A 72,089-nucleotide genomic window follows, 5' to 3' on the forward strand; every position below is an offset into this window, starting at 1 on the left:
TGCACATCCTCATCAACATTTATTTCTTGTCTTTTTGTTCATAGCTATTCTAACAGGTGTAAGGTGATATCTCACTGTAGTTTTGATTTGCATTTCTCTGATGATTAGTGATGTTGAGCACATTTTCGTGTACCTGTTGCCCATCTGTATGTCTTCTTTGGGAAAATGTCTATTCAGATCTTCTGCCCATTTTTTAATCAGAGTATTTTTTTTCTATTGAGTTGTATGATGAGTTCTTTATATAGTTTGGATATTAATGCCTTATTGGATATATGGTTTGCAATTATTTTCTCCTATTCCATAGGTTGCCTTTTCTTTTTGTTGATGGTTTCTTTTGCTGTATAGAAACTTTTTAGTTTGATGTAGTTTCACTTGTTTATTTTTGCTTTTGGTGTCAAATCCAAAAAGTCATCACCAAGATTGAAATCTAAGAACTTATCCTCTATATTTTCTTCCAGGAGTTTATGGTTTCAGGTCTTATGTTCAATTCTTTAATCCATTTTGAGTTGATTTTTGTGTACAGTGTAAGATAATGGTCCAGTTTTATTCTTTTCCATGTGGTGTCTGGTTTTCCCAACATCGTTTATTGAAGAGGCTATCCTTTCCCCGTTCTACATTCTTGGCTCTTTTCTGTAAATAAATTGACCAGATATGTGTGGTTTATTTTTGGGCTCTTTCTTCTGTTCCGTAGGTCTGTGTGTCTGTTTTTATGCCAATATCATACTGTTTTGATTACTATAGCTTTGTAATATAGTTTGAAATCAGGAAGCAGATACCACCAGCATTGTTGTTCTTTCTCAAGATTGCTTGAGCTATTTGTTTTTTTTTTTTTGTGGTTTCTGTACAAATTTTAGGATTGTTCCATTTCTGTGAAAAATGCCATTGGAATTTTGATACGCATGCATTGACTCTGTAATTTTTCAGGTAGGGGGTAGTGTGGACATTTAACAAGATTAATTCTTCCAATCTGTGAGTGCAGAATATCTTTCCACTAATTTGTGTTGTCTTCAATTTTTTTCATCAGTGTCCTATAGTTTTCAGTGTAAGGTCTTTCACCTCCTTGCTTAAATTTATTCCTAGATATTTTTTTGTTTTTTTCTTTTCCCAGGGAAAGATTTACCCTGAGCTAACATCTTTTGCCAGTCTTCCCCCTTTTTTTTCCTCCCCAAAGCCCCAGTGCATGATTGTATATCCTATTTGTAAGTCCTTCTAGTTCTTCTATGTGAGCCACCATCACAGCCTGGCAACTGATAGATGGGTGGTGTGGTTCCACAACTGGGAAATGACTGGGCCACCAAAGCAGTGAGAGTGCTGAACTTTAACCACTAGGCAATCAGGGCTGGCTCATATTCTTTTTTATGCAACTGTAAATGGGATTGTTTTCTTAATTTCTCTTTTTGATACTTCATTATTAGTGTATAGAAATGCAGCTGATTTTTGTATTGATTTTGTATCCTACAACTTTGCTGAGTTTACTTATTCTAACAGTTTTTTGTGGGGGAAAAAACCTTTTGTTCTTTACAGTGTTCTCTATATAATATGCTGTAATCTTCAAACAGTGACATTTTTAATTCTTCCTTTCTGATTTGAATGCCTATTTGTTTTTCTTGCCTAGTTGCTCTGATTAGGACATCCGGTACTATGTTGAATAAAAGTGGCGAGAGTAGGCATCTTTATCTTGTTCTTGATCGTAGAGGAAAAAGTTTCAGCTTTTCACCATTGAGCGTGATGTTAGCTGTGGGCTTGTCATATATGGCCTTTAGTTTGTTGAGATACATTCCTTCTATACCCACTTTGTTGTTTCTGTTTATCATAAATGGATGTTGAATTTTGTCAAATCCTTTTTCTGCATCTATTGAGATGATCAAATGATTTATATCCTTCATTTTGTTAATGTGGTTATCACATTGATTGATTTTCAAATGTTGAACTCTCCTTGTATCCCTGGAATAAATACCACTTGATCAGGTTATGTGATCCTTTTAGTGTGTTTTTGAATTCTGCTCACTACTGTTTTGCTGGAAATTTTTTTGCATCTATGTTTATCAGGAATATTGGCCTGTAATTTTCTTTTCTCGTAGTATACTCGTCTGGTTCTGGTTTCAGGGTAATGCTGGCCTCATAAAATGAGTTTGGAAGTGTTCCCTCCTCTTCTCTTTTTTGGAAGAGTTTGAGAAGGACTGGTATTAATTCTTCTGTATATGTTTTGTAGAATTCACCAGAGACACCACCATCGGTCCTGGTATTTTGTTTTTTGGGAGGTTTTGGAATACTCATTCAGTGTCCTTGCTAGTAGATCATCTGCTCAGATTTTCTATTTCTTCTTGATTAAGTCTTAGTACATTATATTTTTCTAGGAATTTATCCATGTCTAGGTTCTCCCATTTGTTGATGACTAATTTTTCATAGTAGTCTGCTTTGATCTTTTGTATTTCCCTGGTATCAGTTGTAACATCTCTTTCATCTGATTCTATTTATTTCAGTCCTCTCTCTTGTTTCTTGTTGAGTCTAGCTAAAGGTTTGTCTATTTTGTTTATATTTTTAAAAAACCAGCTCTTAGTTTCATTGATCTTTTGTGTTGTCTTTTGTTTCATTCATTTCCATTCTAATCTTTATTTCCTTCCTTCTAGTGACTTTGGACTTAGTTTGTTCTTTTCTTAGTTCCTTGAGGTGTAAGTTAGATGGTTTATTTGAGATTTTTTTTCTTAATGTAGGCATTTGTTGCTATGAATTTCCCTCTTGGAATGGCTTTTAGTGTATCCCATAAGTTTTGGTGTGTTCTATTTCCATTTTCATTTGTCTCAAGTATTTTTTAATTTCTCTTTTGATTTCTTCTTTGATCCATTGGTTGTTTAGGAGTGTGTTGTTTAATTTCCACATACATGTGAATTTTCCAGTTTTATTCTTGTGATTGATTTCTAGTTTCATCTCATTGTGGTTGGAGAAGATGCTTGACATGATTTCAGTTTTCTTCAATTTATAAAGACTGTTTTGTTGTCTATGTGATCTATCCTGGCGAATTTTCTATGTATGCTTGAGAATAATGTGTTCTGCTTTTGGATGATGTTCTGTGAATGTACGGTTAGTTCATCTGGTCTAATGGGTAGTTTAAGTCCAAGGTTTCCTTTTTTTTTTTGTCTGGATGATCTATCCATTGATAAAAGTGGGTTATTGAAGTCCCCTACTATTATTGTCTTGCTGTTTCTCTCTGTAGGTCTGTTAATGTTTGCTTTATATATTTAGGTTCTCCTATCTTGGGTGCATAAATAATTACAAATGTCATATCTTCTTGGTGGAGTTACCCCTTCATCATTATATAATGACCTTCATTGTCTCTTATTACGCTCTTTGTCTTAAAGTCTATTTTGTCTGATATAAATATAGCTGTCCTGGCTTTCTTTTGGTTTCCATTTGTATGGAATATTTTTTTCCAATCCCTTCACTTCCAGTCTGTGTGTGTCCTTGAAGCTGAAGTGAATCTTTCATAGGCAGCTTATAGTTGGGTCTTACTTTTTTGTGCATTCACCACTCTATCTCTTTCACTTGGAGAATTTAGTCCATTTACATTTAAAGTATTTTTAATTCAGGTATAATTGAAATACAATATAGTAATTATTGATAGGTATGCATTTATCACTGTTTTCTTAATTGTTTTGTAATTTCTTTGTTTCTTTCTTCTGTTGCTCTCTTCCTTTGTGATTTGATGATTTTTCTGTAGTGGTAGGCTTAGATTCATTTCTCTTTATCTTTTCTGTATTTACTATAGGTTTTTGCCTCGTCATTATCGTGGGGCTTACATAAAGCATGTTTATAACAGTCTATTTTAAGTTGATGACATCTTAAGTTTAAACACATTCTAAAGCTGTACATTTTTATTCTTCCCCCTGCAATGTTTTATGTTTTTGATATCATGATTTACATCTTTTTTTTTTAAAGACTTTGTTTTTCCTTTTTTTTCCCCAAAACCCCCCAGTACCTAGTTGTGTATTTTTAGTTGTGGGTTGTTCCAGTTGTGGCATGTGGGATACCGCCCTAGCATGGCCTGATGAGCGGTGCCATGTCCGCACCCAGGATACGAACTGGCGAAACCCTGGACTCCCAAAGTGGAGCGTGCAAACTTAACCACTCGGCCACGGGGCCGGCCCAATGATTTACATCTTTTTATCTTGTGGATTTATCAACAAATTATTGTAGTTACAGTTACTTTTTTTTTTTTTTACTACTTTTGTCTTTAACCTTCATATTAGATTTATAAGTGATATACCCAACACCATTACAATATTAGATTATTCTGAATTTAACTGTATATTTACCTTTACCAGTGAGATTTACCCTTTCATATGTTTTCTGTTACTAATTAGCACTCTTTGTTTTAAGCCTAAAAAAGCTTGTTTGACTTTTCTTATAAGGTCAAGCTAGTAGTGGTGAACTCTTTCAGCTTTTGCATGTCTGGAAAACTATCTCTTTTTCAATTCTGAAGGATAACTTTATCAAGTAAAATGTTATTGGTTGGCAGATTTTTTCTTTTAGCACTTTGAATATATTGTGATACTGCCTTCTGGCCTGCAAAATTTCTGCTGAAAAACAGGCTGATAGCCTTATGGAAATTCCCTTGTACTTGTCTTCTTTTGCTGCTATTAAGATTCTCTCCTGGTCTTTAACTTTTGGTAGTTTCATTTTGATGTGGCTTGGTGTGGATATCTTTGGAGTATCTTGTTTGAACCCTCTGGGTTTCCTGGATCTGGATGTCTGTTTCCTTCCCTTTGTTGGGAAGTTTTCAGCCATTATTTATTCAAATAAACTTTCTGCCCCTTTTACACTCTCTTCTTTTTCTGGGATCACTATAATGTGAATATTGGTCCATTTGATATTGTCCCATAAGTCTCTTAAGCTATATTTACTCTTTTCCATTCTTTTTTCTTTTTGCTCCTCTGATTGGATTAATTTCATTGGCCTGTCTTCACATTTGCTGATCTTTTCTCCTGCTTCATCTAGTGTGGTAGTTCTGAACCCCTTTATTGTATTTTCCAGTTCTTATTCTTCATCTCTGTGATTTTGTTGGGTACTTCTTTATATTTTCTACCTCTTTGTTGAAATTCTCCCTTTGTTCATGCGTTGTTTCCTCACCTTGGTGAGCATGTTGAACTTTTTATCAGGTAAATTACTTTTTTTGTGATTTATTAAGGTCGTTTTCTGAGATCTTGTTCTTTTGTTTGAAACATATTTCCATATGTCTTCGTTTTTCTTGACTCTTTGTTAATGTCTATTCATTAGATAAACTAGTCACCTTCCCAATCTTGAAGAAGTGGCCTCATTTTGGAGCTGAACCTTCTTATTCAGTGCTGCTGTAGCTCTTCATTGTGCCTCAAACCATTTTGATTTTCTAAGCAGCTTCTTCATTGTGGCTCCCAGTAGTTGAGGTTTGCTGAGCCCATTTCAGTTTGGGTTTTTTCTCTATGATCCATTGTGAAGGAGTCACTCAGCTAGTTTGTGCATTTCTTTCAGAGATGATCGTTTCATGTGTAGCTGTAGAGTTACTGTGTCTGTGGGAGGACATGAGTTCAGGAGACTCCTATGTTGCTGTCCCGGAGCAGAACCTCCAGAACTCTTCCTGGCTTGCAGATGCCTAACTTCTTTGTGTGACTTCATCTGGTCCTTATTCTATGCATTCACAAAGAGAGAATCAAAGATATGTCTGGTGTCTCTTCCTCTTCTTGTAAGGACACTACCCTTAATTACCTCATTTAACCTTAATTACTTTCTTTAAGGCTTAATCTCCAAATATAGTTACTTTGGGGGTTAGGGCTTCAAAAAGTGAGTTTTGGAGTACACAATTCAGTCTATAAAAATGTGAAAAGATATTTATCCTCACTGATAAGATTAGAATGTTAATTAAACCTAAAATTTTTACTTTGTGGAAGTTTGTGGGTTTTTTTTGGTTTTGTCTTTAAATTATTTTATTGAGGTCAAAATGGTTTACCAGTATAATTTCAGATGTACATTATCATTTAACAGCTTCTGTATGGACTGCATCATGCTCAACACAAATAGTCTAACTTTTATTTGTCACCATATATATGTACCCTTTTACTCTTTTCGCCCACTCCCCAACCCCCTCCCTCTCTAATAACCACTAATCTGTTCTCTTTGTCCGTGTGTTTATCTCCCACATATGAGTGAAATCATGCAGTGCTTGTCTTCCTCTGTCTGGCTTATTTTGCTTTACATAATACTCTTGAGGGGCCGGCCTGGTGGCACAGCAATTAAATGTGCACGTTCTGCTTCGGCGGCCTGGGGTTCACTGGTTCGAATCCCGGGTGTGGACAAGGCACTGCTTGGCACGCCATGCTGTGGTAGGCATCCCACATATAAAGTAGAGGAAGATGGGCACGGATGTTAGCTCAGGGCCAGTCTTCCTCAGCAAGAAGAGGAGGATTGGCAGCAGATGTTAGTTCAGGGCTAATCTTCCTCAAAAAAAAAAAAACAAAAAACAAAAACCCAATAATTCTCTTGAAGTCCATCCATGTTGTTGCAAATGGGACAATTTTGTCTTCTTTTATGGCTGAGTAGTATTCCATTGTATATATATACCACATTTTTATCCATTCATCAGTTGATGGGCATTTGGGTTGCTTCTACTTCTTGGGTATTGTGAATAATGCTGCAGTGAACATAGGAGTGCATAAGTCTCTTTGAATTGTTGATTTCAAGTTCTTTGGATAAATACCCAGTAGTTGGATAGTGGGATTGTATGGTATTTCTATTTTTAATTTTTTGAGCAATCTCCATACTGTTTTCCATAGTTGCTGCACCAGTTTTCATTACCACTAGCAGTGTATGAGGGCTCCCTTCTCTCTACATCCTCACCAACATTGGGGTTTTTTTGTCTTGGTAATTATAACCATTCTGACCGGTGTAAGGTGATAGCTCATTGTAGATTTGATTTGCATTTCCCTAATGATTAATGATGTTGGCCATCTGATTATCTTCTTTTTATAAATGTCTGTTCATATCTCCTGCCCATTTTTTGATTGGGTTGTTTGTTTTGTTGTTGTTGAGTTGTATGAGTTCTTTATATATTTTGGAAATTAACTCCTTTTCAGATATATGCTTTGCAAATATTTTCTCCCAATTGGTGGGTTGTTGTTTCATTTTGTTCATGGTTTCCTTTGCTTTGCAGAAGCTGCTTAGTCTGATGTAGTTCCATTTCTTTATTTTTTCTTTTGTTTCCCATGCATGAGTCGACATGGTATTTGAAAAGATGCTGCTAAGACCGAGGTCTAAGTGTGTACTGCCTCTATTTTCTTCTAGAAGTTGTATGTTTTCAGGTCTTACATTCAAGTCTTTAATCCATTTTGAGTTAATTTTTGTGTATGGTGTAAGATAATGGCCAACTTTCATTTTTTTGCATTTTGTTGATTATTTCTAATAGTTTCCTGGTGTTTTCTTGTGGGTTTTCTATATATAAAATCATGTCATCTGCAAACAGCAAGAGTTTCAATTCTTCCTTTCCAATTTCGATACCTTTTATTTCATTTTCTTGCCTAATTGCTCTGGCCCAAACCTCCAGTACTGTATTGAATAGGACTGGTGAGAGTGGGCACCCTTCTCTTGTTCCTGTTCTCAGAGGGATGGCTGTCAGTTTTTCCCCATTGAGTATGATGTTGCCTGTGGGTTTGATATACATGGCCTTTCTTATGTTGAGGTACTTTCTATGCCCATTTTATTGAGATTTTATATCATCATTGGATGTTGGATCTCATCAAATGCTTTCTCTGCATCTATTCAGATGATCATGTGGTTTTTATTCCTCATTTTGTTAATGGGTTGTATCACATTGGTTGATTTGCAGATGTTCAACCATCACCACATCCCTGGGATAAATCCCACTTGATCATGGTGTATGATCCTTTTAATATATTGCTCTATTCAGTTTGCCAATATTTTGTTGACAATTTTTGCACCTATGTTCATCAGTGATATTGGCCTATAAGTTTCCTTCTTTGTGTTGTCCTTGTCGGGCTTTGGGATCAAGGTGATGTTGGCCTCATAGAATGTGTTAGAAAGCATTTCTCCTTCCTCAATTTTCTGGAATACTTTGAGAAGGAGAGGAATTAAGTCTTCTTTGAATGTTTGGTAGAATTCTCCAGAGAAGCTGTCTTGTCCTGGGCTTTTATGTTTTGACAGCCTTTTGATTACTGTTTTCAGTCTCTTTACTTGTGATTGGTTTATTCAGATTCTTTGTTTCTTCTTAGTTTAGTTTTGGGAGGGTGTAAGAGTCTAAGAATGTATCCATTTCTTCTAGATTGTCCAATTTGTGTGTATGCAAGTTTTTCATAGTATTCTCTTATAATCTTTTGTATCTCTTGATATCCATTGTAATTTCTCCTCTTTCATTTCTAATTTTATTTATTTGAGACTGCTCTTTTTTTTTTCTTGGTGAGTCTGGCTAAGGGTTTGTCACTTTTGTTTATATTCTCAAAGAACCAGCTCTTAGGTTCATTGATCCTTTCTACTGTTTTTTTTTGGTTTCAATTTCATTTATTTCTGCTCTAATTTTTATTATTTCCCTCCTTCTGCTGCCTTTGGGCTTTGTTCTTGTTTTTCTGTTTCTGTTAGGTATAGTTTAAGATTGCTTATTTGAGATTTTTCTCGTTTATTAATGTGGGCCTGTATTGCAGTGGATTTTCCTCTTAGGGCTGCTTTGCGGCATCCCGTATGAGTTGCCATGGTGTATTTTCATTCTCATTTGTCTCCAGATATTTTTTGATTTCTCCTTTAATTTATTCAATGATCTGTTGGTTGTTTAATAGCATGTTGTCTAGTATACACATGCTTGTCACTTTCCTAGCTTTTTTCTTGTAGTTGATGTCTGGTTTCATAGCATCATTGTCAGAAAATTTACTTGATATGATTTCGTTCTTCTTAAATTTATTGAGGCTTACCTTGTTTCCCAGTGTATGGTCTGTCCTTGAGAATGTTCCATGTGCACTTGAGAAGAATGTGTATTATGCTATTTTTGTATAGAGTGTTCTATATATATCTATTAAGTCCATCTGGTCTAGTTTTTCCTTTAAATCCACTATTTCCTTGTTGATTTTCTGTCTGGATGATCTATCCATTGAAGTAAGTGGGGTGTTAAGGTCCCCTAGTATCATTGTGTTGTTGTTAATATCTCCTTTTATGCCTGTTAGTAGTTGCTTTATGTAATTTAGTGCTCCTGTGTTGGGTGCATATATATTTGTAAGTGTTATATCTTCTTGGTGGAGTGTCTCTTTTATCATTATACACTGCTCTTCTTTGTCACTCATTACCTGTTTTGTCTTGAAGGCTACTTCGTCTGATATAAGTATGGTAACTCCTGCTTTCTTTTGTTTGCTAGTAGCTTGGAGTATCGTCTTCCATTATCTCCATTAGCCTAAGCAGGTTACACCCCTTTCCTATTCCCCTTTTAAGTTATTGTTGTCACATATTATTCTGTTTTGTGTTGTGAGTTTGTGATTAAAATGAAGTGTGCATGGTTATTTTTGATACTTTCTTTCCCTCTATCCTTTATGTTATAATTGTTTGCTAATCTGGTCTGATGGATACAATTTTCTGATTTTGTCTCTCTATTTATCTCCGGTGCTCGAGGCTTAGTATACTTTTGCCTTTTTGTTTCAGGTATGAGGGCATACTTGATCTTTTCTTGTAGGAGAGGTCTATTGCCAATGATCTCCCTCAGCTTTTGTTTATCTGGGCAACCTTTTATTTCTCCATCATATCTGAAGGATAGTTTTGCTGGATAGATTATTCTTGGCTGAAAGATTTTGTCTTTCAGTATTTTGAATGTATTGTTCCAATCTCTCCTAGCCTGTAATGTTTCTGCTGAGAAATCCACTGAAAGCCTGATAGGGGTTCCTTTGTAGATTATTTTCTTCTGCCTTGCTGCCCTTAACATTTTTTCTTTGTCATTGGCTTGCCAGTTTTAGTGTTATATGCCTTAGAGAAGGTCTTTTTACATAGATGTAGTTGGGATTTCTATTGGCTTCATATGCTTTTTAAGTCACGCTCCTTCTCCAGGCTTGGGAAGTTCTCAGCTATTCTTTGAACAAGATATCTGCTCCTTTCTCCCATTCTTCTCCCTCTAGAATACCTATAACCCTTATGTTGCATTTCCTATTTGAGTCAGATATTTTTCAAAGAGTTTCTTCATTTTTTTTGTCTTAGTTCTCTCTCCTCCTCTACTGAAGCATTTCTGTATTTCTTTCCTCTAAATTACTAATTTTGTCCTCCGTAATGTCAGCTCTGTTTTTTAAGTTTTTGAGATTGTTTTTTATCTCATTTCACTGTGTTCTTCATTTCCAGAATTTTGAAGTTTTTTTTGAAGAAGATTAGCCCTGAGCTAACTGCTGCCAATTCTCTTTTCGCTGAGGAAGACTGGCCCTGAGCTAACATCCATACCCATCTTCTTCTACTGTATACGTGGGGTGCCTACCATAGCATGGCATGCCAAGTAGTGCCATGTCTGCACCTGGGATCTGAACCAGTGAACGCCGGGCCACCGAGAAGCAGAACATGTGCACTTAACTGCTGCACCACCGGGCCAGCCCCTGTTAAGTTTTTTTTAGAGTTCCAACCAATTTGGTGAAGAATTCCTTCTGCTCATTAATTTTTTTCATGAGTTCATTGAACTGTCTTTCTGAATTTTCTTGTAACTCATTGAGTTTCTTTCTGAAAACTATTTCAAATTCTGTGTCATTTAGATTGTAAATTTCTGTGAGTTTAAGATTCATTTCTGGAGACTTGTCAGTTGCCTTCTGCTCTGGAGTGTTAGTGTAGTTCTTGATGGTGTTTGATGAAGTGATCCTTTGCTGGCACATAGTGCTGGTATCAGGTCTCAGATTCCACCTGCCATCTCTGAGGGGGGACAGGAGCTGTGTTTTCTGAACTTGCCTTGTCTCCTAGAAGTTGTGCCGATAGGGCTCATCTGCTTTTGCCTGCTGGCCACAGCCACTTGGCAGGTCACACACACATGCACTGGTGCTCTGGTATAGAACCACTTCCTTCGCTGGGGACCTGCCATGCTGGTGCGACAAGCAGGAGGGGAGAGGAGGGGCATTTTCTTTGGCACATGCAGTCCGAGTCTATGCTCACGGGTGCTTTGCTTGGGCTGCTCCACTTGGTGGGGGTGAATATGCCATGGCTGAACTACGCCACTTGGTGTAAAGTGTTCCAGTGGTCTTCACTGCTAATCTGAAAGCAAAAGTGTTCATGTGCAGGCCTACCTCCTCCCTTGCCTTTTCTTACAGCCGTGCTCCCGCTGCTGCCTGAGGATCCACGACCTAGATTGCTGCCGCTGGGGAAGGAGAGGGGATCCACTCACATCTTTCCACTGCTTCCCCATACCCCCACCTTCAGATCTATGGCTGCGTGGATCTCTCCGATGTCCTGTAGTGCTTTGTAGGGAATCCTCTGTTGGTTATTGAATGTCTGTTATAACTTAGGGGGAGGAGACTAAGGGAACACCTCACTCTGCCATGATGCTGATGTCACTTCACTTACCAGAAGTTTAATATCAACTAGATTCTTCAAGGTGTGGTAAAACATTTTCATACATTACTAATGTTCATGTTAATTGGCATAAACTTTATGAAAGGCAATTCAGCAGTATATGTTAACATTAAAATGAATGAACTCTTTTAATAATTTTCTGAGATATAGTTTAGATACAGTAAAGTTCATTTATTATAAGATAACTTTTATTATAAGTTGTGTAACCATCACCATAATTGGATTTGAAAGCCTTTTCATCATCCCAAGAAGATCTCTGTGCTATTTGCAGTCAGTGCTTGCTCTCACTTCAAGCTCAGGCAACCGCTGAACTGCTTTGTATCTGCACAATTTTGGCTTTTCTAGAAATCTGATATAAATGAAATCATATAAGATATAGTCTTTTTTAGTTTGACTTTTGTTACTCAGCATAGTGTTTTTGAGGTGGTTCCATGTTGTATCACTCACCAGTAGTTTCTTTTTATTCCTGAATCATATTCTATTATGGCTCTACTATATTTTGTTTATCTACTCCCCCGTTAGTAAATATTTTGACTGTTTCCAGTGTTCGGTTACTATGATTAATGCATCTATCATTAATCATATGCATGTCCTTGTGTGGATATATGTTTTCATTTCTTTTGGATAAGTACATGGGAGTTGAAATTATGTGTTGTTTATTTAACATTTTAAGAAACTGCCACCTGTTTTCCAAAGTAACTATAACATTTTACATTTTAACCAGCAATGTAGGAGCATTGCAGTTTCTCCACATCCTTACCAAAACTTGATATTGTTAGGTTTTTTTAATTACAGCTAATCTTGGGGGTGTATAGTGGTATTGTATTGTGGTTTTAGTTTATCTTTGACTAACGACGTAGAACATATTTCCATGTGCTTATCAGCTGTCACCATATCTTCCTTGGTAAGATATTCTACTCTTTTGCCCATTTTTATAAATGGATTGTTTGCTTCCTTATTATTAAGTTGTAAGAGTTCTTTGTATATATTCAGTAGGAGTCTTTTATCAGATACATTATTTGTAAATATTTTCTCCCAGTGTTTGGGTTTTATTTTCATTTCCTTAAAAATATCTTTTGAATAGCAAAGATTTTTAGTTATGATGAAATACAATTTATGATTTTTTTTATTTTAATAAATGTGCTTTTTATGTTAAGCTAAGAAAATTTTACCCAGTCTCAGGTCACACAGATTTTTTCCTGTGTTCTCTTCTAGGATTTCTATTGTTTTCACTCTTATACTTAGGTATATGTTCAATTTTGAATTAATCTTTATGTATCGTGTGAGGTAAGGATGTTCTTTTGTTCTTTTTGCATGTGGATATCTAATTGTACCAGCACAATTTTTGAAAAGGCTATCCTTGGGGCCAGCCTGGTGGTACAGTGGTTCAGTTTGCACATTCTGCTTTGGTGGCCTGGGATTTGCCAGTTCAGATCCTGAGTGCAGACTTAGGCACCACTTATCAAGCTGTGCTGTGGCATGCGTCCCACATATAAAGTAGAAGAAGATGGGCATGGATGTTAGCTCAGGGCCAGGCTTCCTCAGCAAAAAGAGGAAGATTGGCGGCAGATGTTAGTTTAGGGCTAATCTTCCTCAAAAAAAAAATAAATAAATAATTTAAAACTAAATAAAAATAGAGAAAAGGCTATCCTTTCCTCATTGAATTACATCGGCAGCTTTGTAAAAAAATCACTTGACTGTAAATCTAAGGGTTTCTTTTTGGACTTTCTATTTCATTGAGCTATGTCTGTCCTTATGCCAATAGCACACTGTGTTATTAGTGTTGTTTTGTAGTAAATTTTGAAATGACGTAATGTGAGTTCTCTATCTTTGTTCTCTTTCAAAAGTGAAATGTCCTTTATATTTCCATATAAATTTAGGAGTTCTTTAGTCATTTTCTACAAGAAAGCCTGCTGGGATTTTACTAGGAATTATGTTGAATCTATACATTAACTTGGGGAGAAAGTCCATCTTAACAGTATTGAGTCTTCTAATCCAGGAGCATTGAATGTCTTTCCATTTATTTAGAACTTTAATTTCTCTCAGCAATATTTAATGGTTTTTATTGTACAGGTTTTATACTTCTTTTGTTACATTTATTTCTAAGTATTTTGTTTTTCATTCTATTGTGATAGTTTTTTATTAATGTTTTCATTTTCATAGTCTGCATGTAGTGTCTGGAAATATTGTTGATTTTTGTGTGTCAATCTTGTATCTGTGACCTTGCTAAACCTGCTTAGGAGTTTTAGTAAGATTTTTAAATCTCTTTGTGTTTTCTGTACCAGATGTTGGCAGATTTTTTTTTAAAGGATCAGATAGTAAATATTTCAGACCTGCAGCCATATGATATCTTTTGCAGCTAATCAACTCTGCCATTGTAGCATGAAAGCAGCCATAGGCAGTACTACATAAATGAATGGTCAGGGCTGTGCATCAGTACTATTTTATCCACAAAATCAGATGCTCTTCTTTGTAATGTGTAGGAAATCTACATGCTGCACTTTGCCAATCCCTGTTCTATGTACATGATCATGTGATTTACAGATAAACTCCATTTTACTTTTTGTTTTTTCATCTGTAATCCTTTAATTTTTTGTTGCCTTTTCACATTGGCTGGAAACTGCTCTAAAATATTGAATGGATATGGTGAGATCAGACATCCTTGTCTTATTCTCTGTCTTAGGGATGAAGTATTCAATATTTCATTATTAGGAATAATATTAACTGTAAGCCTTTTGTAAATGCTCTTCCTCAGGTTGAGGAAGTTTTCTTATAATCCTGCTTTATTGAGAATTCTCTTTATCTTGAATGCTTTTGTCAAATGCTTTTTCATAATCAATTAGCATCATGATTTTTTTCCTTTATTCTATTAATAATTCTATCAATTAATTTTTAATTATTAAGCCAATCTTGCATTCCTGGGATAAATCCCACTTGGTCATGTTTTATAATCTTTTTTGTTTGTTGCTGGATTTCATTTCCTATTTTTTAAAAAAGATTTATGTCTGTATGTTATGGGTATTTTGGTCTGTAGTTTTTATGATTTTTTTTTTTTAGCTTTAATATCTGGGCAATACTGGCGTCATAGAATGAATTGAGAAGTATTCCCTCCTTTATTTTCTGAAGGAGTTTGTGAACGATATTATTTCTTCTTCAAAACTGTTATATGTCTCACCAAAGAATCCATGTGCGCCTAGGCTTTGTTTTTCGGAACTTTTCTTTCCTTATTACTCACTCAGTTTATTTACTTCTTAGAGGTCTATTCAGATTTTCTTTATAGGTTTGCCTTCATAGTTGGAATCACACAGTATGTAGCCTTTTGTGATTGGCTTATTATTTTAAGTTGTACCCAGAATTTGTTTTAACCAGTTATGGTAAGACATAGACATGGAAATTACTGTCATGAAGGAAGACATTTTTATACTCACAGGAGGCACAGCGCTCCACACAGGCCCACATAGGGAAGCACCAGGGTGTGTCAGGAGGTAGAAGAAAAAGAGAAAATGTAGGCAAGAGACTTTACTAATTGTATCTGGAGGATGGAATGGGTAGGGTAGGGTAAGCAGGTTTAAGATTGGTTAGTTTGAAGAATTTCAGAGCTTCCCCAAGTTGCTTATTTATGGCACTGGAGGGATTAGAGCAGGGAATATTGGCCTTGGGTGTGAGAGCCTGATAAAGGCGGTGGTTAAAACATGTGCTCTGGCTAGTTCACACATGAAAGGCATTTTACAGATGAGTCTTTACTGTCTGTAGGATTGGCTACCCTGGGAGTCACAGTCTCTCCAGAGTCAGTAAGGCCCCAAGTATGAAAGAATCAGAAATGTAGAAAATAAAAAGGCACTTATTTCACTAAGCAATATGCATTTAAGATTCCTTTATGTGTTTTTGTGGCCTAATAGCTCATTTCTTTTTATCACTGAATAATAATCCATTGTATAGATACTCAAAAGTTTACCTTTTCACCTTTTAAGGACCTCATGGTTGCTTCTAGTATGGGGCAATTAAGAATAAACATGCTGTAAATATTCAAGTATGGATTTTTGTGGACATAAGTTTTTTACTTATTTGGGTAAATAACTATGAGAAAGATTGCTAGACCATATGGTAAGACTATGTTCAGCTTTTTAAGAAATTGATAAATGTCTTCCAAAGTGGTTGTTCCATTTTGCAGTCTCACCAGTAATGAATAAAGAGTTCCTGTTGCTCCACAGTCATACCAGCATTTGGTGGTGTCAGCGTTTTGGATTTTAGCCATTCAAAAAGGTGTATAGTGGTATCTCATTATTTTAATTTGCACTTCCCTAATGCCATATGATGTCGAGCATCTTTGTATAAGCTTATTTGCAATCTGTGTATCTTCTTTTGTGAGGTGTCTGTTCAATCTTTTGTACATTTTCATTGGATTGTTTGCTGTCCGGTGTTGAGTTTTAAGAGTTCTTTGCATATTTTGGATTCAAGTCTTTTATCACATATGTGTTTTGTAAATATTTTCTCCCAGTCTGTGGCTAGTCTTTTTATTCTCTTAAGAGTGTCTTTTGCACAGCACGAATTTTTAATTTTAATGACATGTAATTGACCAAGTTTTAGCTTTCATGGATCATGCTTTTGGTGTTGTTTCTAAGAAATCATTGCAAACCTAAAGCCCCCTAGATTTTCTCCTATGTTATCTTGTAATAGTTTTTTGTTGTTCATTGTACATTGAGTTCTGTGATCAATTTTGAATTTTTTGAAAGATGTAAAGCCTTTGTCTAGTTTCATTTCTTTAACATGGATGTCCAGTTGTCCCAGCAGCATTTGTTGCACCTTTTTTCACTGAAATGTCTTTGCTCCCTTGTCAAAGATCCATTGGCTCTATTTGTGTGGATCTATTTCTGAGCACTTTGTTCTATGCCAGTGATCTATTTGTCTGTTGATCTATTCTTTTGCCAGTATACTGCCTTGGTTACTGTAGCTTTATAGCAAATCTTGAAGTCAGATAATGTTAGTCCTCCAACTTCTTCATCTTCAGTATTGTGCTGACTATTCTGGGTCATTTGCCTTCCCATATAAACTTTAGAATCAGTTTGTCAATATCCACAAAGTAACTTGCTGGGATTTTAATATACCACTGACTCTATAGGTTAAGTTTGGGAGAACTGTTATCTTGACAATACTGAGTGTTCCTATATGTGAACGTGGAATATTTCTCTATTTAGTTCTTCTTTGCTTTCTTTCGTGAGAGTTTTCTAGTTCTCATATATCTCTTTTAGAGATTTTTTAGATTTATTCCTCTTTACTTTCTTCATGTACTAATGTAAATGGTTATGGGTTTTTGATTTTAAATTCTGAATTGTTCATTGCTGGTATGTAGGAAGGTACTTGACTTTTGTATACAGTGGTGCAGTTTATGATTTTTTGACTTTACAGTGATGTAAAAATGATACACATTCAGTAGAAACCGTACTTCAAATTTTGACCTTTTCCTGGGTGAGTGGTATGTGGTACAATACTCTCTCATGACTCTGGGCAGTAACAGTAAGCCGTATGTCCCCATTAGCTATGTGATAACAGGGGTAAAGAACTGATGCACTTAACAACCATCGTGTACCCATACAATCATTCTATTTTTCACTTTCAGTACAGTATTCGATAAATTACATGAGATATTCAACACTTTATTATAAAATAGATTTTGTGTTAGATGAGTTTGCCCTCTTGTAGGCTAATGTGTTTTGAGCACATTTAAGGTAGGCTAGGCTAAGGTATGTTCAGTAGGTGTATTAAATGCATTTTCAACTCAGGATATTTTAAACTTACAATGGGTTTATTGGGACATAACCCCATCGTAAGTTGAGGAAGATCTGTATTAACATTGTATCTTGCAACCTTGGCTATAATCGCTATTAAATATGATGTTAGCTGTCAGTTTCTGGTAGATGTTCTTATCAAGTTGAAGAAGTTCCCTTCTATTCCTAGTTTGCCAAGAGGCTTTTAATCATGAATGGGTATTGAATCTTTTCAAATGCTTTTTCTGTATCTATTGATATGACCATGTTATTTTTCTTTTTAGTCTCTTGCTGTGATGTATTACATTACTTGATTTTGGAGTGTTGAACCAGCCTTGCATGCATGGGATAAATCCTACTTGGTTGTGGTGTATAATTTCTTTTGTACATCGTTGGATTTGATTTTCTTATGTTTTGTTGAGGATGTTTACTTCCATGTTCATGAGAGATGTTAGTTTGTGATTTTCCTTTCTTATAATATGTTTATGTGATTTTGGTATTAGGGTAATGCTGCCCTCACAGAATGACTTAGGAAGGGTTCATCTGATTCTTTTTCTGGAAGAGGTTGTAGAGAATTAGTATCATTTCTTCCTTAAATGTTTGGTAGAATTCACCTGTGAAACCATCTGTGTCTGATGCTTTCTGTTTTGGAATGTTATTGATTCCATTTCTCTAACAGATATGGGCATATTCAGATTATCTATCTTTTTCTGTGTATTTTGGTAGACTTTGTGTTTTTAGGAATTTGTTTCATCTACGTTATCTAATTTGCTGGCATACAGTTGTTCATAGCATTTTCCTTATAGTACTTTTAATTTCTGTGAGGTTGGGAGTCATGACCTCTTTTTCACTCTGGATTTTAGTGATTTGAACCTTCTCCCTTTTTATTTTCATGGTCATTTTAGCCAAATGTTTCTCATTTTGTTATCTTTTAAAGAAACAAAGTTTGGTTTCATTTATAGTCTCTATTTTTTTTCTATTCTCTCTTTCATTTATTTCTCATCTATTCCTTATTGTTTCCTTCCTTTTGTTTTAGGTTTCTAGTTTCTTAAGGTGCAAAGTTAGGTTATTGATTTGAGATCTTTCTTTTTTTAATATAGGCATTTACAGCTATAAATATCTCTCTATCCACTGCTTTATATGCATCTCATAAGGTTCATTTTCAATCATCTGAAAGTATTTTCTAATTTTCATTATGATTTTTTCCTTGACCCTTTGGTTAGTTAGGAGTGTGTTGTTTAATTTCCATGTATTTGTGAATTTCTGAAATTTGTTATTTCTAATTTAATATCATGTGATTCGAGGTTATACTTTGTATGATTTTAATCCTTTTAAACTTATTGATTTGTTTCATGGCTTAAGATGTATTCTATCCTGGAGAATGTTTTATCTGTCCTTGAGAAGAATGTGTATTTTGTTGTTATGAGATAGTGTTTCTAGTAATATCTATTATATAGGTAGTCCATAATGTTGTTCAAGTCTTCTGTTTTGTTGTTGACCATATTCCTAGTTGTTCTAGCCATTATTGAAAATGGGTTTGAAGGCTCTAACTATTGCTAAGTTTTTAGTTTCTGCTTTATAAATTTTGGAGCTTTTTTTTAGGTGCATTCCATGCTCACTGAAGCATTTTTATGATAGTAGCTTTAAAATCCTTGTAATATAGTTCCAACATCTTCATCATCTTGTCATTGGTGTTTTTTGATGATCTTTTCTCATTCAAGTTGAATATTCCTGGTTCTTGCTAGGATGAGTAAGTTTTGACTGTGCCTTGGCTATTTGGGATATAATCGTAAGATTATAATCATAAGACATGCTGATTCCTATGTAAATATTGTTACTTGTTGATGAGCTGGAATATAGTCATTTCTCTATTCATTCACATAGTATTTGGAGGCCCACTCTAGCTGGAAGGGGAAAGAGCCTTTGTCACTGCTGCTTTGGAGTGTTAGTCAGGGTCTGTTCACACATTGCCTCTGCAAGTGCCTGTCAGCCAGCCGGGGAGGAACACCACCCAGTTAGTGCCAGGTCACAATGGTAGTCAAGGCTCCTCTCATAGTCACACCCTCATAATGCATCTGCCAGTCAGGAGGAGATGTGCTTCATGATTCCTGGGCTAGGATGGCAGTCAGTGCTTCCCTCACGTATACAATCTTTGTAGGTGCCCATTACTGATGGCCAGGATGGCAGTCAGGGCTCTGCTCATGCACACAGCATCATGTGCCCACTGCTTGGGAGAAGGGATGTTGCCACTTTACTGCTGGGCTGGGATGAAAGGGCTGTGCACATACAAAGCCTCTGCAACTGCTTCTTGGCAAGAAGGGACAGTAGTACTACTGGCTGTCATGCATAATAGTGTGGGAGATGGGCATTTTTTGTTTGTAGTGTTTTTCCAGCATAGAGTTAGCATTACCAAAAGGGTTTTGTCCTGCAGGGCCACAACCTCTCCTCAGCCCTTTGGATAAGGAAAACAGGCCTGTTATGTGTTTTTTGTTATTGTGTGGTGTGGTATTTTGGTAGTTTTTTGCCCTGGTGGCATTTCCAATTTGCCAGCTTCTCTGGTGCCCTGGTTGGAGTATATAGGAAACCAAAACAAAACAAACAACCCACCCCTCCTCCAAGGAACTCACCACTGCCCTGGGTTGTTCAAGTCCCAAGGTCCATAGACAGTTTGCCTTCATTTCTTCAACTTGGTGAGTCTTAAGTTTGCTTCATGTATTTTTTCCCATGGATTTTAAGTCTAATAAGTGGAGAGGAATAGAGCAAAATGTGTTTACTCCATTATATCCAGCACTATGGTTTCTTTCTTATCTTTGCTCTTTTGCATGTACAAATTTTTTTTTCCTGTTGCTTTTAAAATTCTCTCATCACTGATTTAAATCAGTTTGGCTGTGATTACCTTGGAATAGTTCCTCCCCTCCCCCCATATTTCTTGTGCTTGGGATGAATTGAATTTCTGAATCTGTGGATTTATAGTTTTGACCACATTTGGAAATTTGTTGGCTATTTCTTTAAATATTTTTTCTGTACCCTGCCCTTTCTTTTCCCTCTCTTCCAGGGATTCCAGTTACACATAATTCGGCTGATTGAACTTGTCCACCAGCGCTCTGATACTCTCTTATTTTTGTTTTTCTTTATTTCAATTTGTAATGTTTTTATTGCTGTCTTCAAACTTACTAACGTTTTCTTTTGCAGTGTCTATTAATCCCATTGACTGCATTTTTAAATCTCACACGTTTTTCTCTCTAGACGTTTGTCTGAATTTTTCTAATATCTTCCACATCCCTACTTAACATATCAATCTCTCTTCCTTGTTGGACATGTGGAATGTAGTTATGACTGTTGGGCTGTTAGTATCCTTTACCAAATACAAAATCTATTATATCAAATATAAAATCTATTTTTTTTTTTAAAGATTGGCATCTAGGCTAACAACTGTTGCCAATCTTTTTTTTTGTTCTCCCTGCTTTATTTCCTAAATCCCTCTTCCCCCCAGCCCAGGACATAGTTGTATATCTTAGTTGCAGGTCCTTCTAGTTGTGGGATGTGGGACACCGCCTCAATGTGCCCTGACGAGTGGTGCCATGTCCGCGCCCAGGATCCGAACCCTGGGCCACCGCAGCGGAGCGTGCAAACTTAACCACTTGGCCATGAAGCCGGCCCCCCTAAAATCTATTTTTGTCAAATCTGGATGTTTCTATTGATTTTTCTCCTTATTACAGTCATGTAGTCCTGCTGCTTTCCTTTTTTTTGGTGAGAAAGATTTGCCCTGATCTAACATCTGTTGCCAATCTTCCTCTTTTTTTGCCTGAGGAAGATTAGCCCTGAGCTAACATCTGTGCCAGTCTTCCTCTATTTTGTATGTGGGATGCCTCCACAGCATAGCCTGATGAGTGGAGTAGGTCTCTGCCAGGGATCTGAACCCACAAACCTGGAGCACTAAAGCGGAGCACTCAGAATTTTAAACACCTGGCCATGGGGCAAATCCCACCTGCTTCTTTACATGACTGGTAAACTTTATTTACTGCCAAAGACTGTGAAAGTTACCTTCTATGTGCTTGGTATTTTTGCATTTCTATAAATACACTCAGGCTTTGTTCTGGAATATATTTGTGTTACCTGGAAACAATTTGTTCCTTTCAAGATTTGCTTTAAGCTTTTCTAAGTGGGACCAGGGAATCTTTAGCCTAATGCTAACTTGCTTGTCTACTGAGGCAATAACTTTTTGAGTAATCTAACTAGTGCCCTGTAAATTATGAGGTTTACCTCTGGTTGATGGGACACAAACTATTCCTGGTTCTGGGTGAGCTCCAAAGAATACCTGTGCTCTTAAGCATTTCTTTTGCTGGCCTTGGGTAAGTCTCCTCATGACCTCACCTATGCACCATCAGAACTTGGCTTGATGCTCTACCCTGCAAACTCTAGCCATCAGGGCCTTCCTGGACACTCAGTTCTATCTTGTCAATTTAGGGAGATCATGAGGTTCCCTCTGTATTCCCCCTCCCTGTGCCAAGATGTGGAGATGCCCTCTAGGCAGTAAGTTGGGCCAAGTGTAGGGATCACACTTGTTTGTACTTTGTTAGGCATTACTGTTGTGCTGTCTGATGTCCAATTTCCAAAAACCAGTGTTTCTTCTATTTTATCTGGTGTTTTTGTTATTTTAGGCAGGAAGGTAAATCTAGTCTCTATTACTTCATTTTGGCTGGAAACAGTATTTTTTTAAAAAAATCTAGACTTACAGAAGAACTCCAAGACTACAGTTTCCATACACCCGTCTCCCAGTTTGCCTAATATTAACATTTTACATTACCATATCATAATGATCGAAACCAGGACATTAACACTGGTCTATCACTTAAACTACAGGCTTTATTTGGATTTCACCAAGTTTTCTCCACTAATGTTCCAAAGATCGAATCCAGAATCTTGCAATATATTTAGTTATCAATTTTCAGTAGTCTCCTCCAATCTTTGAGAGTTTCTCAATCTTCCCTTGCCTTGGGTAAGTTATTTTACAGAAGGTTCTTCATTTTGGGTTTGTCTGTAGTTTCTTCATTATTAGATCAGAGTTATGCAGTTTTGGTGAGAATACTACCCAAGTGATATGCCCTTAGTGCATCACCTTCAGTGGTATATGATGCCTCTGTCTTACAACTGGTGATCACTTCGTTAACTAAGGTGGTATATACAGTGTTTTCTCTCTGTAATTAAATATTTGGGAGAGATATTTTGAGACAATTCTAATAGACTGTTTTTCTCAAACTTTCACACCTTGAAATTTTAGCATCCATCAATGGATTTTGTATATAATTATTACTATTATGGTGATTTCCTATTTCCCTCATTGCTTTGACATTTGTTAATTAGAATTCTTCACCATTAAATGGAACCAGGATTCCTTCATTGGGGGTAGTTAATGTCATGGTTCAGGACAGTAATAAACAGGGTAGGTCTGGAACATATTCTTGTATTTGGGAAAAAACCCAAAAGTTTCCAAGTAAGCTAAGGAAAATGTGGAAAGGATAAAGGAGCAAATGAAAATGGAAAGGAATGAAGTTTTATCAAGTTGAGCACCAAAAAGAAGTAGGAAAAAGAACATATGTTAACAACAATAATTACATTATGGTTTATTGGAGTAGAGGTCTGTGAAATGACAACAATTCATAACAAAGTTCAAAGAAAAATGTTAATGTAATGTGACCAAATGTAGCTGCAATTACAAATAAGGGAGACATAATAAGAATTCATTAGTTTTTAATTTATTCATTAATGATTTCAAAAAGTAAGTGCTAAGACATGTGGTTATTTTCTGTTATTAATTTTAAGTCTGTATATAAGATTTAGGTGGCTCATTGTTTTCATTTGTTCAAGCAAGCAAAAAATTAAAACACACACAAAGAAGTGTAGGGCAAGTAGTTCTAGAGTACTACACCAAGAAGAGGGAAACTAATCAACAGTGATGGTAACTCAGAATAACCAGGCAGAGTGGGATCAAAGAACAAATCAACAGTATAAGCACATAATAGCTCAGTAGAGTGAACTATTAATAATTATAATAAATATAGTTGAAATGTTTCAAAGAAATGAAATAGCAAATATCTTAATAAGGGTAAAAACAGAGACTCATTTTCTGTGGAGGACATGAAATATCTACTAGTTACATATTATAAGAACTAAGGAATATTTAAAGAAAACATAACTCGGTGTATTCCAATGACAAAATGGCTTAATTGCTACTGCTGACCATACGAAAGTTTAAAGAATCCATAAATTCTGGGAAAGACACCTATTTCAAAAATTAAAATCTAATGGATGATGGTGACATAAATGAATCTCAACATAATAGGTAAATTTTCTTATAAAAATCTAATAACCTGTGGCTCATGATCACATTGACTGCATACCCAGGACAACTGTTCCAAGAAGGAGATGATGGACAGCTGAGATTTGCAACCTTAATCTCTGTGACTGTCCTCCTTTTCTTTTTTCTTTTTTTGGAGTCAGGAAAGATCCCTAAAATCAAAGGTCTGTTGATTGTTCAACTGCCAAAACCTAGTAAGGCAACACTGAGAGGGAATAAGAAGGAAAATTATAGATAGATACAAAACCCAATTGAAGCCATGGTAATGAAAGTTATACATCCTCTTAATGTAAGTTTAGTGACCAGTTTATAATCGTTGCAATAGTTGTAGATTTTTGCCTCCTTTTAAAGATGGTTAACAAATTTAAGAGACTGATAAGATTGAGTTAGATAATTTTATGAAATATTTAAAAGTGCTCCTTTCATTTGGATCCCGACTGTCACTGCCTAGTGGTGAAGGCTCCTTAAAGGAATTTTGTTGCAGTAGGTATTTAGGGAGATCTGTCGTGTCAAAATAAATTCAAATAGAAGTCAGCCATTTGATGACAGAAGATTATATATCTACCATTAAAACAAAAACAATAGAAAACAAAACAAAAAAAATCTACACAAACACCACAAGACTTTAAAACCACATAATATCTGACTGGGAGTTCTAACTCTCGGGAAGAAGGAAAGTACGTCATATATAATAAGCAAAAAATTAGAATGCAGAAGATGTATTTGAGTAATATTACAAATCAGTAAGCCAAAAATAATAGACAAAAGAACAAAAAAACATAAACACCAAAAGTAACTGTAAGCAAAACATGCCTGCACAAGAAACTCAAATGAAAATAACTCAAATATTTAATAATTAGGGAAACACATTTTCCACACATTTCAGAAACAGGTTAATAAAGACCATCTTACATAAATAGATATTCAGAATGTTAACTGATATAAAAGGAGAAATATTTGGCAATATCTAACAAAGCTGAAAGTATGTATCACCTATGACTAAGCAGTTTTACTGCTGAGTAGAGTAGCCATATATGAGTCTGGAAACAGATTTAATAAGAAAGATAGATTGAATCCTCTTCATTACTTCTTATTAAATGCACAGGTCTTTCCAGTGAAACACAGAAACAAAAGGCATTTGTACACATCTTTCATTCAAAAGACTTCTCACCAGTATAACTTCTTTGATATCAAGTAAGGTGCCTGCCCATACTAAAGGCATTCCCACATTCCTTACATTCATAGGGTTTCTTACCAGTATGAATTCTCTGATGTTTTGTAAAGGATGAACTATGTCTAAAAGCCTTTCCACATGCCTTGCATTCATAAGGTTTCTCTCCAGTATGAATTCTCTGATGTTCAGTAAGGGCTGAACTGTGTCTAAAGGCCTTCCCACATACCTTACATTCATAAGGCTTCTCACCACTATGAATTCTCTGATGTTGAATAAGGGCTGAAGTAAGTCTAAAGAACTTTCCACACTCTTTACATTCATAAGGTTTCTGACCACTGTGAATTCTCTGATGTCGAGTAAGTTCACTACCTACTCCAAAAGCTTTCCCACATTCCTTACATTTATAGGGTTTCTCACCAGTATGAATTCTCTGGTGTCTAGTCAGAGATGAACTATTTCTAAAGACCTTTCCACATGCCTTGCATTCATAGGGTTTCTTACCAGTATGAATTCTCTGATGTCGAGCAAGTTCTCTACAGACTCCAAAAGTCTTCCCACATTCTTTACATGCATAAGGTTTCTCACCAGTATGAATTCTCTGATGTTCAATAAGCTGTGAACTAATTCTAAAGACCTTCTCACATTGTATACATTTGTACGGTTTTTCACCAGTGTGAATTCTCTGGTGTTCAGTTAACTGTGAATGAAATCTAAAGTCCTTGCCACATTCCATACATCTATAAGGTTTCTCATCTGTATGGATTTTCTGATGTCGAGTAAGTTGTGCATGCACTCTAAAGGATTTCCCACAGAAAGTGCATTCATAGGGTTTCTCACCATCATGCATTCTTTGAAGTGGAGTAATTGCTTCAACTCTTCTGAAGGTTCTTCCGTATTCCTTACATTTATAGCACTTCTGATCATCATGAATTTTCTGATGTACACTAAGGTCTTCATAAAAACTAAATGCATCCTCATATTCCATATATTTACCAGGTTTTATACCAGTATGAATATTCAGTGGTAGGGTACATGGGTCATCTACTCCAAAGGTTTTCCAATATCTATTACATTCATAGGTTTTCTCACCAGTATGTATTCTGTCATATTCATCAAAGTTTAAGTCACAACTGAAGACCTTCCCATATTCTTTATATTGATAGGGCTTCTTGCTTTCATGAATTCTCTGATGTAATGTAAGAGATTCATGATTTTTGTAATTGGGAAATTTTTCAGAGATGATTGTCATTTGACTGAAGGATCCCACTTCAGGTCTTTGTACTTCAGTCTTGCTTTTGCTTTGCCAGTCATTTCTAAAAAAGGAGCTCTCAAAACCAAGGAATTTACTACCTTCTGTTACTTTCCACTGAGAACTGTTGTTTTCAGTAATGTCCTTCTCTATAGATAAATTCTTTGTGTCATATTTGGACTCCAAATCTGAAAGAAATGAAAAAAAGTAATTTACTTTTTCATGTGTCCCAAAAATAAAACAGTTACAGAATGCAGAGGAGAAAAACTGAAAATAACTCACAATATAAGTGAATGAGTAAAATACTGTTACGAAGTTTGAAGGGTAGAGAAAGCTCAGAGAATGATAAAAGCATAATGTAAGATTGCGAGGTTTGTGATAATGGAAAAAGATTAACTCAGTGGGTCTGAAGTTTAGGTGATGATCATCACCTGGTAAGCTTGTTGTCAAGCACTGTTGTTCAGGAAACAGTCCAGATAAACTGAATCAACATCTATAGATGTAAAACTGCTCATCAGTATCTTATAGAGATACTGCTAATGCAGACCAAAATCTGATAATCTATAAATACTAATAATTTGGTTATTTTTTTCTTTTTTTACAATAGAATCCAAATGCTTTACCTTGGATAATAAGGTGCTTGTACAAAGACCTCATTTTAATCCATTATCTCTTTTCACCTAATCTTTTATTTCCTACATCAAACCGCATTTCTTATCACAGAGAGCTACCCATAGGATGTTTTATTTCTCAGAAATGGGTTCTTTATATACCACCTCCTTTTCATTGTCCACATCTAAACATTACTACCTTCAGAAAGGATGTACTATCTAACTCTAAGTAAGTTCATATCTATCTCTCTATTCTACTATCTAATTCCTTATCCTCATATCCACTTTTTAATTGTATATTCAATAATTTTCTGTTGTTGTACTGTTTATTTCCCTATTCCTTAAACTCCAAAAGGACAAATGCAATCATTTTTTAATGTGCTACTGAACAATGAGTCCCAAGGACATAGTAATTCATAATTACAGAAAAAGTAAATCACTGGATTTAAGGAATCTAAATAAGAATAAAGGAAATATTACAAAGATAGTCACTAGAGAACACAATTGATTATCAAAATGATTATATGACTATAAGAATAATGCAAAATTATAGGATGTCTCCAGGCCTTCCAACCATCACACTATACTACAGAGATTATATATATATTTATAGTGATAGGCCCTGATATCGGTTTCCCTATGTTAAACCCAGCATATATGGGGTTAAAACCAAAGCATTCATTCCCAGCTTACTCTCTGGCTTCCTGGTTCCTGGATCCACTATCCTCCCTGGAGACAAATGGCCAAGGACAACCACCTGGATTCATTATCTCCTCCTCCTCCTCCCTGCCAAGGAGCTACAGGCTGGTGGAAAAGCTCCAACCAGCAAGGGCATATACTCCCCCTCCCCTACCTAAAACCCCATATAAAAACCCTTACTTTTAGCTTTTCAGAGAGTTTGAGATTTCAGCATTATTGCTCAGTGCTGTGCAATAATAAAGTCCTACTTTCTTCCACTACACCTGGTGTCAGAGATTGGCTTGCTGCGCAACGGGTGAGCGAACTCACTTCAGGTTCAATATCAATAGCGTATTAAGATACATTCATATATATGAATAGTGTTTATAAATTATTGTTTTCCAGTTCCCTTTCCAATTACACATATTGTCTCCATCGCTGCTGTTAATTCATTCCTATGCAGAACCATGATTTTTTTCATCCCACGTGTCAATAAAGATGAGGTGTTTTAAGTAGCATTTTCACTATTATTCATCTATCCTACTGAAATCTTAGTCTTTACGTAAATGTTTTCCTTCATGCTCTTTTGCAGATGGTCCTTTGCATTTCCCTATACACAAAACCAACATTGCTGGACTTTCCAAAAATATTTTAGATATTATAATAGGTATATACCATAAGACACATGCAATTCTGAGCAAAGCTTGTGGCTGAGAAGGAGAATACACTAAGACAACGAGATGGAAAGGGTGGTGTTGGCAGTCTAGAGTGTAAGACACTTTGTACCAAAGGTTCTGTTGGACACTGCCTGGAGACTGGCAAGTAGATGAGGGAACAACATGAGTAAAATCCAAAGTAACTGATAAACATTGCATAATATAAGACAAAAATAACTTCCTGTGACAGAATTATGTTAACAAAGGCAAAATAATGTAAACATCATTATTTGACTAAAACAATAAAATCATAAATGAACGGCAGTATCAGTAAATCAAAAGCATTCCACTTAGAAATGTTGAAGCTCTCTACCAAATAATTGTTTAGTCAATGTGGAAATGTAATTGAAACTATAAAATTTTCAGACAGCATTCAAAATATTACTTATTATTGAAAATATTTATTATTAAAATCTATGGAACTCAATAATAGTCACATAAAAAGTAAGAATTAAATGCTTAACATTTATGAAAATGAAGGAATGAAAATAACCAGTGTATACATCCCACTCAAGAAGACAGAAAACAACAAAGTAACCCAAAGAAAAGGTGAGGGGAGAATTCAATACATATGGAATCAGAATGTGATGAGTTATATAGAAAACATATAAAGAATATAATTAACATATAAAAAATAAAAATGACAAAAGAGACAGAATTACCAGAGAGGGTATTTTAAAAAATGTTATGACTCCTATGTTAATCAATTTGAAAATGTTGACTTATGAACTATTTTCTAGTTAAATAAATGTTGAAAACCCCAGAAACCATAAAAGTTGAGAAAGGTCAATTTGCTAAAAAGAGAGAAAACTGTCGAAGACTCACCTCTCATGAAACAAAAATTTTATGCATGCTTATTGCCCACGTTGTGGCAATAAACCAGGTAGTGAACCAGCGCTCCTAAAACAAAGATCCGAGTCACGATCTGAGCAGGGAAGACAGAAGATTTGGCACTTGTTGTGACAGAAAGCAAGAAAGTTTTATGATATTAATGGGTCGTGTCAAAAGGACACAGAAATCACCTGTGGGAGCTATGGGAGACCACCATTTTGACGATACAAGAATCAAAAGAAGGGAACAAAACTTTGTGTACTAAAACATGCTAACTAAAATTAATATGGAGTATTGATTTTTAAAAGAGAACAAAAAACAAAACATATAAGACCAGAAGAACTCACTTTTAACCAGTTCTTCTGTCTGGTATGGGACAGGGAAGGTATAAGGTGTGCCTGGGAAAGCTTCAGAAAGCAAGAATAAATTCAAAGATTAAAGGATCAAGTCAAAGGTACACAGAAATAACTATAAGGAATTACTCAACAATCAAACAACTGGGCAGCAAAAGTCAGATTGGTGGGGCCAGCCCAGTGGTGTAGCAGTTAAGTTCGCACATTTTGCTTCGGCGGCCTGGGGTTTGCCAGTTTGGATCCTGGGGGCAGACATGGCACCACTTGTCAAGCCATGCTGTGGTAGTTGCCCCACATATAAAGTAGAGGAAGATGGGTGTGGATGTTAGCTCAGGGCCAGTCTTCCTCAGCAAAAAAAAAAAAAAAAAAAAAAAGGATTGGTGGCAGATGTTAGTTCAGGGCCAATCTTCCTCAAAAAAAAAAAAAAATCAAAGATCGGTAGGCTAAAGTATACTGAATGAATGAAAATCAATAAATCCATAACAAGGCATAAATAAGAGAAGGTCAGAAAATTTCAAGTGCACCATTTAAGGTGCCTAATTAGTTACAGTCATGTAAAGAACATAATCAAAACTCCTCCTGCCTTTCCCATTAGAATTACTTCTCAAGTTTACAAAGAGAATGAGGGCAAGTAAAAAGGAGGAATGACTGTTTTAGAAAAACATTGATTAAAATGAAGATTTTCAGTTGTAAAAACCTTTAGGTGAACTGATGATAAAGAACTGTATATCCACAGAATGCCAGACTAAGACCCAGAGATCTCTTTCTGACCATGCTATCTGAATTAGCTCTTTCTCCATCATTTTTTATCCCTTTGCTTATTTTTCTTCATAGCATATATCACTATATATGATATGTCTTCTAATTATTTGTTTACCTGTTTATTATACATGTCACTAGTATGTCAATTCCATAAGCGCAGGATCAGTATTGGTCTTACCATTGTACTGACAGGGCTAGCACAATATCTCAGATAATAGGTAGACACCTATTATCTGCTGAGTATATAAATGACCAAGGTTTTTTTTGTCAGTAGAGGCATTTGTATAAGTCTAAATACAAGAGGAACTGGAAAAAATGTTGGTTACACTGGGGATCTTAATTTGCTTCCCCAAGTGTCAGGCTTTTTTGCCACAGGGCTTTGAAGGGAGTCTCCCAAATACATCGCAGGGGCCTACCTCCTCCCGGATCAGCTGGGGCTTTTTAGTGATGACTTTCCTGCCTCCTCATTAGCCCTCACACACCTGTGTTCTTGTCACATCACTCGCAACTCTCCTGAGCAACTCCCCTTCCTCCAATAAGGGAATCACAACTGGCTTAGAAATGGAACACCCTGCGTACAACAAAGAAATGTAACATAATGTATAAAAAATAGAATTGTAACCAAATCTAAATAACACTTTTGAGAATTGATTGTTTTAATAAATGAAGTTGAAGTGATAATGATAAAGACTTTGGAGAAGAGAAATGTGAGAAGATTGAAAGAACATTCACCTTAGAGTGACTGCAGAGTTACAAGGTATAAAGAGACCAGACAGGTAAAGAAATGTCTTATTTTACTGAAACCCATGCTAACTCTTTGTCTTCAGGGTCAGAATATTTTAACAGTTAAAAACAGTGGCTTTGGTGCCACATTGCTTGGGTAGAAAACCTGCTTCTGATACTGATTGGCTGTGTAACCTTGGAGAAGCTGCCTAAATACTCTTTGTCTTAGCAATCTCTTCTAAAAACAATACAAGTAGTACTTATGTCATAGGGTTACTGAAGAATTAAATGATTCAAAATATTAAAAGTGCTTAGAACATCACCTGGTACAAGGCAAGAACTATGTGAGTTGTGAGGAAAATAAGGTCCTTGCTGGAATACTGACAATGTTAAGTACAAAGTTCTTTAACCACAAAGCAGGTATAAGACAATACTTGTGTCAGGTAATGAATATGAATTTTGTTTAACAATCTAGCAACATATAAATTATACAAATTCTTTTAATAATCATAACAAATCAGGGCACAGTATCTTAGCTGTTCACCCAGAAGGTGGCTAAGAAAATAACATAAAGCATTTATAGCAATTCTGAGCGCAAACACAATATAACAGAAATCTCAAAGGATATGCTGTATGTGTCCTACAAATCAAATCCAGCTTCCTGGGTATCAAGGAAGGTAGAAATTATATGAAGGGACTGAGCAGGCATGAACATTATTAAGAATGATGATGACGCTTAATGGAAGTGTCATCTCCAACACAATGTTCAACCCATGCCTTTGGAAACAGGGAAAAGAAATGTACTTAGTTTCTTATAAGACAGCCTTGGGTTCACTGAATATTTCCTGCTATTCTAGACAGCATATTCTACATTCTGTGAAGCAGATACATTTACCAAGTGAAACCAAGTTGCTGTAGTTCTCCATCATCACATCCCAGTACAAGTCCCTCTGAGCAGAATCCAGATAGTCCCACTCCTCCTGAGAGAAGTTGATGACCACATCCCTGAATGTCAACAATTCCTGAAACAACAAACCACATATTGTAGGTAAAATTGAAGGAAATATTCTTTGTTTTTTTTGAGGAAGATTAGCCCTGAGCTAACATCTACTGCCAATCCTCCTCCTTTTGCTGAGGAAGACTGGCCCTGAGCTAACATCCGTGCCCATCTTCCTCTACTTTATATGTGGGCCGCCTACCACAGCATGGCGTGCCAAGTGGTGCCATGTCCGCACCTGGGATCTGAACAGGTGAACCCCAGGCCGCCAAAGCGGAACATGCACACTTAAGCGCTGCACCACTGGGCCGGCCCCTGAAGGAAATATTGAGAAAAACACAAGAAATAATGAATTTCATTACAAGAAGGATACTACATAGCAAACAAGTAGGCCAGGGATAGAAGGCTATGGTATGGAAAGTAAGGAAATTAGTGCTTCCAAAACAGACAATCTACATTTCTTTAAAGAATCCATTTGATTCAGAGTGATCTTCCTCCATATTATGGGCGTTTTTAATTAGCTAAGCATGCCTGGAAATAAACAAATATAATCATTTTACAAATTAAAAGAAAGAGTATATACATGCACATTGCATGCTTTGTGATTGCCACATGAATTATCAATAAAGGTGAGTTTGTACATCCTTGTTTCTTTGGACAGCAAAAATATCTTACTTAGAAAATGGGATATGAACAATACTTTAAAATTTCTTGCAGCCCCAAGTTCATCACTACGTTAATCATCATCATTTCATATTGTATGATAAGAATTATTACTTCTAATGACAAATTACTTAGTAAATACTTTTTAGTGGCTACAGAGTAGTCTATTTGGTGAAAATATATCAGTCTTAATTATACTTAGACATTTAAGTTGGATAAGATCATCTCTAATTCTGGAAGTCTATAATCATCTACTATTTATGTATGACTGAGATCAGTCAACGTCACATCCAGTCTACCTGGAAACTCAGGTCTATTCAGGAGAAGTACAGAGTCTGCCCAGAGATCATCAGATGAATCCATCTGCTCTTTTTCTAGGAATATGAAAAAAGGATGGGAAAGGCCTCCATCTGGGGATTCTATTTCTACCCTATAGCTGCTCTTGACAAAAGACTGAACACAGGAGTGTTGAACATTATTTGGAGAATAGATAGGCATATAGGAGGTACACTAGGATGTGGGGCAGGCTCCTTATTTGGGCTGTATGGTAGGAAGATTCAGAAAAAGGAAATGTTCACAAAGGAGACTGAAATATCAACTTACATGGTCCATGGTTAGAACTGTCAAGAATTGGTCAGGGAATTCCACTTCTGGCATCATGGCATGAGGAGCTCCGCAGGCAGGGTCCCCATCAAAACTGGTGAAAATTATATATAAAAACATATAGAAAATGAAACACTTGTTAACGACCCAGCTATCCCGCTACTGGGTATCTATCCAAAGAGCCTGAAGTCAGCAATCCCAAAAGTCCCATGCACCCCTATGTTCATTGCAGCATTATTTACAACAGCCAAGATGTAGAGGCAACCTAAGTGCCCAGCAACAGATGATTGGATAAAGAAGATGTGGTACATATATACAATGGAATACCACTCAGCCATAAAACAGAACAAAATCATCCCATTTGCAACAACATGGATGGACCTTGAGGGAATTATGTTAAGTAAAATAAGCCAGATAGAGAAGGACAATCTCTGTATGACTCCACTCATATGAAGAATTTAATAATGTAGACAAAGAAAACAGATTAGTGGCTACCAAGGGAAAGAGGGGGTGGGGGGTGGGCACAAAGGGTGAAGGGGTGCACCTACAACATGACAAACAATAATGTACAACTGAAATTTCACAAGATTGTAACCTATCATTAACTCAATAAAAATTATATATTAAAAAAAACCTAGTATGGTACTGGTACAAGAACGGAAACACAGATCAATGGAACAGAATAGAGATCCCAGAAATAAAACCACGCCTATATGGCCAATTAACCTATGACAAAGGAGGCAAGAATACACAATGGAGAAAAGACAGTCTTTTTAATAAATGGTGTTGGGAAAACGGGACAAACGAAAACGAATATAACTGGACCAGTCTCTTACACCCTATACAAAAGTAAACTCAAAATGGACTAAAGACTTAAATGTAAAACCTGAAACCATAAAACTCCTAGAAGGAAACACAGCTAGTAAACACTTTGACATTAGTTTTAGCAATATTTTTAGGGAGCTGTCCCCTCAGGCAAGGGCAACAAAACCAAAAATGAAGAGGATGACATGAAACTAAAAAGCTATTGCACAGTGAAGGACACCATCAACAAAATAAAAAGGCAACCTACTGAATGGGAGAGTATATTTGCAAATGGTATATCCAATAACTGGTTAATATCTAAAATATGTAAAGAACTCATGCAACTCAATATCAAAAAACAATTAGATGAAAAAATGGGCAGAGGACATAGACATTTTTCCAAAGAAGACATACAGATGGCCAACAGACATAAAAAGATGCTCAACATCATTAATCATCAGTGAAATGCAAATCAAAACCACAAAGATATCACCTCACACCTGTCAGAATGGCTATTATCAAAAAAGACAACAAATAACAAGTGTTGCCAAGGATGTGGAGAAAAGGGAACCCTTGTGCACTGTGGGCACAAATGTAAACTGGTGCAAACACTATAGAAAACATTATGAAGTTTCCTCAAAAAATTAAAAATAGAACTACCATACGATCTAGCAATTCCACTTCTGGGTATTTCTCCTAAAAAATCAAAAACACTAATTTATAAAGATATATGCACCCCTATATTCATTGCAACATTATGTATAAACCCAACACATGCAAGCAACCTTTCTAAGTGTCCATCGGTAGATGAATGGATAAAGAAGATGTGGTGTATATATATATACACACACACACACACACAATGGAATATTATTCAGCCATACAAAGAAGGAAATCCTGCCATTTGCGACAACATGGATGAACCCTGAGGGCATTATGCCAGGTGAACTATATCAGACCGAGAAAGACAAATACTGAACAATCTTAGTTATATGTGGAATCTAAAACAAAAACAAAATACACAAACACTCATAAATACAGAGAACAGACGGGCGGTGGTCCAGAGACAGGGGTCAATGGTGGGTGAAGTGAGTAAAGGTGGTTAAGGAAGGTACAAACTTATACTTAAAAGATCAGTAAGTCCTGGAGATGTAATGTACATAGTGAGTATAGTTAGCAATACTGCATTGTATATTTGAAAGTTGCTAAGACAGTAAATCTTGAAAGTTCTCATCAGAAGACAAAAAAAATTTTGACTGTGGTAATGAATGTTAACTAAAGTTACTGTGGTAATCATTTTGCAATATATACATATACCACATCATTATGTTGTACATCTAAAACTAATATAACGTTATATGTCAAATATATCTCAATAAAAATAAAGGAAATAAAGAACAATAGTAAAGGCAGTTAAAAATGTAAATATATAACCCAATATTATTTTGAGTTTGTTGGGCCTCTTTTTTTTAAATGTCTTTAAAGACAAATCCATGAAACAATAATTATAAACATATGTTAAAGGGCACACAGTGTATAAAAATATAATCTGGGACAAAAACAACATAAAAACGGCAGGCCAGAGCTGTATAGGAGCAGAATTTTTGTATACTATTAGAGCTAACTTGATGTGCAGTAAAAGGTTACCTCAGGAGATCTGGAATGTTCAGGGGCCGGCCCCGTGGCCGAGTGGTTAAGTTCGCACGCTCTGCTTCAGCGGCCCAGGGTTTCACTGGTTGGGATCCTGGGCACAGTCATGGCACCGCTCATCAGGCCATGCTGAGGTGGCATCCTAAATGCCACAACTAGGAGGACCCACAATTAAAATATACAACTATGTACTGGGGGGATTTGGGTAGAAAAAGCCGAAAAAAAAAATATTGGCAACAGTTGCTAGCTCAGGTGCCAATCTTAAAAAAGAAAAAAAAAAAGATGATCTGGAATGTTTAAACCCTGCCTATTCCAAAGAAAGATCTAGGCCCTTGACCAGCCCTTGGTAGATTACCTCCAGTCCCTAGCATATCCAGCATTTATGGATTTTAATCCGTATTCTGTCACTCTAAAAAAACCCATAACTGTGAGTACAATAGCCTTTCCCTTTTATGCGAGTCCTTCAAGGAAATCATTGAACCTGAGAGTGGTCTTGGGAACCCCTGAAAAAAGTTGACTTTATTTCCAACTAGTTTGTTATAAATGTAAAATTTTAATCTCCAGGATAAATGCTGAGAAAATAACTAAATAGTATAATGAATAGCAAAAGAAGGTATCAAAATGGTAAAGTACAAGAAAATAAGTTAAACAGAAAAGGAGTCAGTAATTAGGGAGAGAGAAATAAAACACAGTATATATAGAAACAAGTGTCAAAATGGCAGAATGGATAAAAAAATATGGCCCAGCTGCATGCTATCTATAAGAGACTCATGTTAGATCCAGAGACATACATAGGTTGAAAATAAATGGATGGAAAAATATATTACATACAAATAGTTATTAAAGAGAGCAGGATGGATATACTAATATCAGACCGAATAGGCTTTTAGTCAATAATTCTTAGAAGAGGCAAACATATATATTTAAAAAATTTTTTTAAAGATTGACCCTGAACTAACTTCTGTTGCCAATCTTTTTTTCTTCTCCCTCAAGTCTCCCAGTACACAGTTGTATATTCTAGTTTTAGGTCCTGCTAGCTCTGCTATGTGAGGCACCACCCGAGCATGGCTTGATGAGCAGCGCTAGGTCTGTGCCCAGGATCTGAACTGGCGAAACGCTGGGCTGCCGAAGCAGAGTGTGCAAACTTAGCCACTCAGCCACAGGGCCCACCCCAAACACATTATATATTGATAAAAGGGTCAATCTATTAAGAAGATATAATGATTATCAACATATATGCCTTAAAGCCCCCAAATATATGAAGAAACAACTGACAGGACTGAAGGGAGAAACAGACAGTTCTACAGTACTGGAGACTTCAATAAACCAATTTCAATAATGGATAGAAAAAGCAGACAGAAGATAAGTGGGAAACAGATGACTACAGCAACAGTATAAATCTTCTAGACCTCTCAGATATATACCAAACACTCCAGCAAATAACAGCGGAACACATATTTTTCTCAAGTGCACATGGAATATTGTCTAAGATAGACCATATGTTAGGCCACAAAACAAACTACAACACAATTGAGTATTATCCAGCCATACCAAGGAAAGAAGTACTGATACATCATGTCACATGTTACATCATGTCATGGTTGAAAACATCATGCTAAGTGGCCAGAAACAAAGGGCCACATATTATTTCATTTATATGAAATATCCAAAATAGGCAAAACCATAGAGATTGAAAAATTAATTGTTGCAAGGGCTTGTGGGAGGGGCAATGCGGAATGATTGCTTTAACGTGTTTGGCAAGCCTGTTGGGTGATGAAAAAGTTCTGGAACTAGATAGTGGTGATGGTTACACAATACTGTGGATGTACTTAATGCTATTGAAGTGTATACTTTAAAATGGTTAAAATAGCAAATTCTATGTTATATATATTTTACCACAATTAAACTAACAGAAATGAGACAAAGAATTCATCAATAATGGTCAGAGACTTCAGTACTCCACATTCATAATGGATAGAACAATTAGGGAGAAGATCAACACAGAAATAGAAAAGTCTACAACCAACAACACTATAAACCAAATAGAGCTAACATTCGTCTATAAAACACTTCACCCCACAAGAGTAGAACACACTTTCTTCTCAAGTGCACATGGAACATTCTGCAAGATAAATCATATGCTAGTTTATAAGAGAAACCTCAATAAATTCAAAAGAATAGAAACAATATAAAGCATGTCATGAAACCATAATCGAATGAAATTAGAAATAAATAATAGAAAAACGAGAAACTCAAGAATATGTGGAAATTAAAAACTACTAAAAAACCAATATGTCAAACAAGAAAACACAAGAGAAACTAGAAAAGATTTTTGACTAATAAAATGAAGATGCAACACATCAAAACTTAAGAGATGCAGCTAAAGCAGTGCTTAGGAGAAAATTTACAGATTAAAATGCCTACAGTTACAAAGAAATACCTAGGTCAAATCTAACCTTCTACCTAAGGCACTGGGAAAAGAAGAGCAAACTAAATCTAAAGCAAGCATAAGGAAGGAAATAATAAAGATTGCAGTGGAAATTAAAGATAGAGAAAGTAAAAAATAATAGAGAAAATGAATGAAACCAACAGCTGGGTTTTTGAAAAGATTTTTAAAAGTTCACAAACTTTTAGATAATCTAGCATGACTAAAGAGAATACTCAAATTACTACAATCTTAAGTGAAAGAGGGGACATTACTACCAGGCTTACAGAAATAAAAATTGATTGCAAAGGAATACAATGAACAATTGTACACCAACAAATTAGAAAAACTAGGTGAATTGGACAATTTCCTAGAAACATACAAACTACCAAACTCACACATGACAACAGAAAATCTGAATAAACCTATAACAATAGATTGAATTAGTAATCAAAAAACTGCCCACAATGAAAAGCCAAGGTCCACATAGCTTTACTGTTAAATTCAACCAAACATTTATAGCAGAAGTAATACTAATTCTTCAGAAACTGCTTAAGAAGTAAAAGAGGAGCAGAAACTTCCTAACTCACACTGATATGAGGACAGTATCAACCTGACATGAAAATCAGACAGACACTATCCCAAAAGGCAACTATGACCACTATCTTTTATTAATTTGAATGCAAAAACTCAACAAAACACCAGGAAACTGAAACCAGTAACATATAAAAAGAATTAGATACCATAACCAAGTGGGACATATCCCCATAATGCAACAATGGTTTAATATCTAAAAAGCAATTAATGTAATACACTATATTAATAAAAAATAAAAACCATATGATCCTCTTCACACTTGAAGAAAAAGCATTTGACAAAATCCACCACCATTTCAAGACAAAAGACAGTCAAGAACCTAGGAAGAGGAGGGAACTATCTAAACATGATAAAGTGACAGCTACCGTCTGACTTAATGGTGTTTTTCCTTTAAGATTAGGACAAGACAAGGACATACATTCCTTCCTTTTCTAATCAACGTTGTTCTAGTGGTCTAGCCAGAACCAGTAAGAAAGATAAAGAAATAAAGGCAACCAGATTGGAAAGAAAGAGGGAAAACAATCTCCATTAACAGATGAAATGACTATGTTTAAAGAAAATCCTTAAAAAATCCACTGAAACACTCTTAGGAGCATAAACAAACTCAGCAAGATTGTAGAATACAAGTCAATATGCTAAAATCAATTATACTTGAGCCAGTCCTGATGGCCTAGTGGTCAAAGTTCGACGCTTTCACTGCTTCAGTCATCTGGGTCCAGTTCCCAGTCACAGAACTACACCACTCGTCTGTCAGTAGCCATGCTGTGGTGGCAGCTGACACATAAGAACTATAAAGACTTACAAGTAGAATATACAACTATGTACTGGGGCTTTGGGGAGGAAAAAACGAAGAGGAAGATTGGCAACAGATGTTAGCTCAGGGCAAATCCTCCCCAGAAAAAAAATAAAAAATCAATTATACCTCTATACATGTACAATGACTATCTAAATTAAGAAAATAATTCCATTTATAACAGTATCCAAAACAATAAAATATTTGGCAATAAATTTAACACAAGTGCAAACTGTACACTTAAAAACTATAGAACACTAATGAAAGAAATTAATTAAATGCAAAAGCATCCCATGTTCATGAATTGGACCACTTAATAGTAACATGGCAATATTTCTCAAAGCGATTTACAGGCTCAATTCAACCCCATCAGAATCCCAGCTGGCTTCTTTGTAGAAATTGACATGCTGATTTGAAAGTTCATATGAAATTGCAAGGGATTCAGAATAGCCAAAACAATCTGAAAAAAGAACAAAGTTGGAGGACTGATGCTTCACAATTCAAAAGTTACTGCAAAGCTACAGTAATCAATACAGTGGGACATTGGGATAAAGGTAGATATATTGGTCAATAGAATAGAATTGACTAAAAATTAAATCCATGTGTTTATGGTCAACCGATGTTTTACAAGGGTGCCAAGACCCTTGAAAATGACAGTCTTTTCAATAAACGGTGATGGGGAAAAAAGGATATCAACATGCAAAAGAATGACATTGGCCTTTTCCTCACAATATATACAAAAAATCACCTAAAAACAGATCAAAGGCCCAAAATTAAGAGCTAAAACTATAAAACTCTTAAAATAAAGGAGTAAATCATCATGACCTTAGATTTGGCAATGGATTCTTAGATATAACATCAACAGCATAAGTAACAAGAAAAAATTGAAGAATTAGGCTTCATCAAAATTAAAATCTTTTGTGCATTAAAGAACATTACAAGATGGGGCCCAGCCCCGTGGCCAAGTGGTTAAGTTTGTGTGCTCCACTTCAGCGGCCCAGGGTTTCGCCAGTTCAGATCCACAGACATGGCACCGTTCATCAAGCCATGCTGAAGTGGCATCCCACATGCCAAAACTAACAGGACCCACAACTAAAAATATACAACTGTGTACCAGGGGACTTTGGCGAGAAAAAGGAAAAATAAAATCTTAGAAAAAAAAAATTCCTTTTAAGTGCTTATCAACATTAACTGTATATTTTCACTGCTCTTAAATTACAGAAAATTTATGGGGAATACTTAGAATCTCCACATAACAACAACAGCGTTTTTTTTCCCTTGAGGACTTATTAAATGCAAGGCCCATATTAAGTGCTCTGGGCTTTGCCCAAATTCATGTTATCAAATGCTCATAAAAACCCTAAGGCATCGATGTGATCATTATCTACATTTTACAACAAGAAATTGTAAAACGTAAAGATTAATAACTATTGACCTTGAAATGTGACTAGCATGAACAAGGAACTGAATATTTAATTGAACTTTAATTAAAACACAAAAGCGATATAAAACGTTTTTCAATTAAACATAACTTTATTGTTTTGGTATGACTCTATTTCACCTCAAGCACTGAAAATTTGGCATCCAAAGTGAGAAGTGCTGTAACAGTAAAATATGCACCAGATTTTGAAAACTTAGTATGAAGATATGAATGTAAAATACCTCAATTTATTTATATTACATGTTGAAATAATATTTTAGATATATTGGTTTAAATAGGATGCATTATCACAATTTTAAGTGTTTCTTTTTACTTTTTAAAATGTGAACAGAAATTTTTAAATTACATGAGTGGCTGGCATTATATTTCCATTAAACTGTGCTGCTTTAGACTCAATACCACTACACCACGCTGCCTCTCCCAGTCGACGCCAATAATGCGTCTTAAACAAAATCATACATATATGTATGTATGTATGAACATACATACAAATCTCAAACAAGACTTAGTTGTCACCACTCAAGTCTCCTCATAGATTCTCTGGAAAAACTCCCTGCCCTTTTCACATAGACCTCTCTTCACAAAACTCCAATCATGTTCCCACTCCTAAATGTCTCTAAAGCCACCTTTGTCACTTACTGATTGGAATCAAACCATCTCCTACCTTGCTTTGTTTGAAAATCAAGTCTGTGAATAAAATCAAAGGTATCTGTTATGTTATTCCACCCAACCACTGGTCTCTTCCTTAACGAGTCAAATTCTACAATAAGTCCTCAATTTATCCTCCACGAGTTCTATTTCTGTGTCACCTTTGGGGAAGAAAAGAGCAGAGAGGGGAAGTGAACGATTTACCCAGTGGGGATGTGAATATTAACTGGGCAGGAACAGGGTATTTGGAAAGGCACGGGAAGACAGAGGGACCCGTCTCTATGGTCTCATTATTAATCAGGAAAGGGAGGCCTAGGGACCAGGTAAATGGATAGGTCAATTAGGCAGGGCAATCTAGGAGAAGGAAAGCAAATATTTTATGTTCTGTAAAACAAAAATGTGTGACAACAAAAAGTAAACATGAACTGACCTTGAACGGGCCATTATGTAAGTGGCAATGCTCTCCTCCACTTCAGGAGCCTTCTCTGGCAGAACTATAGGACCAAGAAGAAGGGACTTGTGAAACCCTGGACTGGCTAAATACGCACACACTGTTCACCACCAGACATGGCCCATCGCCCACCACAAATACATCCAGATGGAAGTAGGAGGGAAACTAGAATACTGCTGACTTTTGCCATTATCAGAGGAAAAGGTCAGCATCACCTCTGCCTAGAGCTGGAATGGAAGTGCACCGCAGTTTAAGAGGGCATAGCTCAGGGAATGCTGGGGTTCTGAAACGTGTAAATGCCCTCCAAAGTGCATCCAGAGAGGTTCACCCAGGAAGGAATCCTACACCTGTGCCCTCCCCCTCATGTTTTCCCAGAAGCCTATCCTGAAGTCAAGCGCAAGCCTAAATTCGCACCCCATGACTTGGGATGTACTCTCCCCTTGGCACTTTCATTCTAGGGGTGAAATTCATGACTTCCTCCCGATGACCATTTCTCTACAGCTACATCGAAGTGGCTGTAGGGTGTAAAGACAGGAGAGAATACAGGGAAACACGTTCCAAGAAACCAGGGAACCTACAACTGGACTCACTTCACCAACGCCCCCTGTGTTAAGCACTAGGCTGGGTGCTGGCGACAAGGTGAGACATCTATGTGTGTATATATAAGAAAGTGTTTACAGGCTCACTGGAAAAAAACAAGCTCCAAACTGCTACAAGCTCACTGAAAAAAAACAAAAACACTCCACTTCGTTAACACAGTCGGTCACAGCTATTACAGGATGACTGGGTCACAGTGTCAGCCCCCCTCGTCACCAAAGACCCTGGTCACCCAATAGGCCCCGCCCCCTCTGACAGTTCCCACGAGCTCAATCAGCCGCCCAGGGCCCCGTCACACTCACACTGTTTCTCCCTCTCACTGACACGCGCGGACTAACTCCACAGTGACGCCGTCACAGACGAGCCCCCGCAGCCCCGTGCTCCGCGGCTCACGCACACACAGGCTCGAGGCTCCAATGTCCCCTCCGCGCCCCGGGCGCTTGAGGCCTCACCGCGAGCCCCTCCCGCAGCCGAACTGGGTCACCTCAACTCACCCGGCTTAACCCAGTAACCACGAAGACACCGGAAGGGGAACCAAGGGTCGAAGTTCTCGCGGCCCTGGGGCCTGTGGGAAACGTAGTGCAGAAACGAAAACGTCCCGCTCGTGGCTCGTGGGAGGCCTGGGGCCGCTCGCCGCGGCCGAGGGTCGCCGCTGTGGCTCTTCCAGACTCCCAAGAGCCAGGTGATGGTCTGGGAGCGAGGTGAGGGGGTGGGAGGAACCAGAACCCAGCACCCAAGCCCAGGAAGCAGTTGCAAACCAGGGCCCCGGGGCGCAGCAAAGGGAAGCGGAAGCCCGGCCGTGGCGGCCGAGGAGGGAAACGGAAGAAGCCGGGCCCGGGAGGACCGGGTGCGAGCCGGAAACCCGCCGGGAAGGGCCGAGGCGGGGGAGCCGGGCCGGGGAGGGCCGAGGCGGCGCCCGGAGCTCGGGCCGAGAGCGAGGGCTGGAGCCGCAGCCGGCGGAGGCTCGGTTCGCTCAGGCCTGTGCGTGCGGGACCCGGGGTTCGCGGTCGTGGACCAGGTGACGGATGGTGTTAGTGGTCTTGCTTTTGTCCGTTTGGCCCCTTGAGAAAGCCCCAGGGCGGCGTAGCGAACGCTGTGCGCGTGTGGCTCCCTGGCGCGTGTGACACCGTCGCCGCCAGGAAGTCCCGCGGTGCCCTTTTCCAGTCAGTGTCACAACAGAGACAGCCAGGTTCTCGTATAGGTCACACCGTCACTTAGTGCTGTCACTTCTACAAGTCCATATGTCTCCTTTAGCTCATCTGACTTCTGTAAGATTTTTAATGTTGGGTAGTTCGTTCTTTTTATTTCTGAACAGCTTTCCACTGTGCGGATATGCCACACTGTGTTTATTGGTTTTTCTCATGATGAACATTTGGTGTATTTCCAGGTTTTATATATTATGAATAAAGCTGGCATGTTTCTGTTTCTCCTGGGGAAATACCTAGAAGAAAACATGCTGGGTAATAGGTAAGTTTATGTTTAACTTTCTAAGAAGCTGACAAACCTTGTAGAATGATTAGTTGTGAGTGATTTGTGTTTGAGACTATGTGTGACTCTGGGGTAAGTGGTTTCTGAGTTTGAGTTGGTCGTCTTCTTTGAAATGATGAGATGGGCTCGGTGGAGTTATCAATGTCATGTAGGGTCTGTGGCATTGTGGTTTTGTGAAGTAGATGAGATCTATAGGAGACTGAATGTGTCTGCACCAACTCTTTATCATTTTTGTGTGTTCATTTTATGGTGACTGAAAGTGGATCACTACGTAGGTAATATTAATGAATGAGTGAGAAACTATGCAACTGGTTAGGTATGTGTCATTTTGATTCTGCTTGAAGAATTATAACTGTTTCTAGTCAAGTAAAATAGCAATATAAGAGCCACAGGAAGTGAAAACAGGGTATCAGAGATATCTGCACTTTCATGTTCACTACAGCATTATGAGCAATAGCCAAGACATGGAAACAACCCGTGTCCACTGACCAATGAATGGATAAAGAAAACATGGTGTATATGTATACAGTGGAATATTATTCAGCCTTAAAAAAGAAGGAAGTCTTGGGGCTGGCCCCATGGCCGAGTGGTTAAGTTCACGCGCTCTGCTGCAGCGGCCCAGGGTTTCACCAGTTCGGATCCTGGGCGTGGACATGGCACCGCTCGTCAAGCCACGCTGAGGCGGCATCCCACATGCCACAACTAGAAGGACCCACAACTAAAAATATACAACTACGTACCAGGGGGCTTTGGGGAGAAAAAGGAAAAATAAAATCTTGAAAAAAAAAAAAAGAAAAAAAAGAAGTCTTGCCATTTGTGACAACATGGATGGACCATGAGGGCATTATGCTAAGTGAAAGAAGTCAGAGAAAGACAAATACTATATGTTCTCACTTATATGTTGAATCTAAAAAAACTGAACTCATTGAAATAGACAGTAGAATGGTAGTTGGGGTCGGGGGAGAAATGGAGAGATGTTGGTCAAAGGGTACAAACTTCCAGCTAAAAGAGGAATAAGTTCTGGGATGTACAACATAGTGATAATAATTAACAATACCGTTTATTATATACTTGAAAGTTGTTAAGAGAGTAGATTTTAAATGTCATTATCACAAAAAAAGGTAAGTCTATGAGAGAATGGAGGTGTTGGTTAACCTTATTGTGGTAATCATTTCACAATATATAGATGTATCAAATCATCACATTGTATACCTTAAACTTACATATGTCATTTTGAAAAAAAGAATTGGAATGCAGGAGATAAAATTGTAATTTCTAGATGACAATATTGCATACTTGGAACACCACAGGAACTAATTCTACTATGTTGAAATGACTAGGACTCAATAGGTAGCACACAAGAAAATACTTTCTTTTTACCTCTATGTACTACTTTTAACAGATTTGAGTGAGGTGGGGTTTTTTTTCCCCCTGTTCCTGGATGAAATCATGGGTGATTTAATAACTCTTTCACATACTCTATGCCAAGAAAAAGAATCTGAAATACTTCTAATCACAAGGTCAGTTTCATGGTAATTAAAATAGTCATTTTCTAGTAAAAATATTTACTGTCGGGCTGGCTCCGAGGCCGAGTAGTTAAGTTCGTGCACTCCGCTGCAGGCGGCCCAGTGTTTCATTGGTTTGAATCCTGGGCGCGGACATGGCACTGCTCATCAAACCACGCTGAGGCAGCATCCCACATGCCACAACTAGAAGGACCCACAACTAAGAATATACAACTATGTACTGGGGGGCTTTGGGGAGAAAAGGGAAAAAAAAAAAATTTACTGTCAAAGTAGTATTTCAAACTTCATTTAAAGGAAAAATTTCTTCCATCTGATTGTAGCCTGCAGTGTAGAAAAGTACATAATCAATTTCTTTATTTCCCTGACCATATTACTGAGTAGTTAATATTTAGCATAATGATTATTCATTAATATTTAATAGCAAATGTTCACTACTTAACTAGGCAGATGTAACCAAGTTATTATGGAAACTCTGAGGTAAGTGGGGTTTCACATGGCTTCTTTTGCCTCCCTTGTCTCCCCCTTCTTCACTTTTCCAAAAAAGAAGCCACAAGAGCAAAGGTTCTCTCTTGCAAATCCTAAAGGCACGGCTCAGATGAGATGATGTTTCTTCTCTCCTGTCTGAAATAGTCTTTTTCCCCCTAGCATATATGAAACTTTCTGGAGATATGATTCCCTTTCATGAAACTGGTCCACATTTCCTTTTATTCTTTCTAGATAAACCTGTGCCTTTTCCAAGTTCTTCTAATTTTAACTTATTAATTGGATATTTCACTTAACATTTCCTTTCTCATGCCCACAAACAGAAATACATTCTCTAAATAAGAATATATTCTCTGGATGAACCTCTCTCCTCTAGGCAGTGGTTTGATGTCTAAGTAGTGAGTGCTTAGAAGAGCACATAGAACGAAAAGATTTCATTATGTCCATAGACCTTGGCTTTCTAGTGAGTAAAGACAGCAGTAAAATCAGTAGATTACAATATTAGTATATGGCAAGAAGGGAGGTCCCATGTCACACTGTGTCCTCTCTTCCCCTCCAACTCACCCTTCTGGATCATGTTTCTTCATCTCTCCCTTGTAATCATATCCCAGGATTGCCTTGTCCCATTTATATGCATCTACTCTGTGACAGGCAGCAAAGGCATGGAAGTAATCTATGGTTGAAAGAACAGATAGGAAAACCTACTCTCTATACATAAAAAAGCACTAGAGAAGAGAGAGGACAAGAGGAGCAGGTCCATGGTGACAGGAGCCTAGGAATGGAGCAGGCCTTGGACCTCAGTAAAAGAAGAAATGGTGTCCTAAGCCTTCCTTTAGACATAAGTTCGATACTACCCATTCTTGTTCTCTTCTCCACTCCTCCCTTATGTTTTTTACAAGAGGAGGAAATCATTCCAATTTTTTTTCCCTCCTCCAGGTACAGGGCAAGAAGAAATTGCAGAAGAAATTTTTTAAGAAGAGAGACATAAAAAATGGATGCCTGTCCCTGCTCCCCCTACAAACACATAAAATGCCATCTAAACTATAACAAAATGTCTTAAAAATGGTCAAGTTTGAGAGAAAAGAAAAAAGGAAAATTCTGCATCCAGAAACAAAGAGCTGAATCAAAACAGTGCATGTAAAGCCGACACCTCAGAAACCCCAAAGAGATTTTAATCCCACATGTTATGCTTAAGAGTCCTGACTGAGGTCTGGGGTTCTACTTTCTACACAGGAACAGGGGGCAGAGAGCTGAAACTAAGATGCTGCTTAGTTCTATAAAATATTTCTAGAAAAATGCTACTCACTGGCCCAAAGAGATGAGGGAACTTGCAGTCTCTGGGTTTTTTTAGGGGTGTTGTGAGAGTGAGGAGCTCACCCATGAGACTTGGAAACTCTAGGACTTTACCTGGAAATGTGGGATATAAATATTCAATTTTATACAACATGGGTGATACAGAAATTCTAAGCTAAGAAATTAACTTAAAAACTGGCCCAGAAAAATATATACATAAGTATAAGAAAGTTGGCATTGCTATAGTAATATCAGACAGTAGACCTCAAGTCAATGTGTATTACAAAAGATAGAGATGTAACAATCAAAAAAGTGATTCATTAGGAATGTGTATGCATATATCTGTTCATCAGGAATATGTATGCTGCTATGAACTCATTATGAGAGCATTAAATTTCATGAAGCAAAAACTGTGAGAACAAAAGAGAGAAATAGACAATCCACAATTATAGTTGGAAATCCATAATCATATCTCAGTAATTGATAGAACTTATAGGCAGAATATGCAGTAGTATACAGAAGATGTTAACAACACAGTCAGTCAACATGACCTAATTGATGTTTACAGAAGACTACATGCCACAACTGAGAAATTACATTTGTTTCCTCTACATGGACATTCTCCAAGATAGACACTGTTTGAGACAATAAAATAAATCTCAATAAATCTCAAAAGACTGAAATATTATAGAACATGTTCTCAACAAGAGACATAAGTTAGAAATCAGTAGCAATAAGACATCTACAAAATCCGTCAATACATGCAAATTAAATAACACACCTTTAAATAACCCATGGGTCAAAGAACAGATCATAAGGGAAGCTAGAAAATATTTTGAACTAAATTAAAATGACAATACAACATTAACAAAATTTGATAGATGCAGCTAAAACAGTCTCTAGAGGGATGTTAAAGACTTATATTAAAAGACAGGAAATTCATAGCGTTATTTACAATAGCCAAAATGTGGAAGCAGCCCAAATGTCCATGAATGAATGAATGGATAAGCAAAATGTGGTATACACATACAATGAAATATTATTCAGCTGTAAAAAAGAAGAAAATTCTGACACATGCTACAACATGGAGAACCTTGAGGACATGATGCTAAGTGAAATAAGCCAGTCACAAAAGGACAAACACTGTATTATTCCACTTATATGAAGTATCTAGAGTTGTCAGGCTCATAGAAAGTAGGATGTTGGTTGCCAGGAGCTGGAGAGGGGGAAATGGAGATTTATTGTTTACTGCATACAGTTTCAGTTTTGCAGGATGAAAACGTTCTGGGGATTGGTTGTACAGCAATGTAAATATACTTAACAGTACTGGACTATACACTTTAAAATGGTTAAGATAGTAAGTTTTATGTTATGTGGATTTTATCACAATTTTTTTAAATGAAGAAAGGCTTAAACTAGAAAAAGAGAAACAAAATAAGTAGAAGAAAAGAACTAAAAATGGACAGAAATCAATGAAGTAGAAAGCAGACAATAGAGAAAATGAACAAAACCAAGAGTTTATTCGGGAAGACTTTTAAAATTTATAGACCACTATTAAGTATAGTTAATAAAAGAGAAAACACAAATTACCAATGTCAGGAATGAAAATGGAAATATCCTATAGATAGTAAAAAATAAGGGAATATTATGAACAACTTAATGCCAATAAGACAACTTAGATGAAATGAACTAATTGGCTTGAAAAGCACAGCTTCCCAAAACTGACTCAAGAAGAAACAGAAAAAAGGAATCTTTCTATTTATTAAAGAAATTTAATTTTTAATTTAAAAAAATTCCTACATAGGGGCCGGCCCCATGGCCGAGTGGGTAAGTTTGTGTGTTCTGCTTCGGCGGCCCAGGGTTTTGCCAGTTTGAATCCTGGGCGCAGACATGGCACCGCTCATCAAGCCATGCTGAGGCGGCATCCCACATGCCACAACTAGAAGGACCCACAACTAAAAATACACAACTATGTACCCAGGGGCTTTGGGAGAAAAAGGAAAAATTAAAAAAAAAAAATCTTTAAAAAAATTCCTACATAGAGAACCTGGTTGAGTTCTACTGAAACCCTCACAACAAATCAGCAGGAAGTAAATGCACCAATGCTGTTCTAGGCATTCTTCCAACTCAGGGCGCATAACATTTGGTTTAAAAAAAAAAAAAAAACTCTTCCCCACTGAAATGAGCTCAAAAACAAAAACTACAAGTCAACAAGGAAAAGAGTCATCAGGGGAGAGTCAGCAGGTAAAGAAAGAAAGTCACAGTGGGCGAGGGGTGGGGAATTGGGTGAAGGTGGTCAAAAGGCACAGACAAGTACTGGGAATAACTGAGGTGACAGATGTTAACTAAACAATGTGGTAATCATTTCACAATGTGTATGTGTCAGGTCATTATGCTGTGCACCTTAAGCTTATACAGAGTTGTATGTCAATTATATCAGTAAAACTGGGTGGGGGAAGGGGGAGTTTGCATCCACCATAACTGCATATAATATGACAACATGAAAGAATATAAAATAAATGTTTAAAATGGAAAAGTCATAACAAAAGCACAATATGTAAAAAAGAATCTGCAGATATTAAAAAGAACAAAGAGAATTTCCAGAAATAAAAAATCTAATGATAGTAAAGAATAGAGAACTTAAACAATTACTACAACTGAAGGGTAACTGATTGGACTTAATGAGAGATCACCTAGAACACAACACAGAGATAAAATGGAATGTAAAAGAGAAACGAAGAGATACGAAAAAAAAATGAAAAGATCCAATACACATCTAGGAAATGTTGTAAGAAAGGTCATCAAAGGATAAAAATAAAGGAGGGCAGGCATCAGAAAAGGAAATGGTTTAGAACTTTTCATAATTGAAGAAAGTCGCGATTTCAAGATGAATCAAAATAAGTCTCAAGTAGGATAATGAAAGTAGATCTAACACCTAGACACATCATGATGATACTGCAAACTTACAAAGAAATCTTTTGAAAGAAAAAAAATACATGTTATTTTAAAGGAATGATGATTGGGCACACAACATCTTAGCAGACAATGGAATAACACCTTCAAAGTGATAAAGGAAAAATAGCAATCAAGAATGGGGCAAAATAAAGACATTTTAAGACAAAGACTGAGGATTCTTTCATAGAGTCACAGGAGAATTTCTAAAGGATGTACATTAGCAAGAAGTAAGTTAAACCTAGAAAGATATGAGAAATCAGTAAATATGTTAGGAAGTCTCAGTAAGCATATACTAAGTAACAATGATTAATTTTAATTGTATTCAAAACAAATTAGATTAAAAGCACCAGATAACGATACAAAGAATGTACTTAAAGCCTTCTAAGGACTTTTTTTTTGAGATACCAATTAATTACAAGTCAAAAATGCAAGTTAAAAAATTAAAGATAACCTCTAAAAGCAAGAAAATATTTTTTAATCCAGTAGAGGGGAAAGGAGAATAAAGAAAACTTGATTGATCCCGTAGAAATCAATAAAGTGTAACAGAAGAAGCAAGTACAAGTTTTATTTAAAAAGAAAGTGGGATAATGTTATAATCCAATGTTACTGCAATAAAAAAAAAAAAAGAAAAGAAAGTGGGGAGATGGGCTATGAGCTAAAGGGAGGCCTAGTGACAGCTCTTGGGAGATGCAGACTGAGCAGAAGAGCGTGTCAGTGAGGTTGGTGAGGCTGAAGTGCAGTCCTAGCCTCTCTGAGGACAGTGGGGAGAAATACAACATAGCCAAATGCTGACTGCAGACAAGAGGAAAGACAATTGGTTAAATATTCAGGCCTACCACTTTCTGCTCCCTGGCTTCCCATTACTCCCAGTCCAGAGATTTATAGGAGCTAAAGGATGGGTGTGATGTTTTTGTATAATCTGATGTAGAAATGGGCTGCCTCCTGACTGGGAGATATTCATAGATCCAAGCTCATAGAGGTGCAGGACTGATGAGTGTTCATGAGCTCCGGGGTCAAACAGATCTAGATTCAGTCGCCATCTGCACCATTTTTAGTTGTGCATATCCTGTAATATTACTGAGCCTCATACTCTTCAGATACAAAATGAAGACAGACATGCCTGCTCTACCTATCAGTAAATAAGGGAATAAGTTCTCTTCACTTGATCTGTTGTGAGAATGAAATGAGATGAAACATATAAAGTGTCTGCAGTGTAGTCAGTAAATTAGTGTTTTTCTCCCTGTTTATCTCAAAACTAAAAATAATAGCTGGAAAATTGCTTTGCATAGCATAAGGCACTATGCACACAAAAGAGATTACTATGAATTCTTGCTGACTGATTACTTTCAATCACATTGACATGTCCCCTTTCCTTTATTCTTCAGCAGTGGCAACATGGGTGGTAGGATTTTGGTGGGACAGGAGGTAATGAGAGCCTGGATCCTGACTGGATCCATCACCGGATGTGATGGTTAAAGATACCTAACACCACCACACAGCTCAGTTCCCAACTGGCTCAGTAACTATGGATCTCTGAGCAACATCTTAGACATTAAATATCAAATTTTCCTGTCCCTTACCTTCTAAGTCCTCTGTAAACCTAATTAGTAATTTACTTCACAATTTGCTGCCCTGGTAATAACTTTTAAACTGTCATCTGTGTTTTAATAAAAGCCATAAATATTTAGAGAGTTTTTATCTTAAGGGAATTCTGTTTATTCCTTTTGAGCATAAAGGTATACTAAAATCCCATGACCTTCCTTAACCATCAGGGAAATGCAAAGCAAAACAATGAGATACTACTTCACACCCACTAGGTTGGCTATAATCAAGAATAAAGATAAGTATTTGCAAAGATGTGGAGAAATTAAAACTCTCATACACTGCTGGTGGGAATGTAAAATGGTGCAGTTACTATGCAAAAACAATCTGGCAGTTCCTCAAATGGTTAAACATAGATCTAATTCCACCCCAGGTAAATACCAAAGAGAATTGAAAATATATATCCACATAAAACATGCACATAAATGTTCATAGCAGCATTATTCATAACAGCCAAAAAATGGAAACAACCCAATGTCCATCAACGGATGAACAGATAAACAAAAGGCACTCCACACAATGGAATATTCAGCAGTAAAAAGAAATGAATAGTGATACATGCTATAACACGAACCTTCAGAACATTATGGTAAATAAAGAAGCTAGTCACAAAGGACTACATATTGTATTTCATTTACATAAAATGTCTAGAATAGGCAAATCTGTAGAGATAAAGTGTATTAGTGTTTGCCTAGGGATGGAGCATATGGGGAATAAAAGGAGTAGAATTTGTCTTGGGGATAACGAATGTGTTCTAAAATTGTGGTGATGAATGTATAACTCTGAATATACTAAAAGGCATTGAATTGTACACTTTAAATGAGTGAATTGTTTGGTATATGAATTATATCTCAATAAAGTGGTGTAAAAATAATCCATGCCTTGAGGGGTTACTACTTATTCAAACAAAGAGTTTGAGAATCTTTGTCTCACTTTAACAAAAGTCATATGCATAGTCATATGCATAGTATGTGGCCTCCAGAAGTGGCATGAAGAAATATTCTGAGGGAGATCTTGGCAGGTTTCCTCATGGCATTGCTGGGCCATCCTAGCATTCACTCCATTCCTTGCCTTTAAATCGGAGAACCACAGTCCCCATATTCAAAGATAAAAGTAAGTAAGTACTTGATGATTTCAGGTGGGTGTGGTGGAAAGAGTTGTCTACCCTGTTCCTCAAGTCCATATTTATTCCCCAAGTCTCTGATGTCCTTGGTCTGAAATGAGCACCACTCCACTCCCGCCACATATTGATGACCCACAGCACTAAGAAAATAGGACAGAGTGAATAAGAAGATTCAAAAGGGCCATGACAACAATAGAAAAAAAGAGAAGGAGAATGCGATACATTCATTCTGGGTCAGACTCATAGCCCCTGACAGTGGCACTAAGAAGGGAGGCCAAAGGACTTTCTCTGGAGTCTTGCACATCTTCTACCTCCAACATTCAGGAAGTTCTCAGAACAGACTGGGAGTCAGATGAACACACTAGGTGGGCAGGGTTGTATTTAAACAGCGTTAAGGGGGCCGGCCCCATGGCCGAGTGGTTAAGTTTGTGCGCTTCACTTCACCGGCCCAGGGTTTCGCCAGTTTGGATCCTGGGTGCGGACATTGCACTGCTCATCAAGCCATGCTGAGGCAGTGTCCCAATGCCACAACTAGAAGGACCCACAACTAAAAAATATGCAACTATGTACCAGAGGGCTTTGGGGAGAAAAAGGAAAAGTAAAATCTTTAAAAAAAAAAAAAAAGAGCTGAAGCACGGTCTTTGTGCCTCAAAATGGAAATAAGGTAAAGACAGAGCAGAAGCGGCTACTATGGGACTTTACTTGGCATTGACGTCCACAAAACCCAACAACTAACTTTGTTTTGGAGTTTTCTCCTTTATGGTCAATGAGATTCACAAGTGCCTGAACCTCAATGTTTAACAGTTGAAAAGTTATCAGGGCCAATCCAACCAGCAGCATTCACTTGGAAATGACAGACCCTTCAATAATCAATTCCAAAAGGAGTCAATAGACAATACTGAGGATAGTCCAAGATGGGAAGTAATCTAAATCTTTTCCCTTGTCTTCTATTCATCCTGCCTACACTTTTTTGTTTGGGTTTGAAATACATTTCTCTTATATCTAGATATGGTGGTTTTAAGAACCTGGGAATTTAGTAATCCTCAAATCAAATAATGAAATTATACTGCAGAGTCTCTAATAAGGGGAAACTGGAAAGCTGCTCCTACCTTCTAGGTTCTCAATTCTGTGCTAAGATGTTAGCATTAAGGTTGAGATGAATCACTGCTTATTATGTTAGAGCTTTTGGTCTGTTTAGGCCAGCTTCACTTTTCTTGAATGAATGAATACTTATCTATGGGCAAATATAATGCCTATAATTGCACTTTTTACAAAGACAAAGCACAACAATTCTTGAAGTGGAAATAAAGACTCTAAATAGATTTTTAATGCTCTTTAGAAATAAAATGTTTTCCTATAGGAACAAACCTTGATCTTTGATGTTACTGAGAAAGTAAAGGGAAAATATGATTTAATATTCAGGCTTTGTTTTCATACTGTTCATATCAAATGGATAAAGTCAATATTCATATTCAAGGGTACTTAACTGATAAGGACAGTTGATATTTTTCATACCTATGTATACAGTGTCTCCAAATTTATATCAAAAAGCCCTAAAATACAGTAAAAGAACGAGGGGTTGCAAAGTAGACATACGACCAAATATTTAAAAGCAGTAAACTATTTCCCACTTCTCTTGCTCTCTTTTCCCCACCACCTAGGAGTGATAGTCTGGAGCTGCAACAGGCCAGCCCTTCTAAATTCCTGACTTCCTTTTTTCTCCCTCTGCAATTTCCAAGGTGAGGTCAGAAAGAAAATAATGCAATATACAACAGATGCTCTATTATAAAGCCCAAATGAATACTGTACTTTTGAGCAAGTTTTAAACCATGGAAACCAAAATTGAGTTTCCCAGAGTCAAATTTTGTATCCTTTTTGTTTTTTGTTTTTTAAAAGATCTCTCTTTAACTCACTTTGTCCATTTCCACCCCTAACTGGTCTTTGTAGCCATGGAACAATTCTGGCCCTGCTTCCATCTCTTCTTGAGAACATCATTCTCCTCTGACACTTTCTTCAGCTGGTGAATGCAGAAATAACAAGACAGAGACTAATCTGGAACAGCGCTCCAGGGCATTGTTGAAAACAATGTAGTATTCAGCTGATAATCTGTGGAATTTAACACCTGGGTGTGATCAAAGAAAGAGGCAAAAAGAGCCGTGTCAAAACCACTGTCATCTCAGAATGGCTGTGGGATACCCAAGGTTGTCTCCCACTGAGGAGCAACAACAGAGGCTTAAAGTGGTACGGGAGGCAACAGACTTCACTAATATAACTCACCCAGCACAAATAAGAAAATAACAAGCCAGTACCTATAATTTCTATAATATATTACCTAAAATGTCCATTTGCCAAAAGAAAAATTATAAGAAATGCAAAGAACCTGGAAAGTATGATCCATATATTGGCAAAAACAATTGCCTCTGGGATAAATCAGATGTCAGATTTAACAGACAAAGATTTGAAAGAAGCCATTATAAATTTATTCAAAGAGCTAAAGGGAACCATAAAGGAAGGCATGATCACAATGCTCCATCAAGTAAGGTATATTGATAAAGATAGAAATTATTTTTTTTAAAAAACTGCATGGAAATCCTATAAATGAAAATTTCACTAGAGGGGCTCAATAGTAGATTTGAACTGACAGAATAAAGAATTAGCAAACATAAAGATAGGTCATTAGGGATTATGCAAGCTGAAGAACAGAAAAATGAATGAAGAAAAATGAACAAATCAGAAAAATGTGGGGCACAATTAAAGTGCACCATCACACACACAATAAGAATATCAGAATGAGCAGAGATTGAGAAAGAACATAAAGAAAACCTCAAAGCTTCCCAAATTTATTGACAATAATGTCAAGACATTAGCTAATCTACTCCATGGTATTGCTACCTTGGCATTCGTTTTGTGTGGCCAAGTAGCCTCCCAGGACCTTAAACTGACACTAGCCCCCTAATGCAAGCACATGCCCTAGATAGCAGCCTGTAGAATCACAGAAAATGGAAGTTCCTGATATGACTTCCCCAGTAGCCCTTGTGATCAAGTCTTCCCTGCCTCCCAACACCTGTATGCCTTATGTACCCCTTAGATGAGACCCCCATGGGACATACCAAAACACCACTGTTTTGGTTGGAATTGACCAGTTCAGTCCCAGCTCAGGAACTCCAAAGCACTCCACCTATGGACTCTAATAAAGGCATGTACCCGAAGTCCTGCCTCTATCTGTCTGTACTCTACTTTGACCTCCCCAAGTGACCTCTCAAAGCATGCCATGTACTTCCTCGAGGATCTATGAGTAGTAAACCTCTATTTCAATTTCTCTCATGGTCTATTGTTGAACCATGGCTCACCATCCAGCACTCTGTGCTCCACTTAACAAATGTCAATTTAACAAAGTCATAACAAATACTTTATGCATTCAGGGAGTTCAACAAATTCTAAGTAGTAGAAACACAAAGACTTCCACAAACATGTCACAGTAAAAATGCTGAAAGCAAAGGCAAGGAGAATTTCTTGAAAGAACCGAGAAAAGCAACTCATCACTTACAAGGGAGCCTCAATAAGATTAACAGCTGACCTCTTATCAAAAACGATGGAGGCCAGAAGGCAGTGGGAAGACAAAGTCCTGAAAGAAAAAAAAATCTGTTAACCAAGAATCCTATATCCAGCAAGACTAGCTTTAAAAAATAAAGGTTAAATAAAGACATTCCAAGATAAACAACAACTGGCAGAATTTGTTGCCAGCAAATGTGACTTACAAGACCAGTAAAATAATTTCTCCATGCTGAAAGCAAATGACCCCTAAGTTTAATTTTAATCCTCATGGAAAAAAAGAGCCATAATTATGTAATATAAAAGACAGTATAAATGTACATTTTCTACTTTATTGTCTTAACTTATTTGCAAAGCAGGTGTATAAAACAATATGTATATAATGTGTTGGGAAAATAATATTAATATACTAATAACAGCACAAAAGAACAAAAGAGGTGGGAGGAAACAAAGCTGTACTGAGATAAGAAAACAACTCCAGATAGTTACTCAAACTCACAGGAAAAAATGAGGAGAACCCAAATAAGAAGAAATTTAATATAACAAAATATGTAAATACATACTTATTCTTCTCTTAGCTTCTTTAAAATACATGCAATTCTATAAGGTAATAATCATTGCAAAGTATTTTTGGGTCTGTAACATTTATAGATGTAGTATGTATAACAATATTACCTCAAAAATGGAGAAGAGGGAATAGACCCTTATAGGAGTACCATTTCTCTATCTTATTGGAATTAAGTTAGCATAAATCTGAACCTATTTCTGAAAAGCCCTAAAGCAAGATTTAAGGAAATAACTCAAAAATGAAATAACTAAAAAAATATAGCAAAGTCACTAAGTAAATTAAAATGAGACATTAGAATATATTCATGGAGGGTTGACAACAGCATCACAGAAGAGTGAGTTGTTCCCGTTGTCTCTCCCCTCTAAGTTACAAATAAATGGACATTCATTAACCAGTAGAGGATTCCCTGCACAGCACAATGGGATGTCTAAGAGATCCACACAGCTGTGCATCTGAAGGTAGGTGGACTGCATCCCCAGGAGGCAGTGGAACCAGGTGAGCATACCCTTTCCCCTCCCTGGCAGCAGTGAGCCAGGTCACAGATCCTCACACAGTGGCTGGTGTGACTGTCAGAGGAGGCAGGGGCAGCTCAGCCGACAGAAACACTTTCAGAGTTGTAGCCCAGCCCACAGGACTGCCCAATGTGCCACAGTAGCCCCATTGGTGGGAACACTCTACACTGAGTGGTGTTGACTCAGCCCACATGAAGGCACCTGCCTGCCAAGCACAGCACTGGCAAGAAGGCACCCCACCCATGGAGTACAGCAGCATGTGGGAGCCACGGAGTGATAGCTCAGCTCCCACCTGGGTGTCCTCCCACCTAGCACAGTGCAAGTGAGGTGTTGTTCCACCTGCTCAGAGGCACTCTGCCCATGGAGGACAACAGCTCATAGGACCCACGGAGTGGCAGCTCAGCCCCAGCAGAGGCACCCGTCCTGCCTAGCACAGCAGCTTAGCTGTTCCCCTGCCAAGTGCAACACCCTGCCTGAAAGAGAGTGATTGATCCTCTGAGCACAGAGCCTCCGCCTAGGGTGCATGACCTGGCTGCTTGGTACAGAGGCCCTGACCATGTGAGCACAACCTGTAGAGGGGCTGTGGCCAGCCCACACAAATGCAGAGCAGCCCTACTGCACAACTTGCAGCAGATGGGGCATGATCAGAAAACACAGCTTCTGCCCCCCCAGTGGTGGCAGGTGGAATCTGTGACATTATACTGCCACAAAAGTGCTGGGGAAGGATCAATTCATCAAACACCATGAAGAACTACAGTAATACTTCAGTGCAGAAGGAAAATGACAAGTCTCTAGAAACCAATCGTGAACTCACAGAAATTTATATTCTAAATGACAGAGAATTCAAAATGGTTGTCATAAAGAAAATGAGTTACAAGAAAAGTCAGAAAAACGGTTCAGTGAACTCAGGAATAAAATGAGCAGAAGGAATACTTCAACAAAGAGAATGAAACTCTAAAAACAAAACCAAACAGAAATTCTGGATATGAAGAAAAAAATTAATGAGATAAAAAATAGTCTAGAAACCATGAAAAATAGAACTGATGTTATGGAGGACAGATAGTGAATTCGAGGACAGAAATATAGAAATACTTCAGGTAGAGGAAGAGAGAAGAGAACTAAGATTTTTTAATTTTTCCACAAATATTCAACTCAATTAGGAAAAGCAATATAAAGATTATAGGTGTTGCAGAGGGAGAAGGGAGGGAGAAAGGAGCACAGAGCTTGTTCAAAGAAATAATAGCTGAGAACTTCCCAAACCTGGGGAAAGAGCTGGACTTACAAGTATATGAAGTCAAAAGAACTCCTAATTACATCAATGCAAAAAGAACTTATCCAAGGCATATAATATTAAAACTGGCAAAAGTCAATGACAAAGGAAAAATATTAAGGGCAGCAAAGCATAAGAAAATAGCTTACAAAGGAACTCCTCTCAGGCTTTCAGTATTTCTCAGCACAAACCTTACAGGCTAGAAGAGAATGGAATGATATATTCAAAATACTGAAAGACAAAAACTTTCAGCCAAGAATACTCTATCCAGCAAAACTGTCCTTCAGATACAATGGAAAAATAAAAGCTTTCCCAGATAAACAAAACAAATGAAGGGAATTCATTGTACTAGACCTCCCTTACAAGAAATGATGAAAGAAGCCTTCCTACTTATAACAAAAAGGCACAGGTTTACAAAGCTTTGAGCAAAGAGATAAATAGACAGACAAAATCAGAAAATTGTAGCTCTGTATCAGAACAGGTTAGCAAACAATTATAACATAAAAGATAAAGGGAAAGAAAGCATTAAAAAGAATTATAAACACTTCAATCTAGTCACAAACTCACAACATAAAAAATAATAATTTGTGACAACAATAACTCAAAAGGGGAAAAGGAAAGGGATGGAACTGCTTAGGCTAATGTAGATAAGAAGCTATCAGAAAATGTACTATCTCATCGATGAGATCTTTTATACAAACCTCATGGTAACCACTAAAAAAATGAGAGCAGAGCCACAATTCATAAATAAAGAGAAAACCATTGCAGGAAACCACCAAACTGAAATGGCAATCACAAATATAAGTAAAAAGAAACAATGGAAATACAGAACACCCAGAAAACAAGATATAAAATGGCAGGATTAAGCTGTCATATATCAATAATCACTCTAAATGTAAATGGATTGAATTCTCCAATCAAAAGACACAGAGTGGCAGGATGGATTAAAGAACAAGACCCAACAATATGCTGCCTCCAGGAAACACATCTCAACTCTAGAGACAAACATAGGCTTAGAGTCAAAGGATGGAAGACAAACTCCAAGCTAATGGCAAACAAAGAAAGCAGGTGTTGCCATACTTATATCAGACAAAGTGGACTTCAAGATAGAAAAGGCAATGAGACACAAAGAAGGGCAGTATATAATGATAAAGAGACATTCCACCAAGAGGACATAACACTTATAAATATATGTGCACCCAACACAGAAATACAAAAGATTATAAGAAAATATTATGAAAAAGTATACACCAACAATGTGGACAATGTAGAAGAAATGGATAAACTCTTAGACTCTTACAACCTCCCAAAATTGAATCAAGAAGAAATAGAGAATCTAAATAGACCAATCACAAGTAAAGAGACTGAAACAGTAATCAAAAACCTCCCCCAAAATAAACGTCCAAGACCAGAAGGCTTCTCGGGAGAATTCTACCAAACATTCACAGACAATTTATTACTTATTCTTCTCAAACTATTCCAAAAAATTGAGGAAGACAAAAATATTCCTAACACATTCTATGAGGCCAACATCACCCTGATACCAAAACCAGACAAGGAAAATACAAAGAAGGAAAATTACAGGCCAATATCGCTGATAAACATAGATGCAAAAATCCTCAACAAAACATTGGCAAACCAAATACAGCAATACGTTAAAAAGATCATACATCATGATCAAGTGGGATTCATACCAGGGACACAGGGATGGTTCAACATCCACAAATTAGTCAATATGATATACCATATTAATAAAAGAAGGAACAAAAGCCACAAGATCATCTCCATAGATGCAGAGAAAGCATTTGACAAGATCAACATCCATTCATGATAAAAACTCTCAATAAAATGGGTATAGAAGGAAAATACCTCAACCTAATACAGGCCATATATGACAAACCCACTGCCAACATCATACCCAATGGGGAAAAACTGAAAGCCATCCTTCTGAGAACAGGAACAGGGATTAGACTACCTTCATCCTAATGCAATGGTAAATCTTTCCATCCTGCAGAGAAGGTCTATCAAATATTATATGTATTCTGATAAAGTACAAATCACCATATATGATATAGGCTGAAAAAAAATCATCACCTATAATCCACCGAACATTTTTTTTTTTGAGGAAGATTAGCCCTGAGCTAACATCTGCTGCCAATCCTCCTCTTTTTGTTTAGGAAGGCTGGCCGTGAACTAACATCCATGCCCATCTTACTCTGCTTTATATGTGGGACACTTACCACAGCATGGCTTGCCAAGCGGTGCCATGTCCACACCCAGGATCCAAACCCACGAACTCCAGGCTGCCGAAGAGGAACGTGCAAACTTAACCGCTGTGCCACCGGGCTGGCCCCTACATCAAACTTTTACATATACCTAGCCAAAAGCCTAATTTCACATCTGAACTCTATCAAGTTATTCTTGAGTTAAAAAGGAAATACAAACTAAAATTTTAAAACTGTAAAAAAGATAATTAGGGGCCGGCCTGGTGGTGCAGAGGTTAAGTGTGCACGTTCCGCTTCAGCGGCCCAGGGTTCACCAGTTCAGATCCCAGGTGCGGACATGGCACAGCTTGGCACGCCATGCTGTGGTAGGTGTCCCACATATAAAGTGGAGGAAAATGGGCGTGGATGTTAGCTCAGGGCCAGTCCTCCTCAGTGAAAAGAGGAGGATTGGCAGCAGTTAGCTCAGGGCTAATCATCCTCAAAAAAAAAAAAGATAATTAGAACACTATACATCAGATCTTATGTGAGAAGGTAAAGCTATTTCCAAAAGAAAACAGTGTTTTACAGTGCTAAAAAATGTCAGAAAGTTTAAGAGAAATAGTGAAATAAAATTTAGTAATTACAAGTTTGGGGGTTCCCAGGATAATTCCAGTGAATTATTGCTAGAAGGACTCACAGAACTCACTGAAAGCTATTACAATCACAGTTACAGTTTATTACAGTGAAAGCATACAGATTAAGTTAAGGGGAGAGTCACACAGGGCAGAGTCCAGCAAAGGTCCAAGAGCAAAGCCTCCAAGTGTCCTCTCCCAAAGAAGCCAGAGATAATACTGACTTCTTCCAGCAAGAACGTGTGACTAAGCATGGAGTACTGCCAAACAGGGAAGCTCACCTGAGCCTTGATGTCCAGAGTTTCTACTGGGGCTCAGTCACATAAATATGGTTGACTGTCTGCAGGCTGACCTTAGTTTGCAAACTTTGAGCTCATACTGCACAACTCAAAACTCCAACCATAAATCACACTGTTAGACTATATGGTGTTTACTATCAGGTAAACAAAGGTATTTATCAGGCAGAACATTCTAAGGGCTTAGTGATCACCTCTCAGGAGCAGAGGGCAAAGGCAAGACCTTTCTTTCTATAAGGTTAATTCTTTACTACACAGGAATAAACATTGAGAAAATATTACATAAATAAAATAATAGTATATATTAGAAAAACTCAGAAATGAGGTGATAGAATGCAAGAACTACAAATGAAAGTCCACCAGAAGTGAAGACAACCAAGCGGTGAAGAAAAACAATCAATAAAACTACAGATCATCCAGAACCACAGTTCTTGAGATTATATGTCAAGACAAACCAAATTTTTAAAAATACAAATTTTCAAAATAAAAAGGATACAAACAGCCAGGGGCGCATGTGTCTGCCATGAGAGTGTCGAGTCCTGGGATAAGGAGATCAATTCACTTGGTCCATATACCTGCCATGATGAGAGTGGTGGGTCTTAGGATCAGGGCTTACTCACCCACAGCCTCTATGACATTTCCACTCCCCCCCCCCAAATTTCAAAATAAAAGTAGAAAAAGAGAAGAGTTCACATCTCCTCTGTGAGAGTGGTGGAAGCTGGGGCTGGTGGAGGAGCTCAATCTTCTTGATGACAACTGGGGAGAGAATCAGGGTCCAGGCCCATGTGTTGACACGCACAGAGAAATTTAGAAGAAGTTACGGGCTGCATGGAAGGCAGACTGGCTATGTGTAGAGTAACTGAGTAATAAGTAAATACATTGAAACTATCTGGAAACAGGATTCTCACGGTCAGAAAAGAGAGGTATAAATATGTAAAGGAAGAGTCTAATAAACCCTGGTAAGTTGGATTGGAATTAGAGGTGTCAGTGTGCACTAAACAATTTAAAAAAGTGTTTAAATTTTAACAAAGCACAATTCTATATCCAGTGTTTATATATAGAAAATATATTCAAGAATGAATGCCAAATAAAGACATTTTTAGGTTAAAAAAACCCCAGAATTTGTCACCAACAGACCTGCATTACAAGAAATGCTAAAAGGAAGCTCTTCAGGCTGAAACAAAATGCTACCAGTGGGAAAATGGGATCTTCAGGAAGAAAGGAAGGAAGCATAAATGGTAACTCTGGATAAATGTAATAACTCTTTCTATCATCTCAGTTTCTTTAAACTACACACGAGTATTCAAAGTGAAAATATTATTAGTGTGTTGTGTGGTTTATATTTTATGTAAATATAGTATAAATAGCTAGGGTGACTATATTAATTTCAGATAAACTACACCAGTGATAGAGGGACATTTTATGATAGAAGAGTCAGTATGTGAGGAAGGCACAATTATCATATATGTGTCTGTACCTAAAAGCACAGCGTCAAAAACCGCTGCACTTCCGTGACCCTAAGAATGAACGCCTCCTTAAATGTTGAACCCTGGGTGCTTTACTCACTTCAGCATTACAGTAGTTCCAGCCCTCATTTTAATATCTATCTCTCAGCAATCACAAAAAAAGGACAAAAAAATCATAAAGATATTAATGAACTATCAACCAACTTGGACTAATTAATATTTGTACAATAATTCACCCAACAACCATCAAATACATATTACTTTCAAGTACATATGGCATATTCATCAATGTAGACTATATACGGGGCCATACAAAAAGAATCAATGAATGTCAAAGGGTCAAAATCATACACAATGTATGCTCTGATCAAATGGGACTAAATTGGAAATGAGTAACAATGAAGCATCTAGAAAGCCCACATATGTTTGGAAAGTAAACACCACACTTCTATATAATCAATGGGTTAAAGAAAAAGTCAAAAGGGAAATAAAATATTTTAAACTGATTGATAAAAATGCAATATATAAAAATTTGTGGAATGGAGTTAAAATAGGGAATTTCTGGCTTTAAATGTTATATTAAAAGAAAAGAAAGGTCTAAAATCAGTAACCAGAGGTCCAATTTAAGAAGCTAGAAAAGGAAAAGCAAAGTAAACCCTCAGTACCTAGAAGGAAATAAGAAAAGAAATAAATGACATACAAAATAGACATAAAATTAACCAAACCAAAAGTGATTTTGTTAGAAAGAGCAACGGAATTGATTAAACTCTAGCTAGAATTACCAAAAATAAAAAACTGCAGAGACAAGTCACCAATATCAAGAATGAAAGAGCTGATCGCCAAGGAACATATAATTATTAGAAGTCTAAGAGGGAATTATTACAAACTACTTCATTCCAACAAATGTGACAACTCAAGAGAAACGGACAAAATTCTTGAAAAATACAACTTACTTTAAAACAAACACAAAATGAAATGGAATATTTGCATAACCTAATACCTATTAAAGAAATCGAAATTATCAAAAACAAAGAAAATGCCAGGCCCAGCTGGTTTTACTAGAGGTTTCTACCAGACATTTAAGGAAGAAATCATACCAATCATACAGACTTTTCCAGAAAATAGAGAAGGAGAAGACAGTTCACATCTTGTTTTATGAGGCCGGTGCTACACCAATACCAAAACCTGACAAAGATATTACAAGAAAAGAAAATGACATACCAAAAACTTCATGCAAAATTTCTTTTTTTTCTTTTTCTTTTTCTTTTTTTTTTTTTTTTTGAGGAAGATTAGTCCTGAGCTAACTACTGCCAGTCCTCCTCTTTTTGCTGAGGAAGTCTGGCCCTGAGCTAACATCTGTGCCCATCTTCCTCTACTTTATATGTGGGACGCCTACCTCAGCATGGCGTGCCAAGCGGTGCCATGTCCGCGCCCGGGATCCAAACCGGTGAACCCCAGGCCGCTGAGAAGCGGAACGTGTGAACTTAACTGCTGTACCACCGGGCCGGCCCCTTCATGCAAAATTTCTTAAGAAAATGTTAGCAAATTGGAACATGCTCCTCCTGTGCTTCTCCTTTACTCTTACACTACTACCACACTTCACTTCACTTTTGGTCACCAAATGTATGGGTTCCCCCCCACACACACACACCAAGCAATTCTCTAACACCAGCTGGGGGGTCCCACAATTTAACTTAGTTCTGATGATATCTATCTGGAGATAACATCAGATCCCACAGATTAAGAACTCAGTCCTACAAGATTGAACCCCCACCCTCCGTTTGAGATACCAGTCTCAAGTCCCAGGTACTGTACTCTTTAAAGGTGGGTCAGAAATAACATTGAGCATCTTTACCAACACAGTGTAACACCTAGTTTCTTTGACAATGAATAGGCCTTACGTGTCCCACAAGTCACGTCTGGCTCCCTGGATATCAAGGAAGGTAGAAATTATATGAAGGGCCTGAGAAAGGTATGAATATCATGAAGAATGCTGAAGGTGTTTAATGGAGGTATCATCTGCAACATAACAAAGTTTAACCCATTCTTTTGAAAACAAGGTGAAAAAATTCACCTAGTTTCTTAAAAGATAGGCTTGATAGTCCAGAGAGCATATTGTGAATTATTTGAAGCAGATAGCTTACCCAGTGAGGCTAAGCAGCTGTTTGTTCTCCGTCATTACATCCCAGAACAGCTCCCTGAGCAGAACCAGATATTCCCACTCCTCCGGAGGGAAGCCTAGGGCCGCATTCCTGAATGTTACCCGTGCCTAAAACCATAAACCCGAGTATTACTGGTGAAATTCAAAAACTGTTTTCGAAATGGGAAAAGAGTAGATAAAGGTTTGAAATCCAAGAAGGGGCCTATACAGCAAGCAAACAGGCTATGGCTAGAAGTCCATAGATAGATAGAGGAGTCAAGAAATTAGTATTTCAGAAACAGATTCTCTACATATTTTTAAGAAATCTAATTGAGTTAGACAAAAGTTTCTGCCTCTTATGTGATTCCTCAATTATCCAAACATGTCTAGAAACATGGCTAGAAATGAATAAAATAATCACAATTAGTGAAATAGTGAATATAAACATACTGCATGCCATATGCCTGCCTCATAAATTATCAATAAATGTGAATTCTTCTATCCTCTTTTTCCATTACAGACTAAGAAAATATAATTTATAGAATTTCTTTTCCAATATAGTATTAAATCTAGCTTAGATAATAGAGTTTGCATAAAATTAAAGAATTTCTTCAAGCCTCACATTCATCAATATGTCACATACAATGTTTTTTCTACTTATTTTAATGGTTTAATACTTCACACCAAATTATCATTCTCTAACCTATTTGGGTTTGCGTGTAAGACCATTATTTTTAAATATATCCTAAGTACTACTCTTTCTTATGCCAATTAGTAAGGTTTTTTTTACTAGCTACAATATAGTCCATCATCCTTAACTATTCTTTCATACTATACTACTTTGTATACTATGCTTTGGTTGGAGAAAAAAAAATCTCTAACATCTTTTCTACTGATAGGAGTCTATAGTTATCTACTCCTTTGAAATCTGGATAATCCGCCATCCCTCACTGAATACTTTCCTTGGTCCTGAGTTAGAGGAAACAAAATGCAGAATGGTCCAGAATCACAGAGTTAATCATGTTAAGCCAGCACAATCTTTTTAAGTACACAAAAGATCTTCCTCCTGGTATTCACCTTTCTGAGACTGATTCCCAAGATAGAGCCCCAATCTCTCTGTATGCAGGTCCCAATCTTACCCCTATCCAATCCTAAAAGCCTCACAGAACATGGAATCATAACACATACCAACACTGAAGCCAGTCAACTGCCAATCTTATATTTTCCTAGAAAATGCAAAGAATTTCCAAGTTTTTCCATGAGTAATCAAATGGGACCAACTTCTCTGAATCATACCTCCACCATTCTTTGGATGGTCAAATACCTCTTTCTCAAGGGATTTAATTTTACTCCATAACTCTTCTTGAAAGAAGGCTGAACTTATAGGAGATGCTACACATTAATGGGAGACTAGAGGGACCCATCAGGATCCCTTGGGCTGTCTGGCATCATCCTTCACTGGTATGAGAGGAACAGCTTCTTAGATAGATCTCTGTTACAGAGGATATTTCAAAATAAGGAAATGTTCACATGATCTAATATGTAACCATGTCCAAGAACTAGAGACAAAAAGCCATGGTTAAAAATAGTTAAGAGATCGGTGGTTACCAGGGAAAAGGGGGGGTGGGGGGAGGGCACAGAGGGGGAAGTGGTGTACCCACAACATGACTAACAAAAATGTACAGCTGAAATCTCACAAGGTTGTAATCTATCATAACATTAATAATAAAAAAAAAATAGTTAAGAACTTGTCAGTACTCCTCAGTGGTCCACTCTTGGAGAAGCCCAGAGCCCACAGAGGCAAGAACTGGGAAAAGAAAAGTTGGCTATGAGACCAGATGTACCTCTCAGCTCCCAAAATGATGTACATTAATATAAGCTTTTTCCTTCTGTCTTCCTGCCTGCAAACAATACGCAGAAAGTGAGGGAGGTAAGAGGGATTCTGGACAAACCCAAACCCTCCACTCACAAGGAATCCAGTAGACAGGCACAAACACCAAGCAGAGGTCCTCCTTCTGGAAGCAGGATCCAGACACTTCAGCAGGAGGTTTCTGGCCCGTGCTCCACTCTGCTAATGGCTGGGCCTCAGATTGGGCACATCCTGAGCAGATACTGCTCCCTCTATTCCATTTTCCAGGGCTGCAAAGGGGTGACACCATTCACACCAAAATCTCCTCTGTGGCCTCAGGGACTGTCACATATTATAAATTCCAATAAGGCCTACAACAATATTTCAGGTCCTGCATGTTTTTCCAGAACTTTGCCACTCACTCATCAAGAAGTGGAGTTTATTTCCCTTCCTCTTGGAACAGAGCAGGCCTTTGCGATTCTCTTAATGAACAGAACACAGTGGAAATGACACTGTATCTTACAAGGCTAGGTTAGGAAAGGCAACAGAGCTTCCTACTAACTCTCTCAAGACACTCAACATGAAACCCAGCCATTTTGCTGTGAGGAATCCAAGCAGCTACATAGAAAAGGCCACAGCTAGATATTCCAACCGCACTCCAGCTGAGGTTCCAGCTGACTGCCAGCATCAACCACTATACATGTAAGTGAGCAAGGCTTCAGATGATTCCAGCCCCCAACCTTCAAGCCATTCCAGCTGAAGCCAAGTAGACCAGAGACTAGCTGTCCCCACAAAGCTCTGCCCAATGAACAGATTCATAATCAAAATAAATGTTATCATTGTTCTACAGCTAAGCCACTGAGTTTTAGGGTGGTTAGTTATGCAGAAACTGGGAATACCTAGTCATCCCACATGCAAAGGCAGAAAACAATGCAGTTGCAAAAAAGCATTGCCCACATGGAGTCCTGCCCCCAGGGAGCACAAGTCCCAGGATTCTCTTGCTCAGCAGTTCCGATTTCTTAATCACAATCAGCTACACTGATTCCTTCAGTAGCATCATTCCCCACCTCTTTTATCAGTGTCCAGGCTGGAGAAAAGTGAATTCATGCTCCTTGTGTAACCGTGGGCCCATTCAGAGCCATTTCGAACAGACCTCATCTCTTATCAACAAAGTGATTAAGGATTCTCTTTCAGAAAAACTGCAAAGTGGGGCTGGCCCTGTGGCCGAGTTGTTAAGCTCCACTTCAGTGGCGCAGGGTTTCGCTGGTTTGAATCCTGAGCATGGACGTGGTGCTGCTCATTAGGCCATGCTGAGGCCACATCCCACATAGCACAACCAAAAGGACCTACAGCTAGAATATACAACTATGTACTGCGGGCTTTAGGGAGAAGAAAAAAAGAGAGATTGGCAACAGATGTTAGCTCAGGTGCCAATCTTTAAAAGAAAAAACACAATTCAACAAAAACAAAAGAAAAACTGTGAAGTCACATAGCCAGGGTATGTGCAAAAGAAGAAATCGTGACCTGAAATGACCTCTGAATCAAAGATCCTCCTTCCCATAGAACCCAAGGACCAAGACACAACAGGAACTTGAAAGTCAGACTCTTATCAGAAGCGAGGGGTCTCTCATTAAGAAAAATCTGGTGTTAAAATGTCTTTGCCACTTCATTAAAAATGTTTAGAACCCCATCATAAAAGTTTAGAACCCTGTCATAAGTGTTTAAAACTTACCATAAATGCTTGAAGCTGATGTGGGGTCCTGGAATTGGCCACCCCAAGATATGTCTCTTTGGCATGGTGATTATTTGGGGCTGGTTACTTTGCAGACAGGAAAGCAACTGAAAAGTAGAATTTACCTACCCTTTGTAAGAGACATTTACATCGTAAAGGAAATCTCCATCTGTAAAGATGTCTCCCTCTCTGTACCAGGAAGAAGGGGGGATGATCTTATCTCTAGAAACTCCTATCAATACAAAATGCAAGAACTTACATCTGCATAATAATCTTATTCCTGTTTATTGTGCTTGTCTGGTAACCTCCTATAAGTGACTCCCCCCACCCTCAACATCCTCCTTTTTCTTTAGCTGGATATGTTGTTTAAGGTGGTGGCTTCAGCCATTTTGGCGAGTTGCTCAGCTTGCCTGAGCCTCTCCCATGTATACATGTTATAAAGCTTTGTTTAATTTTCTCCTGCTATTCTGTCTCATGTGAATTTAATTCGTTCTCCAGCTAGATGAACGCAGAGAGGGTAGAGGAAATGTCTTCCTCCCCTACACTGACCAATCAAAACCTGTCGCACCAGCATTTCTGCGTGCCAGCCTGTTCTCCCTAACCTCTTAAATTTTCCCCCAAATCCCGAATCGGGGAGACAGATGTGAGGCATACGCCCCTTGTTCTCCCTGCAGATCAGTCTCACAGAATAAAGCTGATCTCTTCTCCCAAAGGCTGATGCCATAATCAATAGGCTTTTTTATGCACATTGGGCAGAGAACCCCAATTTTGTGTGGTAAGACTTGCAGCTTGAACACAATAAATATTTATTGAGAACTCTATGTGACTGGTGCTTTATAAACTACCATCTAATCCTCATCAATGCTCTTTAATTTAGTCTCTCCATTCAACAGATCAGAACACAAAAGACCAAGAAGTCAAGCAATTTGCAAATTTCAGTAAGTGGGAAAATATATATTCTCCAGTTCTTGGATATAATATACTATATATGTCAATTAGGTCATTTGCTAACTTCTATTAAAGCCGGGTACCTGGGGTTTACTAGAGATATTCAATAAGAACATGATTACCTTTTGACCTTGTTCCCAACAGACAGAGATGAATCTGGTCAACTTGCTGTTTTCTTGTTTAACCTGAGGGGTGACTCAGGTCTCAAGAATTTGTGAATTTGTTTTGCAGAAGAAAATGCATTTGGGGAGGTTGTGATCACCAGATGGCAGGCCCCCCGGTAGCCACTGTAGATTGCCCGGGGGTTTATCAGTAGTGATCCCTTTGTTTCTCCCAAGCTCGTCCTGCCAAGCCCCTTAGCTCTATAAAACCCCCTGCTTGCTGCTCTTCTGAAGGCAGATTTGAGTGAACCCATGCTCCCTTCTCATCTTGGCCAACACGGATGGGGTCTTTGTCCATCTCCAAGCACCAGTGTCTCAGTGTTTGGCTTGCTGCGCATCAGGCACACAGACTTGAGATTAAGAGGTTCAGTAACATTATCATTAATGGTTTTTACTCTCCTTCTTCTAACAATTATTGAAAAGTATGCTAAAGTCTTTGACAATGTGGATTTGTCCGTATATCTTTTTACTTTTGTTAATCTTTGGTTTGTATATCCTGAAGCTGTTATTAGGTATACACAAATTTCTGATTACTGTATCTTCTTTTTAGGTTTAAACTTATATTATGAAATGTCTCCCTGTTATCTCTAATAATATTTCTTGCCTTAAAGTCTTTTTTTTCTGATCTTAATATAGAGACACCAACTTTCCTTTAGTATTCACATTATATCTCTTTCATATTTCTACATTCAACTTTTCTGTGTCATTTTGTAACCACAGGACCAGGAATAGAATTTGTGACCCGAAAATATGCCTCTTTGGCATCAGAATTATTTTAAGCTGACTATTTTTAAGAAACAGCAAACACAGGGAAAACTCTGCAAACCTGAAGGAAGTTACCCATTTGTAGGGGAAATTTACATTTGTAAGAGAAATCTCCACTTGGAAGGGTACCTTCCTCTCTGTCCCAGGAAGGAGAGGATGACTAAATCTCTAGAAACTCTTATCAATAGAGAAGGCACTGGCTTAAATCTACATATCAACTTTACCCTTGTTTACTGTGCTGACCTCCTCTTAACAACAGAACATCAAAACTATTTTTCAGGGGCCAAGAGAGATTTTCTCTTTCTGCCAATCAAAACTCATCCTGCCAGCACTTCTGCATGCCAGCGTGCCCTCCCTGATCCCTTAAAGCTTACCCTATACCTTAGATTGGGGAGTCATAGTTGATAGGCTGTCCCTCTGTCTCACTACCAATCGATTGCATAATAAACTTTCTTCCTTGGAAGACGGGAGTACACAGTATTGGCTTCTGTGTGCATAGGTGGAGAGAGCCCTTGCTCAGTACAGTTCTACTTAAAGTGTGTCAGCTGCTAAAAGCATATGGTTGACTTTGTTCTTTTCATCCAGTCTGACAACAATTTTATTTTTACTGGAGTGTTTAGTCCACTTTCATGAAATTTAATTATTAATAATGTTGGGTACATCAACATTTGCTTTATGTGTCCCTCTCTGTTTCTTTGTTCTTTTATTCCACCATTCTTACCTTCTGTTGTGATGAAGATCAAGGAGAAGCTTCTCCCCAGGGAGAAGCCCAAGGCGTCCTGCCCTGCATACTGATCTATATCTTCCTCCGGGAAGCATAGGACTCCTGACTTAATCCGATCTGATTCTTATCTAAAGTTATAGGACCACCCAATAACCAGACCCCACCTACACTGCTACCATTTTAACAATTTTTTTCATGATCTTTCCTTCGTCTTGTAAAGAAATAACTCACATATCTATGCCTTATAAATTTAGCTCTAACCCTCAACACACTGCAGCTCTTCCTGCCCATGAGTCCTGTCCCCATGCCTGCAGCTCTTACTGCCCATGGGTCCTGTCCCCATGCTACTCCATGCTAT

At 37.5% G+C, this 72,089-nt stretch overlaps 2 protein-coding genes across 2 annotated transcripts; one reads left to right on the plus strand and one right to left on the minus strand.

Moving 5' to 3' along the window:
• Nucleotides 1–23,052: 23,052 nt before the first annotated feature.
• Nucleotides 23,053–42,930, minus strand: ZNF529 (zinc finger protein 529). The gene is made up of 5 exons (XM_046681215.1): nucleotides 42,745–42,930; nucleotides 41,825–41,888; nucleotides 33,037–33,130; nucleotides 31,669–31,795; nucleotides 23,053–26,287 (listed from the first exon to the last, which is right to left on the minus strand). Exons 2-5 carry the CDS (start codon nucleotides 41,836–41,838, stop codon nucleotides 24,867–24,869), a joined length of 1,656 nt encoding a protein of 551 aa, XP_046537171.1. The 5' UTR covers nucleotides 41,839–41,888; nucleotides 42,745–42,930; the 3' UTR covers nucleotides 23,053–24,866.
• A 197-nt stretch (nucleotides 42,931–43,127) lies between these two features.
• On the plus strand, nucleotides 43,128–44,425 carry LOC124250394 (translation initiation factor IF-2-like). Its single transcript, XM_046682191.1, has 3 exons — nucleotides 43,128–43,460; nucleotides 43,830–43,909; nucleotides 44,373–44,425. Exons 1-3 carry the CDS (start codon nucleotides 43,128–43,130, stop codon nucleotides 44,416–44,418), a joined length of 459 nt encoding a protein of 152 aa, XP_046538147.1. The 3' UTR covers nucleotides 44,419–44,425.
• The last annotated feature ends 27,664 nt before the right edge of the window (nucleotides 44,426–72,089 follow it).

This window comes from Equus quagga, chromosome 13 (assembly GCF_021613505.1).
Source record: "Equus quagga isolate Etosha38 chromosome 13, UCLA_HA_Equagga_1.0, whole genome shotgun sequence".
NCBI lineage: Eukaryota > Metazoa > Chordata > Mammalia > Perissodactyla > Equidae > Equus > Equus quagga.

Coding starts and splice junctions, on each gene's coding strand:
- ZNF529 (XM_046681215.1), bottom strand. Junction 31,796..33,036: donor CAGTTCTAACCATGGACCAT/GTAAGTTGATAT, acceptor TTGTTGTTTCAG/GAATTGTTGACATTCAGGGA. Junction 26,288..31,668: donor CAGCAACTTGGTTTCACTTG/GTAAATGTATCT, acceptor CATTTCTTTCAG/ATTTGGAGTCCAAATATGAC.
- LOC124250394 (XM_046682191.1), top strand. CDS start 43,128: ATGGTCTGGGAGCGAGGTGAGGGGGTGGGAGGAACCAGAACCCAGCAC. Junction 43,461..43,829: donor GGTTCGCGGTCGTGGACCAG/GTGACGGATGGT, acceptor GTGTATTTCCAG/GTTTTATATATTATGAATAA. Junction 43,910..44,372: donor GAAAACATGCTGGGTAATAG/GTAAGTTTATGT, acceptor TGTTCACTACAG/CATTATGAGCAATAGCCAAG.